Below are 72,089 nucleotides of genomic sequence, written 5' to 3'. Positions count from 1 at the left end.
TGCAATAGACTTAACTAATGATCATTGGATACAGGAGTTATCCAAGTTTTATTGTATTACAATTTCACAGTTGTAGTCCTTTCGGAACCATTCAATTGTAGGAAGACCACTTGTTTATATACCATAAAAATGGCGACTCCTCAACAGAAGGCGTTTTGTGTGCTTAAGTTTGCGAAAACGAATGCCATTGTCACGGTGCAGCGTGATTTTAGAACATAATTTGGCGTTGATCCACCGTATCGTGAGAGCATTCAACGGTAGGTTAAACAGTTTAGGTGTGGTAAACCTCGCTTGGTGGAGGGGCCATGCCAGCAACTTGAGGGTTCCAGGTTCAATCCCCGCTTCCACCATCCTAGTCACTGCCGTTGTGTCCTTGGGCAAGACACTTTACCCACCTGCTCCCAGTGCCACCCACACTGGTTCAAATGTAACTTAGACATTGAGTTTCACTATGTAAAAGTGCTTTGAGTCACTGGAGAAAATCGCTATATAAATATAATTCACTTCACTTCACTTCATTTTAAAGAGACTGGCTGCAAGTGTAAAAGGAAATAGTCCTAGAAGACCTCAATGACAAGGAAAGATCGAATAACAGCAGCAATCAACACAGTGGATCGTAACATCCTGGGGAGCGTTTGGGAGGAATTCGTCGTCTGTGTTGCCGGTTATGGTTATATTGAGCGCTTGTAAAGCATGAAATTAATACTCAAAGATATGTACAACACACCTGTTCAAGCTATGTATACCATTGTTTTCATTTTTGAAATATCCAGGGATAATTTTGGCTTATTCTTTTTGATTCCCCCTGTATATATACACATATACATACCTACATCCATCCTTAGATACACATATACCTGTATGTATATATATATTTATATACTGTATATATATATATATATATATATATATATATATATATATATATATATATATATATATATATATATATATATATATATATATATATATATATATATATATATATATATATAGGGCTTCACGGTGGCAGAGGGGTTAGTGCGTCTGCCTCACAATACGAAGTTCCTGCAGTCCTGGGTTCAAATCCAGGCTTGGGATCTTTCCGTGTGGAGTTTGCATGTTCTCCCCGTGAATGCGTGGGTTCCCTCCGGGTACTCCGGCTTCCTCCCACCTCCAAAGACATGCACCTGGGGATAGGTTGATTGGCAACACTAAATTGGCCCTAGTGTGTGAATGTGAGTGTGAATGTTGTCTGTCTATCTGTGTTAGCCCTGCGATGAGGTGGCGACTTGTCCAGGGTGTACCCTGCTTTCCGCCCGATTGTAGCTGAGATAGGCGCCAGTGCCCCCCGCGACCCCGAAAGGGAATAAGCGGTAGAAAATGGATGGGGATGGATATATATATATATATATATATATATATATATATATATATATATATATATATATATATATATATATACATATATATGTGAATGTTGTCTGTCTATCTGTGTTGGCCCTGCGATGAGGTGGCGACTTGTCCAGGGTGTACCCTGCCTTCCGCCCGATTGTAGCTGAGATAGGCGCCAGCGCCCCCCGCGACCCCGAAAGGGAATAAGCGGTAGAAAACAGATGGATGGATGGAATAGCTGAAACACATTGTATACTATGACCAACAACGCTTATTTCATACCACATATTCCAGGCCTGGGCAATTATTTTGCCTCGGGGGGCCAAATTTGGAGAAAAAATGTGTCTGGGGTCCGTTATATGTATTTCTAGGAACAGTAATACAAAACCTCACGATAATGTCTGATTGAATGCTAAAAATATTATGACAGACCACGTTAAAAAACGGAATGGAATTAGAATTTTTTTTACTGAATGAGACATCAGGATGTACATGAAAATAAAGTATGTGGGATTTACAATATTAACTATGAACGATAAAACATTGTAATATTGACAACATATGAACGTAACACCCCCTCTCCGTCGACATATTCTACAATCAAGCGAAACGCAACAAATATACAACAAACACAGCGAAATATGAACACGAAGGGTTTAAAAAAAAACCCACCTACAATCTGAAATATCTTATACATCACTAAGCTTTAGAACTTTAGAACACCCACATTTCACGCTGGCCCCTCTGGAAACACTCTGTGGAAACGTTCCCCACCCACACTGCTTGGTGCCTTGTCTGAGCTGCTGTGACTTAGATTACCATAGTAACTAATTAGATTACCATAGTAACTAGTATATCATGCAAAAGCCCAGATTCCAACCATTGAAATGCTTTGTTTAGTTCAAGACTTACAGTCATTTGAACACATCACTGCACATCATAATGGCAGCTACAATTCCCATCTTAAGATCTAAATAAATATATTTGGGAAGGTCCGGCGAGCCAGATTAAAAAGCTTAAAGGGCCGCATCGGGCCCATTAAAAGCAGGGATGTCCGACAAGTGGCCCCTGGGCCGGATCAGGCCCGCGAGATGAATTTGCTAAGTGTAAAATTGAGCTGCATTTTTAAACTAAAGAAACTGTTGTTCTAAATGTGTCCACTGGGTGTCACAATAGCATTTCTAGTCCATCCATCCATTTCCTACCGCTTTTCCCTTTCGAGGTTGCGGGGGGTGCTGGAGTCACATACTTACCAACGCTCCCGGATTTTTCAGTAGACTCCCAAAATTCAGCGCCTCTCTCGAAAACCTCCCGGGACAAATTTTCTCCCGAAAATCTACCGAAATTCAGGCGGAGCTGGAGGCCGCGCCCCCTCCAGCTATATGCGGACTGGAGACTGTTTTCACGTCCGCTTTCCCACAGCATGTCTGCCCAAAGATGTTATACTTGTAGAATGATCGAGGGCCAGTTCTTGGTTTCTTATGTGGGTTTATTGTTAGGCAGTTTCATTAACGTCCTCCCAGCACGGCAACAACACACAACAACAGCAGTCCGTTTTCGTCTACGGTAAAGCAGTTTGTCTGCCGTAAACAACATTGATTGATTGATTGAAACTTTTATTATTGGATTGCACAGTTCAGTACATATTCCGTACAATTGACCACTAAATGGTAACACCCGAATAAGTTTTTCAACTTGTTTAAATCAGGGTCCACGTTAATCAATTTATGGTAATGTTTGACACTCTTAAACAGGACAATACTGCCATCTACTGTACATGTAAATGGTTAGAAAAACAAGGATGGATAATTCCACCCTTTGGCTTCACGGTGGCAGAAGGGTTAGTGCGTCTGCCTCACAATACGAAGCTCCTGCAGTCCTGGGTTCAAATCCAGGCTCTGGGTCTTTCTGTGTGGAGTTTGCATGTTCTCCCCGTGAATGCGTGGGTTCCTTCCGGGTACTGCGGCTTCCTCCGACTCCCAAAGACATGCACCTGGGGATAGGTTGATTGGCAACACTAAATTGGCCCTAGTGTGTGAATGTGAGTGTGAATGTTGTCTGTCTATCTGTGTTGGCCCTGCGATGAGGTGGCGACTTGTCCAGGGTGTACCCTGCCTTCCGCCCGATTGTAGCTGAGATAGGCGCCAGCGCCCCCCGCGACCCCAAAAGGGAATAAGCGGTAGAAAATGGATGGGGATGGAATTCCACCCTTAACTCAACAATGAGTAGATGAGTGTTATGTGTGTGTAAATGTGTAAATAAATGAACACTGAAATTCAAGTATTTATTTTATATATATATATATATATATATATATATATATATATATATATATATATGTCTTGATTGGATTATCCAGAGAATAGTGCTCGATACCGTGGTAGAGCGCAATATGTAGGTGTGGGAAAAATCACAACACTACTTCATCTCTACAGAACTGTTTCATGGGGGGTTCCCTCAATCATCAGGAGATGATTGAAGGAAATCTCCTGATGATTGAGGGAACCCCCCCATGAAACAGTATATATATATATATATATATATATATATATATATATATATATATATATATATATGTGTATATATAGCTAGAATTCATTGAAAGTCAAGTATTTCTTAAATATATATATATATATATATATATATATATATACATTATTATATATATATATGTGTATATATATATATATATATATATATATATATATATATATATATACACATATATATATATACATATACATAAATACTGTATATACAAATCCTGTTTCCATATGTATTGGGAAATTGTGTTAGATGTAAATATAAACGGAATACAATGATTTGCAAATCATTTTCAACCCATATTCAGTTGAATATGCTACAAAGACAACATATTTGATGTTCAAACTGATAAACATTTTTTTTGTTGCAAATAATCATTAACTTTAGAATTTGATGCCAGCAACACGTGACAAAGAAGTTGGGAAAGGTGGCAATAAATGCTGATAAAGTTGAGAAACGCTCATCAAACACTTATTTGGAACATCCCACAGGTGTGCAGGCTAATTGGGAACAGGTGGGTGCCATTATTGGGTATAAAAGCAGCTTCCATGAAATGCTAAGTAATTCACAATAAAGGATGGGGCGAGGGTCACCAATTTGTAAGCAATTTATCGAAGTTTTAGAACAACATTTCTCAATGAGCTATTGCAAGGAATTTAGGGATTTAACTATCTACGGTCCGTAAAATCATCAGAAGGTTCAGAGAATCTGGAGAAATCACTGCACGTAAGCGATGATATTACAGACCTTTGATCCCTCAGGCGGTACTGCATCAAAAACTGACATCAGTGTGCAAAGGATATCACCACATGGACTCAGGAACAATTCATAAAACCACTGTCAGTAACTACAGTTGGTTGCTACATCTGTAAGTGCAAGTTAAAACTCTGCTATGCCAAGCAAAACCCATTTATCAACAACACCAAGGAACACTGCTGGCTCCGCTGGGCCCGAGCACATCTAAGATGGACTGATGCAAAGTGGAAAAGTGTTCTGTGGTCTGATGAGTCCACATTTCAAATTATATCCGGAAACTGTGGACGTGGGGTCCTCCAGAACAAAGAGGAAAATAACCATCCGGATTGTTTTAGGCAAAAAGTACAAAAGCCAGCATCTGTGATGTATTAGTGCCCAAGGCATGGGTAACTTACGCATCTGTGAAGGCACCATTAATGCTGAAAGGTACATAAAGGCTTTGGAGCAACATATGTTGTCATCCAAGCAACGTTATCATGGACGCCCCTGCTTATTTCAGCAAAACAATGCCACGCCACGTGTTACAACAGCGTGGTTTCGTAGTAAAAGAGTGCGAGTACTTTCCTGGCCCGCCTCCAGTCCAGACCTGTCTCCCGTCGAAAATGTCTGACCCATTATGAAGCGTAAAATACAACAGCGGAGACCCCGGACTGTTGAACGACTAAAGCTCTACATAAAACAAAAATGGGAAAGAATTCCACTTTCAAAGCTTCAACAATTAGTTTCCTCAGTTCCCAAACGTTTGTTGAGTGTTGTTAAAAGAAAAGGTGATGTAACACAGTGGTGAACATGAACTTTCCCAACTACTTTTGCACATGTTGCAGCCATGAAATTCTAAGTTAATTATTATTTGCATAAAAAAAATTAAATTCATGAGTTTGAACATCAAATATCTTGTCTTTGTAGTGCATTCAACTGAATATGGGTTAAAAAGGATTTGCAAATCATTGTATTCCATTTATATTTACATCTTACACAATTTCCCAACTCATATGGAAACGGGGTTAGTACATATATTAAATACTTGACTTAGTGAATGTAAATATTCTCCACCCCTTTTGACCACACACCCAACCATGCCCCGCCCCCAACCACGCTCCCCTCCCCACCCCCAACCACGCCCCCCACCTCCCGAAATCGGAGGTCTCAAGGTTGGCAAGTATGGCTGGAGTCTATCTCAGCTGCATTCAGGCGGAAGGCGGTGTACACCCTGGACAAGTCTCCACCTCATCACAGGGCCAACACAGATAGACAGACAACATTCACACTCACATTGGCTCACGAGGGCCGATTTTTAGTGTTGCCAATCAACCTATCTCCAGGTGCATGTTTTTGGAAGTGGGAGGAAGCCAGAGTACCCGGAGGGAACCCACGCAGTCACGGGGAGAACATGCAAACTCCACACAGAAAGATCCCGAGCCCGGGCTCAAACCCAGGACCTTCGTATTGTGAGGCACATTTCTAGTATGCAAGGGAAATGGTTTATACAGGGGCGAGCAAGTTTACCAAGAAGGAGGTACGCAGCAAAACAGGGGTGCGACTCCTCCCCCTCGACCCAACATAAAACAAACAGGAGAAGGATAACAATTTCTTACCCCACTTAAAATGCTGCACATTGATATAGTTTTGTGAAAATGATTGTCTTCTTTGCAAATTTAAAGACATCACACAGTGGAAATCACAAATGAGGTAGTTGATACATAGAAGCGTTTTTATTTATCCTTTATTTTGTTTTTGTGCAATTCTAGGTGGGCTGGTACTTAATGTTTAATTCCTTTGTAGATACGCTGAGATTAAGTCCAAGTTTAGTGTTCTTCATGGTGTTTTTAAAACTGCACCTTTTTTTCCCTCAAAATTTAAAACTAACTTGAAGTGTTTTGTCAAGAGGATTATTTGTGATATTTACATGTTCAGAATGTGCTTGCTGTGTTTTGGCTCAAAGTAAAACAAAGAAGACAATCTGAAGATGTCGTAGTTGTATTTGTTAATTATTATGCCATGATTTCCCCGTCCGGCCCATGGAGGTAATAGATTTTCCTCCATGCAGCCCCTGAGATAAAAAGATTTTGACACCCCTGATTTAAAGCGACAATGCACCCGATTGTAGCTGAGATAGGCATCACCGCCCCCCGCGACCCCAAAGGGAATAAGCGGTAGAAAATGGATGGATGGATGCATGCACATTGATGAAAACAATAACACAAGGATGGTATACAAATGCATGGAAACACGGTGGAACAGAGGTTAGTGCGTGTCCCTCACAATACGAAGATCCTGAGTAGTCCTGAGTTCGATCCCGGGCTCGGGATCCTTCTGTGTGGAGTTTGCATGTTCTCCTTGTGACTGCGTGCGTTACTACCGGGTACTCCGGCTTCTTCCAACCTTCAAAGACATGCATCTGGGGATAGGTTGATTGGCAACACTAAATTGGCCCTAGTGTGTGACTGTTGTCTGTCTATCTGTGTCGGTCCTGTGATTGGGTGGAGACTTGTCCAGAGTGTACCCCGACAGGGTGTAGGCTCCAGCACCCCCCGCGACCCCAAAAGGGACAAGCGGTAGAAAATGGATGGATGGATAGATGTTATAGAAATATGGCGGATCATAGATGTGCAAAATGTCATCCACAGTCCCTCAACAGATTGACACATCGGCACAATAGACTTAGACTTCCTTTTTGCGTGACGCAGTGGGAGAGTGGCCGTGCGCAATCCGAGGGTCCCTGGTTCAAGCCCCACCTAGTACCAACCTCCTCACGTCAGTTGTGTCCTGAGCAAGGCACTTCACCTGCTCCTGATGGGTGCTGGTTAGCGCCTTGCACGGCAGCTCCCTCCGTCAGTGTGTGAATGGGTAAATGTGTAAGTAGTGTCAAAGCGCTTTGAGTACCTTGAAGGTAGAAAAGCGCTATACAAGTACAGCCCATTTATAATTTATCATTTATTTTATCGTCATTCAAATTTGAACTTTACAGTACAGATAACAACAACATTTTGTTGAATTAGCTCATTGTAGTGCAGAATAAAAGAGCAATAAGGCGCAGATATAAATAAATAGATTACTGTACAGATAAATATATTTGACTTTTGCATATGCCCCCCGTCCTTGTGACAACAGCATCAGCTTCCTTAACGACCTAAACAACCACTTTGCAAGGTTTGAGGCACTTAACACCACTCCGGCGAGGAAATCCATCCCTCGCCCTGATGAGCAGCCGCTCATACGTCAAAACAGTTATAATTGAATAGGTAAACATTTTCACAAGGTTTGGTTTGCTTTTACTTCGTAGTTTTACCTTTAAAGTGAATGATTAGACACAATGTAATATTTTAATTTGATGCAGTAAAAAAAATATGTATTTTTTTAAATACCAAGCAACTGCCTCTTCAAACTGCTGCAGTCAGGCAAGCGCTACCGGAGTATCATGGCCAACACAAAGAGTCTCAGGAGGAGCTTCTATCCCCAAGCCATCAGACTGCTCAACTGCATCTAACACTTTATCACAATTGCACAAAACCGCACACACAAGAATCACTTTACTTACCACTGTATTTACCGGACTACAATACTCTCCATTCAAAGACTGTAAATAATGTAAAAACAAAAGTACATTACCTTTGTTCATACTACTGTCAGTACTCAACTGCAAAAGAACTGTTGACACCTTAATATTTGTTGCTTCTTATACTGTAAATAATGTAAAAACAAGAGTATAAAGAGCCCTGCGATGAGGTGGCGGCTTGTCCAGGGTGTACACCGCTTTCTGCCCGATTGTAGCTGAGATAGGCACCAGCGCCCCCTGCTAACCCCAAGGGAATAAGCGGTAGAAATGGATGGAAGGAAGAGTATAAAGAAATCATACTGTTCCATTACCTTTGTTCATATTACTGTCACTACTCAACTGCCAAAGAACTATAGACACCAATATGTGCTGCTCCTATACTGCAGTGGTTCTCAAATGGGGGTACGCGTACCCCTGGGGGTACTTGAAGGTATGCCAAGGGGTACATGAGATTTTTTTTTTAATATTCTAAAAATAGCATCAATGCGGGCTTCACTGTGGAAGAGGGGTTAGTGCGTCTGCCTCACAATACGAAGGTCCTGAGTAGTCTGGGGTTCAATCCCGGGCTCGGGATCTTTCTGTGTGGAGTTTGCATGTTCTCCCCGTGAATGGGTGGGTTCCCTCCGGGTACTCCGGCTTCCTCCCACCTCCAAAGACATGCACCTGGGGATAGATTGATTGGCCACACTAAATTGGCGCTAGTGTGTGAATGTGAGTGTGAATGTTGTCTGTCTATCTGTGTTGGCCCTGCGATCAGGGGCACTGCAAGGGATTTTGGGCCCCATGAAAATAATCTTTACAGGGCCCCCAACACAGCGGCAACATCATCATTAGGGGCCTCTCTGGGCCCCCCTCCATCATGGGCCCCTAGAATCCGTCTCCTTTACCCCCCCTTTTCAGCGCCCCTGCCTGCGATGACGTGGCGACTTGTCCAGGGTGTACCCCACCTTCCGCCCGATTGTAACTGAGATAGGCACCAGCGCCCCCCGCGACTCCAAAGGGTATAAGCGGTAAAAAATGGATAGATGGATAGCAACAATGCAAAAATCCTTTATAAATATATGTATTGAATTATACTTCAACAAAATATGAATGTAAGTTCTTAAACTGTGAAAAGAACCGCAACAATGCAATATTCAGTGTTGACAGCTAGATTTTTTCTCAAATATTGATGTTAAAGATTTATTTTTTTGTGAAGAAATGTTTAGAATGAAGTTGATGAATCCAGATGGATCTCTATTACAATCCCCAAAGAGGGCACTTTAAGTTGATGATTACTTCTATGTGTAGAAATCTTTATTTATAATTGAATCACTTGTTTATTTTTCAACAAGTTTTTAGTTATTTTTATATATTTTTTTCCAAATACGGTAGTTCAAGAAAGACCACTACAAATGAGCAATATTTTGCACTGATATACAATTTAATAAATCAGAAACTGATGACATAGTGCTGTATATTACTTCTTTATCTCTTTTTTTCCAACCAAAAATGTTTTTCTCTGATTAGGGGGTACTTGAATTAAAAAAAATGTTCACAGGGTGTACAACACTGAAAAAATGTTGAGAACCACTGCTATACTGTATATACTGTAATACTATTTGATCTTGCACTGGTACTGTATTTGATTACTGTACTTCTACTTGTACTGATACCTCTACCATAACTAACTTATTGTGCAACTTATTGTCTTGTAATTAATGTACATCAGAGATATAGTATTCTGCAACTAGTGTTTGGAATGGATCCCACTGTACGCAATATCAGAAGAGCATGGAAAAAAGCATTTCACTGCATGTGACGAATAAACTTGAACCCTTGAACTTTGAGATTTGTTTTAAATATTTATTTTTGTGTGAGCTATCAATAAAGTGAAAAGAGTTGAAACCTGGATGATCAACAAACCCACGCACTCAGGCACACTAGACAAGGCATCCCGAACACTTGCAGAAAAGCAGAAGACTGAGCTTTTAACCCTTCGCTGCCCGCTGCGCCATTCACGTTGTCTATGCGCAGGTCCCATCTATCCCGGTCTACCTTAAGAAGCGCGGAGAGGCCCGTGAAACGGAGCCTGCAGGGGGACGCCCTCAGCTGCGCACGCTGGTCTCTTTAAGGGGGACTGGCCCGGTTAGATGCTGTTAAAGGCACACGCCTGCTCAATATGGCACGTCAACAAATGTGCCGCACTCCACTTCTCACTCACAACAACATGCGTGGGTTAAAAAGGGCGAGAAAAGGTTGCAGAATACAACATTAGGTACACATTGGAAATGACAGAGTAAAACTGAGTTTTGACTGAAGAGACCTACTAACACTTTTGGTTCACATGATAATAATAATAATAATGATAATAATAATAATAATAATAATAACAATAATAATAATAATAATAATAATAAACATGGTGTTGCATTTATTCCTAAAACACAGCAATTGAGTTTCAGTGATCCTGAACTTGTACCGTATAAAAACTATAGAACCTGATATTGTTTGTGTTAATAGCTAGGATGAAGAGTAAAAATGTGTAGATGTTGCCAAAACCGAGTTCAGAATCAGAATCAGCTTTGTTGTCATTACGCAGGGTAACGAGATTGAGGCCATTCCATATAGTGCGATGTGTGCATGCAACAAAATAATGTGTAAATATATAAAAATATAGAAGTGCAAGGAAAGGTGTGGAAGAGAACATTACCCTCTGTACAATGTACACTCTGTGCAAATGTACACCCTATACACTCTGTACAAATGTGACTCTATACAGTGGATGAAATGAATATCTACATGAATATCTACATGAAATAAACAGGGTGGTTGGTGGAATGGGCTATTGCACCGAAGAGAAGGCAGTTATGAGGGTCAATGGGGCAGTCCGTTCAGGGTGATTATGGCCCTGGGGAAGAAGCTGTTCTTTAGCCTGTTTGTCTTGGTTTTTATGCACCTGTATAGCGCTTCCCAGAGGGTAGCAGGTGGAACAGGTCAGAGCCAGGGTGGGTGCTGTCCTTAATGATGGCACTGGCTCTGTTGAGGCAGCGGGAGATGTAGATGTCCATCAGAGAGGGGAGAGGGCGGCTGATGATCTTCTGAGCCGTCTTGACCGCTCTTTGCAGCCTCTCCCTGTCTGCTGCAGTGCAGCTGCCGTACCATACTGTAATACAGCAGGTCAGCAGGCTTTCGATGGATGAGCGGTAGAAGGTCAGCAGCAGGTCTACCGCTCGTCCATCGAGCCATCGAGTTCACACTTGTTTCGGTTGAAAGGAACTCTGGTGCATTTGCTCTGCTAGTGTGAACAACATAATTCGCAACAAACAAAGAAGTGAACTCTAATGCGGCTCCAATGTGAATGCTCCACAATACGGATCAGTCTTGACATGACAAAATGACAAATATGGAGAAGAAAAAGTGTTTTTTTTTTTTTTGTAGTCCCCTCACTCCCTCTCTCTGCATCTTATATTAAATCACCAAAATTATTCCCGAGCACAGCCACCGCTGCACCTCAGTGCTCCCCTCACCTCCCGGGTGGTGGAACAAGGGGATGGGTCAAATGCAGAGGGTATAGTTTCACCACACATAGTGAGTGTGTGACCACCAGTGGTACTCTAACTTTATATACATAATCAACCAGGAGACAGTATTTTTGTTTAGAAAATTTGCATTTCATCAGGTAAAATATCAAGAACATTGATTGATGGAGAAGTTTATTGACATCTTAAATGATTGAATCCTTCCCACACTGGTATCGCACTTTCCGGGACGGACCCGCGAAATGGACCCGTATCGAGGTCCACCTGTCCTCAGGAAATGATCCGCCACGGAGGCGGATAGATGGCACAAAAAGCCAAAAGACTTGTTTCCATTGTGGTCCATAGCTTAATTTAATACTTATTTTATGCAAAGATCTGTGTAAATGCATTATAATTATCCCAATGTAGTTTGGCAGTATATCAGAATTGTTTGTAGTTTATTTACGTGTGGAAATGTGTCTGTTTTTAAATCAGGCCTATCATTTCAAAACTGAATATTTGAGTTTCAAAAACTTTTTTGATTCAAAACTTGCATTAGATGCACATGTAATCTGATTTCAACTGTTTTATGATTTGATATACAGCATTAGATGGATGTGTTGGTGAACATGTGCATGTTGTTGAGCTATTTTTTTCTCTGGCAGTACATCAACACTGAATAAGTGAATTTTGTATGAGATGCATAAAATGTGATTACCAATGGTTGGTGCAAATGTGTTGTTTTGGCTGCTTGGTTGAAGCCACAAGGAGGTGCAGCCATTGTGTGCAGGCTGCATGCAGGTCGTCCCCTGGCAGAGCTCGGATCGCCTTGTGTTTTTTTCGGGGCCTTTTCATTTTTTGTCCTTTTTCCTACCACCTTGGATAATCCACCAAAACAGGGGCCTTTAATGCGCGCCTGGGTGTTCGGAGCCGCACAGCTGCTTGTCATACTTGTGCATGACTAAATATGCACATTGCAGGAGGTGGAGAAATAGTTAGACACTGGGAAAAAAAGGCGCCTGGAACAACGACACAGACGTCAGAGAGAGACCTCGCCTGCTCGCCAACGCTTGCTGTAAAAAAATTGTTATTGCAAACTAATCGTTGTTTCGTGGGGGGTTTGCATGGACTGCGCGGCAGAGTGGATGGCATGCTGGTGGTAGCTGTTGGACGATCATCGGCTTTTTACTTTTAAACGCCGTGCCTTGGCGCAAAGGAGAGGATTTGCTTTTATTTAAGGTAGCATGACAGGATCCGCAGCGACCTAGCCTAGCCTGCTAATGTTAGCGCCGGAGCTAGCTATGTGTTGGCGGGTGTAAATGTCTGTAGCAATGATCCATCGTGAAGTTGTTGGTTATTTACGACTAAAAACAATAGGCTGGGTTCTACTGAAACACATGCATACACTGAATTAATTACATACACAGTCAAAATCCAGCCTGGCTAACAGTGCGAAGCTAGCATGCTAACCATTAGCGTGGCTAATGTGTACTTTTGGCTCGTACATTAGCATTTAGCATTAGCTTTCCGAGTACATTCACGACAAACTAGGGCTGACAAAAGAGTTGATTTTAAAGTTTCCTGTCTGTTGCTGTCGCTAAAAAGTCGACTAAGTCTTGTTTTTTTTTGGGTAGAAGACAACGACCACTTAAGCTCATAATGTATGTCGGGACTCGCTAACAATCGTGTGTTTTGCTAATTTAGTAGCGTTGTTTCGATACCTCCATCCATCCCATCCATTTCCTACCGCTTGTCTCTTTTGCGGTCGCGGGGGGTGCTGGAGCCTATCTCAGCTGCACTCAGGCGGAAGGTGGGGCACACCCTGGACAAGTCGCCCAACACAGATAGACAGACAACATTCACACTCAAATTCACACATCCATCCATTCCTACCGCTTGTCCCTTTCGGGGCGGCGGTGTTCGCTGAAGCCTATCTCAGCTGCATTCGGGCGGAAGGCGGTGCACACCCTGGACAAGTCGCTCAACACAGATCGCCAGACAACATTTTCACTCACATGTATTCGGGCGGAAGGCGATGCACACCCTGGACAAGTCGTTCAACACAGATAGCCAGACAACATTCTCACTCACATTCACACTCACATCTATCCATTTTCTACCGCTTGTCCCTTTCGGGGCCGCGGGGGTCGCTGGAGCCTATCTCAGTTGCATTCGGGTGGAAGGCGTTGTACACCCTGGACAAGTCGCCACCTCATCACAGAGCCAACACAGATAGACAACATTCACACTCACATTCACAGATCCATCCATCCATTATCTACCGCTTGTCCCTTTCGTGGCCGCGGGGGTCGCTGAAGCCTATCTCAGCTGCATTCGGGCGGATGGCAGGGCACACCCTGGACAAGTTGCTCAACACAGATAGACAGACAACATTCACACTCACAATCACACATCCATTCATTCATTTTCTAACGCTTGTCAATTTCGGGGCTGCAGGGGTCGCTGGAGCCCATCTCAGCTGCATTCGGCGGAAGGTGGCGTAAACCCTGGACAAGTCGCCACCTAATCACAGGGCCAACACAGATAGACAAACAACATTCACACTCACATTCAAACACTGTGGCCAATTTAGTGTTGCCTTACTGGGGTTAATTGTGACCATTTGTTACACTGCAGGCTAATAACATTGCGTCAACCTGACTATCTTCCAGGTCCAGTGACAATGAACGAGCAAGAGGCTGGTGTGGTGTCTTTCGACGAATATGTCCGCCAGAAGGCCAGGAGTGTACCCCAGCACAGAATGAAGGAGTTCCTGGAATCCCTGTCCAAAGGCCCTGAAGTTCTGCAGGAGTTCAGTCAGCAGGGAGTGGCGACCACCACAGCTATGGTATACCAGGAGCAGACCAACAACTGTGTCTACACGGACAGCACCGAGGTGGCGGGTTCTCTCCTGGAGCTGGCATGCCCGGTAAGATCAACTTTTGTCACATCCTTCCGTTTATTTTCTATTTATCATGGGGTAATGGCCAGATGAGCTGGAGTCTATCCCAGCTGACTTGAGGTACACCATGGGCTTGTTGTCACTAGTCAATCACATTAAGGATGCAAAAAATATGAATCAGGATTTTCTTTCTCAAAATTAAGATTGTGATTCTCTGGGATTATTTATTTTACGCAAAAACACCACTTTCAGGACCATATGCATTTTATTGTTATCACACCACTCACTAATAGTATGCATTTTCGCTACCCGGCATGCATTGTAAAGGGAAACCACACTTTTTTCATAATGTTGCCTTCTATTTACAATCTTTATGAGAGACAAGAACACATATATATTTTTGTATGCATTCTAACTCATTCTAATACAAGTCCACTTACAATAAAGCCAATGGGAGCCATGACGTCAAAGCAACAACAATACTTTATTCATGTTTTGTGACCAGACTGGAAACAGTAAATCAGCCCTAGTACGTGAACATGAGTGTGAATGTTGTCTGTCTATCTTTGTATGAGGTGGCGACTTGTCCAGGGTGTACTCCGCCTTCCGCCCGAATGCAGCTGAGATAGGCTCCAGCACCACCCGTGGCCCCGAAAGGGAAACGCGATAGAAAATGGATGGATAGATTGACCTGAATTTTAACAAAATATCAGCGATATTGTTATTAAAAGCCTAAATGTTGAGGTCTTACATTGACCAGGCGCATTGATCAGAGAGGCAGCTGCCTTATGCTGCTGTATTGACATCTGCTCGTGAGCTGCTTTCTCTCGGAGCTTGTGAACATGTGTTCTAGATTATAAATCAGGCCTCTCACCTTGATAGTAAAATGATGTGGACATAAACTTGGAAGTTGGTCAACTCTAACATTCAGCTTAGACCCGGAGATGGCAAGAAAGACCCCAAAAGACACTGGTTTGCACCCAACCCTTCGCAAGTATTATTAGTCATTTAAACGGGAATATATCAACATCCTAATATTTCCCATCCCAGTGAGAGCAGACATTGTACAGTAAATTATGTTTTAGTATGTTAGTTGGCTCTCATGAAGTCTGCATTAGTTGTATCCATCCATTTTCTACCATTGTACCTGTCGAAAGAAAAAGCGAATGCTGTGATGCGTCTAATAAATAAAAGTGCTGGTGTATGCTTAAAATGAGCAAATTACGTAAATAATACGTTTTCGTATGAATGTGCCTATTACTAAATTACATATATACTTACAGGGTGTATATAAAACCTTGATAGAAGTGTTTAGATGTTTTTTTTAAGCGCTGTCTAGGCAGACTAGAGCGGCTTGCATTGGCTCCATTGTAAGCAGAATTTTGCTTGCATTTATTTACTAGTTAGAATACATTAAAAAACTAATACATATGTGTGATTGTCTCATAGTTATTGTGATTGAAAGGCAAATTCCAAAACAAGTGCAGTTTCCCTTTAAGTTTTGAATTTGGTCTAAAGCTTGTCGATCTTTTTACCTTATTTCCTGTATACAACTCGTTCAGACGGCATACCGCCCACCTTTGCGAACACCCTTTCTGGTTTAAAATCAATGTTTTTTCTTTTTTTAAATGAGTGGTGAAACACGTTAATCAGTTCCAGCTACAATAACACTCCCCTTCTCTCTTTAATTACCGTTGTTGGCTCACAACGACGAAAGTTAACAAGCTAAACAATTGAAAAGAGCTGTGGCTGTTGTCTTGAGTTGACATCACAAAGAGCTGTCCAAAGTACAAAATAAAATATAATACCAGCTAAGGCTGGGCGCTATATCGATATACGCGATATATCGCGGGTTTGTCTCTGTGCAATACAGAAAATGAGTATATCGTGATATTCGAGTATATGTTCTCATGCAGTTGCTTTTAGCTACGGGCATTACACTACAGGCTCTTCCCACTCCTTCTTGTGACTCCTTCTCACTGACAGCAAGCGCACAAACTTACACCCGTCACATACTGTCACGTCATACGTCACATATGTATACCCCCTCACTGAGCAGAGAGGTAGCAGACTGGGAACGTTTGCTGTGATGCTAGCAGAGCCGTGCGAGTGATAATACGAGAGAAAGAAGGTGCGAATTAATGAAAAATTGATTACCTAAAAAAACAGGGGGGGTCCATCGTGTGGCGGTGGTTCGGCTTCAACGGGGAAGATGTTGAATAGACAACTTTAATTTGTCAAGTGTTGGGCACAAGCGTTGCTACAAAAAGTAGCATTACTGCTAATATGTAGCATCATTTGAAAAGTCACCTGCTAATAACTTTAATAAATACAGTTTTGGTGAATTGACTTACAGTAGTTGTGATTTCTTTTTCTGCATGAAAGTTTAAAATGAGTATATATTAATGCAGTGTGAACAAGAATGTTTTAATTTAGACACATAGAATCATCATACTGCTGTGATCATATGTATCAAGTGTTAATTCAAGGCCAAGGCAAAATATCGAGATATATATCGTGTATCACTATATGGCCTAAAAATATTGAAATATTAAAAAAGGCCATATCGCCGAGCCCTATTACCATCAGAGAATAGTATAAAAACTGAAAAAAATCCCTCAAGTCACTGCACAATACATTCATGCATGTAATGAAGTGTGATGGCTTTTCCCACGAGCTGAAGATTGATATTCAGACTCATTTAGGGACATGAAGAGTGAGGAGGAAGTGTAGACTGACACGGTAACAACCATGCGGCAAAATTATTTTGGTAAAACGGCAGCATTTTTTGTAATGCAGTTTTCACTCAAAAGAAAATATTTATTCTGAAATGACAGTGTATTAGGAATGTAAAGAGAAACGGTATTAATGACAACTGGGGTAAAACATGCGGTTAGTATTACTGTTTATGAATTAAAATGACAGAAATGACATAACACCACTTTGATAAACTCACAGACTTAAATGCTTAGATGAAAACAAGAGACATTAACATATTTCCCCATAAAGAACCAATAAACACCGATTAGGGCTACTGGTGTATTTTAGAAAGATATATATTTGCGACAATACCCCGATGCAGGTATATCTGAGGTTCGTAGGTTGTGGATTCAAACCCCGGCCAAGTCATACCAAAGACTATAAAAATGGGACCCATTACCTCCCTGTTTGGCACTCAGCATCAAGGGTTGGAATTGGGGGTTAAATCACCCAAAATTATTCCTGGGCGTGGCCACCACTGCTGCCCACTGCTCCGCTCACCTCCCAGGGGGTGATCAAGGGTGATGGGTCAAATGCAGAGAATAATTTTGACACACCTAGTGTGTGTATGTGACAATCATTGGTACTTTAACTTTTAACTTCATTTTGATGTGCCTTTGTTACGACCGTTTGCTCTTCTGAAGTGCATAGCACATGGAATTCTCTTTGGCTCAACCCCGCTCCTTGCGTGTTCAAATAGGATTCTCTAACGCACAGCGACGCAATACAACACACTTTTTAAAGGAATATGACTCTATGTGCGTAGTTTTTGACTCCCAAGTGAATTATTGCTTTGGTCAACAACTGCATTAGGCTATTGGTGAGTGAGGACTTCATCTACACATGCACCAATTTGCTTGTGAACCTATATTTCTCCTTTTAGCGATTTTATCACTAATCTCATATGTTTATGTCGTTCAGTTCTGTTAGCAACTTGGCACAGCAGCCAGCAATATCTCCTCTCTTCTGCTCGCTGTGTTAAATGTTTAGCTACTCATCAGCTAGAAAGTGTCTCTCCCCGTAGCCCATGCAGACTGACCTAGTGCAGCGGCTGGGTGACTGAAGAGTAGTTTCAAACTTAAATGCCAGCCAGCGGCCTTCACCTCAGTGAAGAAGTAGACACTCCAACAATCGGCTATAAACCTAATGTGATTGAACAAAATTAACAAAAACATGCTTTGAAATAGCCCTGGGATGAGATGGCGACTTGTCCAGGGTGTACACCGCCTTCCACCCGAAGCAGCTGATATAGGCTCCAGCACCCCCCGCAACCCGAACGGGACAAGGGGTAGAAAAATTGATGGATGGATGTTTTGAAATAGTAACTGCTAACCAATTACTTTATCATAAAAAGCAACACGTTAAGTTAGTACTTACGAGAAAAAGTAATCTGAGTACTCTCAACACTGGTTATTCAGCCATAAAAGACTTAGGCAAACCTAAGCATTTTGCACGTTTTTTTTAAGATACCAAAGTATATTGCCATTTGGCCTAAAAAATACCCTAACCTGAGTCAAAACTTATAAAAACATTATTGTCTGAGCAACTGTTTTGTTTAATCGTGCACATTGAACCTACAAGCTGTGCTCTCATAGTACTGAGTAATCATAAATGTTTTCTTATGGTGCATTCAGACTGCTGAACAGAATAGGATGTTACAACGTCGCCTGAACACGGTCAGTGAAGCACAAGAAACAAAAAACATTCAACTTCTAACAGTGTGTTAACGTTTTTTAGTTATTTAAAAAAAATAGATTCCAGTGTGTATAGTTACTTTTTGAGCACATTCAACAATACAGCAGTAATAATGATTACCATGACATAACATTTTCATATGGTTGCATGCCTACATTGCATATAAGTGTGCATTGATTCTTGTGCGGCTTTAATTCACACTCACATTCAGGCTAATGGACAATTCAGAGTTTCTAATTAGACAGAACACTGCATATTTTTGCAATGTGGGAGGACTTTTTATTCAATAAATGAAGTTTCATTGTATCCACTATCTTAGTTACCGGTTGTGTTGCCTATGACAGATACAGATAACCTCAGCAGATATTTCACCTCAGCTTTCTCCGCATTCATAACCTGAACAACAGCTTCAAGTGCAGGTACAGTAGGGAAAAAAAGTATTTAGTCAGCCACCGATTGTGCAAGTTCTCCCACTTAAAATGATGACAGAGTCTGTAATTTTCATCATAGTCACACTTCAACTGTGAGAGACAGAATGTGAAATGAAAAATCCAGGAATTCACATTGTAGGAATTTTAAATATTTTATTTGTAAATTATGGTGGAAAATCATTATTTGGTCACTTCAAACAGGGAAGACCTCTGGCTCTCACAGACCTGTAACTTCTTCTTTAAGAAGCTCTTCTGTCCTCCACTCGCTACCTGTATTAATGGAACCTGTTTGAACTCGTTATCTGTATAAAAAACACCTGTCCACAGCCTCAAACATTCAGACTCCAAACTCCACTATGGCCAAGACCAAAGAGCTGTCGAAGGACACCAGGGAAATAATTGTAGACCTGCACCAGACTGGGAAGAGTGAATCTACAGAAGGCAAGCAGCTTGGTGTGAAAAAATCAACTGTGGGAGCAATTATCAGAAAATGGAAGACATACAAGACCACTGATAATCTCCCTCAATCTGGGTCTCCACGCAAGATCTCATCCCATGGGGTCAAAATGATCATGAGAACAGTGAGCAAAAATCCCAGAACCACACGGGGGGACCTGGTGAATGACCTGCAGAGAGCTGGGACCAAAGTAACAAAGGTTTCCATCAGTAACACACAACGCCAATAGGGAATCAAATCCTGCAGTGCCAGACGTGTCCCCCTGCTTAAGCCAGTGCGTGTCCAGGCCCGTCTGAAGATTGCCAGAGAGCACATGGATGATACAGCAGAGGATTGGGAGAATGTCATGTGGTCAGATGAAACCAAAATAGAACTTTTTGGTATAAACTCAACTTGTCGTGTTTGGAGGAAGAAGAATACTGAGTTGCATCCAAAGAACACCATACCTACTGTGAAGCATGGGCGTGGAAACATCATGCTTTGGGGCTGTTTTTCTGCTAAGGGGACAGGACGACTGATCCGTGTTCAGGAAAGAATGAATGGGGCCATGTATCGTGAGATTTTGAGCCAAAACCTCCTTGCATCAGTGAGAGCTTTGAAGATTAAACGTGGCTGGGTCTTGCTGCATGACAATGATCCCAAACACACCGCCCGGGCAACGAAGGAGTGGCTCCGTAAGAAGCATTTCAAAGTCCTGGAGTGGCCTAGCCAGTCTCCAGACCTCAACCCCATAGAAAATATGTAGAGGGAGTTGAAAGACCGTGTTGCTTGGCGACAGCCCCAAAACATCACTGCTCTCGAGCTGCATAGAGGAATGGGCCAAAATACCAGCTACTGTGTGTGCAAACCTGGTAAGGACCTATAGTAATCATTTGACCTCTGTTATTGCCAACCAAGGTTATATTACAAAGTATTGAGTTGATTTTCACCGATTCTGTTCATAACTTTTATGGACAGAATTTCTAGGCGCAGTCAAGGCGTTGAGGGGTTCCGGTTTGGTGGCCGCGGGATTAGGTCTGCTTTTTGCAGATGACTTAGTCCTGATGGCTTCATCTGGCCGGGATCTTCAGCTCTCACTGGATCGGTTCGCAGCCGAGTGTGAAGCGACCGGAATAAAAATCAGCACCTCCAAGTCCGAGTCCATGGTTCTCGCCCGGAAAAGGGTGGAGTGCCATCGCCGGGTTGGGGAGGAGACCCTGCCCCAAGTGGAGGAGTTCAAGTACCTAGGAGTCTTGTTCACGAGTGGGGGAAGAGTGGATCGTGAGATCGACAGGCGGATCGGTGCGGCGTCTTCAGTAATGCGGACGTTGTATCGATCCGTTGTGGTGAAGAAGGAGCTGAGCCGGAAGGCAAAGCTCTCAATTTACCCGTCGACCTACGTTCCCATCCTCACCTATGGTCATGAGCTTTGGGTGCATGACCGAAAGGATAAGATCACGGGTACAAATGAGTTTCCTCTGCCGGGTGGCGGGGCTCTCCCTTAGAGATAGGGTGAGAAGCTCTGTCATCCGGGAGGAACTCAAAGTAAAGCCGCTGCTCCTCCACATCGAGAGGAGCCAGATGAGGTGGCTCGGGCATCTGGTCAGGATGCCACCCGAACGCCTCCCTAGGGAGGAGTTTAGGGCACGTCCAACCGGTAGGAGGCCACGGGGAAGACCCGGGACACGTTGGGAAGACTATGTCTCCCGGCTGGCCTGGGAACGCCTCGGGATCCCCCGGGAAGAGCTAGACGAAGTGGCTGGGGAGAGGGAAGTCTGGGATTCCCTGCTTGGCTGCTGCCCCCGCGACCCGACCTCGGATAAGCGGAAGATGGATGGATGAGTTGATTTTTTTGTTATTAACCAAATAATTATTTTCCACCATAATTTACAAATAAATTATTTAAAATTCCTACAAGGTAAAATTCCTGGATTTTTGTTTTTTCCACATTCTGTCTCTCACAGTTGAAGTGTACCTATGATGAAAATTACAGACCTATGTCATCATTATTAGTGGGAGAACTTGCATAATCGGTGGCTGACTAAATACTTTTTGCCCAACAGTATAGTAGTCTGCACTCCTGAGTCATTAGTATAAATTTCTTTCAACGAAACACACAAAAAGAATGAAGCTGTTCCCCGATTAATAACGCGTGTGATTAAAACAAAAACAATGATTATAGAAAACAAACATTTGGTAAAATAATACATCTCTGAGTGTGTCGAGCAAAACAGTGTTTCCCATAGTACTGCTTTGTGGGTGCAGGTGTAGGGTCAAGATATTATATAATTAGAATAATTAGCTTGATTTTTAAAAAATGTCTAAAAAAGTTATACATTTTAAACTAAACTTTTCTGTTATAAATAATTTTTAGTATGACAGATTTTTTTTTTTATTACATTATAGCTTTTTGCTATGTAAAAAAAAAAGAGGGTTTATTTTATTTTTATTTACACAATGCAACACAAGCACATATATAAAACACAAATAATTTTCAAGCCGCACTTAGGGCACCACTGTTTTTTTTAAATTCATTATTCTGCCCTCCCTGAATGTTGAAATTTAGTTATGCAGGTAAGTAAACAATTATTTAAAAAAATAAAAATCTTAAAAAAGAAATCAACTATTTTTTAAAATGTGTAATTATGTAATTTGTGGGGGCTCAAATTTATTTGTGGCGGCCCACCACAAATAAATGAAACTCTGCAAAAGCTTTTTGTAAAGGCAAAGTTTCTGATACAGCTCTTTGTTTTTGAGCTTAGTTTACCTTCTTTTTAATGACCAGGAGCCTTTTTTTGTACGGACTTGTTGATCTTTCATGCGCCTTCTCTGTGTCAGGTTCAAATCCAGGGGCAGCCGGTTCTGCAGATGACTGCATCCTCTCAGCAAGACCTGCAGGGGCTTGTGTCCCAGGAAGAGCTCACGGAGGAGCAGAAACAGCAGGTACGCTTTCAAATTAAAAGTACAATGGCACTTTCTAGAGCAAACAGACTTAAGTTCAAAAATATGTAAACCACAGTTTTTTTAAACTATAATTAAATTACTCACTCCATCATTTGTGGTGGATAATTTTTCCTTTAGTAGGTGGAGACTTTATGTGTCGCACACGGAACATTTAATCCAGGGGTGTCCAAACTTTTTCCACAGAGGGCCGCACATGGAAAAATTTAAGCATGCGGGGGCCATTTTGATATTTTTCATTTTCAAACCATAACAAAATATATGGATTTTTTTTTTATCCTTAGGGCTCCTGGGGAGCATAGAGGGTCTCAGTCACTAAATTGTTAAAAATAAGTCAAAATATTATTATTTTTTATTTAATGTTTACAGTAAATCTCTATATCAACTTGAGGTTGATATAAAGTACAACAAATAAGGTTGTATGCCTTTTCTGTCAAAGACAACTTAGTTTTTTATAGTAAAACTGAAATATGCAGTATTTAGATAGATAGATAGTTAGATAGTATTTTATTGATTCCTTCAGGAGAGTTCCTTTATTTAGCAATTAAAGCCCTCAAAGATCAATAATGCAGGACACCATTGATTTTAATTATTTAATATTTTTGAGTAATCAAAGGTAAATAAAATAATTTTAAATATATTTGAGATCCGAAAGGTTCCCCACTCATTAAGTAATACATTTTTATTAGTGTGTTTTTAACTTTTAACACTTAAATTTCAAGATCAACTTCCGATATATCTGTTGATTTTAAGTTTGAACTATTAGTTTTGTTTGTTTTATGCACTTTTGTCAAAACTTTGATGTTTTTTCATGGCAACCACACAACATATGCAATATTTTTTCCACATTTTAAAGTGATAATTTTAAGTAATAATTCATTGTAACAGATTTTTTTTTTGTCCTTTTTTTTGAGCAATGGAAAAAAAAAAAGAAAATAAAGACAAAAAAAATGCCTGCATGGCAACTTTGTGTCAATATTGCCACTTTTTCTCAATAGATTTCACCTCATTACACTTTAAAAAAAATATTTTTTAATTTATTTTTGCAATACTATCAATTTTGCTATTTTTGCAGAATGTGTGGCGGGCCGGTAAACGATTAGCTGCGGGCCGCAAATGGCCCCCTGGCCGAACTTTGGACACCCCTGATTTAACTGTAACCATATGAACATTTCATAGTACAGTTACCATTATCACTGTATTGTTGAATGTGCTCAAAAAGCACTGTACACACCGAGTTGTATTAAAAAAAAAATATATACAATAGTCCTGTGAAGAGTGCCTCGAGAGTATGGGGTGCCTGACCGCCTGATTTTGGTATTCCGCTCCCTGCATGATTGGAGTCAGAGCTGGCAATAAGTGTGACCTGTTTCCAGTGAAGGTTGGACTGCGCCAGGGTTGGCTATTGTCTCCGATTCTGTTTGTAATATTTATGGACAGAATTTGTTGGCGCAGACAAGATGTTGAGGGGATCCGGTTTGGTGGCTGCAGGATTAGGTCTGTGCTTTTTGCACATGATGTGGTCCTGCTGGCTTCATCTGGCCAGGAACTTCAGCTCTTGCTGGATTGGTTTGCAGCCGAGTGTGAAGCGACTTGGATGAGAATCAGCACCTCCGAATCCGAGTTCATGGTTCTCGCCTGAACAATTGTGGAGTGCCATCTCCGTGTTGGAGAGTAGATCTTGTCCCCAAGTGGAGGAGTTTGAATATCTCCGAGTCTTGTTCACGAGCAAGGGAAAAGTGGATTGTGAGATCAACAGGGGGATTGGGGCGGCATCTGCAGTGATGCAGACCCTTTATCGATTAATCACGGTGAAGAAGGAGCTGAGTCCGAAGGCAAAGCTCTCAATTTACTGGTAGATCTACATACCTATCCTCACCTGCGGTTATGAGCTTTGGGTTGTGACTGAAAGGACAAGATCACGTGTAGAAGCTACTCAAATTATTTTCCTGCGCTGGGTGCCGCAGCTTAAAGAGAGGGTGAGAAGTCCAGTCATTTGGGAGGAGCTCAGAGTAAAGCCGCTGCTCCTCTACAACAAGAGGCGCCGGAAGAGGTGGTTTGGTCATATGATTAGGATGCCCCCTCGGATGCCTTCCTTGGGGAGGTGTTTAGGGCACGTCCGACCAGCAGGAAGCCACAAGGAACAGATTGGGGAGACTATGTCTCCCAGCTGGCCTGGGAACGCATCAGGATTCCCCGGGAGGCGTTAGACCAAGTGGCAAGGGAGAGGGAAGCCTGGGGTTCTCTGCTTAGGCTTCTACCCCGCGACCCAACCTCAGATAAGCGGAAGAAGTTGAATGGATTGATAAATACCATCCATACATCCATCGTCTTCCGCTTATCTAAGGTCGGGTCGCGGAGGCAGCAGCCTAAAAAAGGTGAGATAAAGGTAAACAAGTGAGGGGGAATGGGAGAAAAAAATAAAATAAAATACATGACCTACATCAGACAGGTTTTAGCATATTTGATAACATATCAAAGTAACTGTGGCAGCCTCCAGTTTTTATGTACACTACATTTTTATTATGTATTGGAAAAATACTTATGCACAATTTGCATGTTTTATTAGGAAAGTCATCCCAAATTTTTACAGCCACTCGGTGTACACAAATTAACCTAACTGTGACATTAAAACAGAGGTGCTTACTGTTACACACCCATAATATTCACCTATCCCACATACATATTATTGCTTACCAAGCCTAATGTGTGTCTACAGATTCAAGCACATCTGGTTGCAGCTGTAGGTGGAGAGCAACAGATTCAGTTGTCAAGTGGTCACCAGATCCAGCTGCAAGGTACACAGCAGATACAACTAGCAGACGGCCAACATATTCAGCTCGAAGCCGGCCAACAGATCCAGCTACAGGATGGACAGCAGATCCAGATACAAGATGGGCAACAGATCCAGCAAATCCACTTACAAGATGGACAGCAGATTCAGCAGATACAGCTACAAGATGGGCAGCAGATCCAGCTGCCAGGTGGCCAACAAATTCAGCTCCAAGATGGGCAGCAGATCCAGCTACAAGACGGGCAGCAGATCCGACTACAGGACGGACAGCAGATCCAGCTACAAGACGGGCAGCAGATCCAGCAGATCCGACTACAGGACGGACAGCAGATCCAACAAATCCGAATACAAGACGGACAGCAGATTCAGCAAATTAGACTACAAGACGGACAGCAGATCCAGCAAATCCGGTTGCAAGACGGACAGCAAATCCGGTTGCAAGACGGACAGCAAATCCGGTTGCAAGACGGACAGCAAATCCGACTGCAAGACGGAGAGCAGATCCAGCAAATCCGACTGCAGGACGGGGAGGAGATCCAGCAAATCCGACTACAAGACGGGGAGGAGATCCAGCAAATCCGACTACAAGACGGGGAGGAGATCCAGCAAATCCGACTACAAGACGGGGAGGAGATTCAGCAAATCCGAGTACAAGGCGGAGAGCAGATCCAACAGATCCAGCTACAAGACGGACAGCAGATCCAACAAATTCAGCTACAGGGTGGTCAACACATCCAGCTCCCAGGCGGACAACAGATCCAACTACAAGATGGACAACAGATCCAGTTAATGGGAGGACAGCAGATCCAACTACAAGGAGGACAGCAGATTCAGCTACCAGATGGACAACAGATCCACATCCAAACCATAGAGGCCATATCTTCTTCCCAGCAACAGAACTCTCCTAGGGAGACTGAGAGGCGGTCCAATACAATCTCCTCTGTCCTCCCTCCTGTCAAGAAGCGTAAAGTTGACACTCCCTTGACGGTGTCCTACACTGTCCCGCAGCGGCAGCAAGTGGCCACGGTCATTGCCATCCCTCAAGGCCAGCAGCAAAGCTATGTGTCCCTGAGGCCTGATTTGCTCACCGTTGACAGCGCTCAGCTATACAGCGCCACAGGGACAATCACGGGCCCCACTGGGGAAACGTGGACAATACCCGTGTACTCCACCGCGCAGCAGCAAGGCGTAACTCACATCGCCATACCACAGGAGACGTACAACACGGTGCAAATAGCCGCTGCCAACGGCAAGCCCGGGTCCTCAGCGAGGTCTGTGGATACGTCAAGCGGGACGCAGGAGGAAATAGTACAAACGCTCTTTCCTGCACAGTTTATGAATGGAAACATTCACATCCCGGTAGCTGTGCAGACCGTTGGAGGGACATACAATACAACGCAGTCGGTACACCTGTGGGACCCCAGTCAGAGCCAAGAAGACGGACATGAACAACAACTGCAGCTTCAGGTGAGCTCTCTCACCCCCACCTAACAAACATACATGATGCACTTTTGAAGGTACAGCACATCTGCATCATCTTGTATTCAAGGCATTCACGCAAAAACCCAAGCGAGTGCGATCTTTTCTTCCTGTCATTCACACATGCACCCACTGGTAACTTAAAGAGATGCAGACACGACACAGAAAAGTGTTGGACAAGTTCGAAAACAGAGGAGTTATGATGCTAATTTGAAGATAATAAAAACAACTGTTTAGTAGCTCATACATAATATTCAAAACATTTTATATCACTGACTTTGAAAGCATTTTCCAAAACTGGTTTTGAAACAGAAATGTTGTCCTTTATTTGGGTCATCTTATATTGTGGTCAATACGGTCATGGCAATGAAAAGTAATGGCACAAGTAACTCATGTGAAATGATTTTGCAGGCCCAAGGAGAGGCAGATGGTAATGCTGAACCCACCACAGAAATTCTGGTTCCAGTCTCTCTTAAGCCAGAAGAAGGCCTGGAGGTTTGGCGCCTTTGGGTAAAGCGGAAAAACATAGAGCTAATCAAGCAGGACAGGACAAAGCTTGCACCCATTGGTCGTAAGTCTGCTTGTAGCCATGTGACATATTTAACACAGCTGGGCTATGTTGCTAGTGCAGGCGTGTGTGTGTTGGTGTCGGGGATCGCTCCCTGTAACAGCGGGAACGATAATATGTCTAACAAGTATTTTTATTTGTCTATATTATTGATTAGTTCACTAATCAGATTACGACTATTGAGTGGCTAATTTAGTCATTGGCTTTTAAAATCATGTGCTTTTGCTGAGTACCAATACAAATGACTTAACTCAGAAATATTTATTTATACTGTAACTGTGGGTTGATTGGCAACACTAAATTGGCCCTAGTGTGTGAATGTGAGTGTGAATGTTGTCTGTCTATCTGTGTTGGCCCTGCGATGAGGTGGCGACTTGTCCAGGGTGTACCCTCCCTTCCGCCCGATTGTAGCTGAGATAGGCGCCAGCGCCCCACGCGACCCCGAAAGGGAATAAGCGGTAGAAAATGGATGGATGGATGTGTTGCTAATCATGGTTTTACAAAAGTAAAAACAACTTTCAAACTTTTGTCCATTTAAACGCAAGGGCAGGCACAGTGATAGTAAAACAAGCAATCATACCGTGCAGCAGCAATAACAAAAGACAAAACACCAAACCTATCTCTTCCTCAAAATGAAAAGAGTATTGTGTGATGATGTATTAAGAATACGGACATAGCAATATTAAAATGTCATATCATGGTTATCGTGACCAAAATGACTCCGTTTATCATTGTCACGGTATTGTTGAATGTGCTCAAAGTACTTGTAGACACACTGAAATCTTTAACCAAATTGTTTTTTTTAAGTAACTAAAATAAACACATTGTTAGAAAAGTTTTGTGTTTCTTACGCTTCACTGCTAGTGTCTTAGGTTTAGTATTTTATCTGTTTTAATCGCAAAGCTTTTATTGTTCTAAATACTGGTTTGTACTGCAGTACTTCAAGATTCATTTAAATAAAAAGTGCATAAAAAATACAATCTATTATTATGTCTGGCGGGCGTTGTGGCCTCCTACTCCATTCCACTGTCATTGAACGCACTGTAAAACACCTCCGTCTTATATTCCTCTGAGTATAGAAGGATGACTCCATTCGAGAGCAGAGCTTATAGGTTCAGTGTGCACAATTGAATATCTTAGTTGCTCATACAGTAATGTGTTTGTATAAGTTTAGATTGTGGTATGTCGTTTTTATGGAATGGAGTGATATTTGATCATTGCACAAGTAAAGCAACATTTTTGTTTTCAGCACAAACCCATTCAAGATTATACAAACATTGTATAGGGTTACAGAACATGAGCGCAAGTAAAGCAAAATTTAGTTTTCAGCATAAACCCGTTCAAGATTAGACAAACAAACATTGTATTGGGTTACAGAACATGATTGCTGATGGCTCGCCACTCATAGAGCCCTGTAAAAGGTGGGAAAAGGTAGACGCGAGAAGAGGATGAGTAAAAAAAAAAAAAAGTTGGTCTCAATCAAAAGTGCCCAATCTGGAGTGTTAAAAAAAACTCCGTAGCAAAGCACGTACATAGTACAACATACAATTTGAGACTTGCAACGAGGGGTGAGAGGGCGGGCATCCGGCCTGAAGGTGCCAGCCATTAGGGCACTGCTTTTTATTCCAACACACCACGTGGGGTGGTCTGGGGGTTTGTATGCCCATTGTTCAGGGTGTTGTCTATAGGCCTGGAATCTGTCTCTGCAGGCGTTACGAGCAAAGTTCAATTTCCAGGTGTTATTGGAAGAGGGACATATTGCGACGGGCAGCCATTGGGCTCCTTTAACGGCTGTCATCGTCGTCTTAATTTGACAATACACCAAAACAACGCCCAGCCTATTCAGCAGATGCCATGCGATCACAGGTCCGAATAGAAAATGTCTTCCACGTCCTCGACGGAAAACACTGAAAAGGCACATGATTCTCCCATCTCTCCCACAAATCTCTCACATACTCTGCAGTGATTGTTCTGTCAGAACAGCCATCCATCTTCTTCCGCTTATCCGAGGTCGGGTCGCGGGGGCAGCAGCCTAAGCAGGGAAGCCCAGACTTCCCTCTCCCCAGCCACTTCGTCCAGCTCTTCCCGGGGGATCCCGAGGCGTTCCCAGGCCTGCCGGGAGACATAGTCTTCCCAACGTGTCCTGGGTCTTCCCCATGGCCTCCTACCGGTTGCACGTGCCCTAAACACCTCCCTAGGGAGGCGCTCGGGTGGCATCCTGACCAGATGCCCGAACCACCTCATCTGGCTCCTCTCGATGTGGAGGAGCAGCGGGTTTACTTTAAGTTCCTCCCGGATGACAGAGCTTCTCACCCTATCTCTAAGGGAGAACCCCGCCACCCTGCGGAGGAAACTCATTTCGGCTGCTTGTACCCGTGATCTTGTCCTTTCGGTCATGACCCAAAGCTTATGACCATAGGTGAGGATGGGAACGTAGATCGACCGGTAAATTGACAGCTTTGCCTTCCGGCTCAGCTCCTTCTTCACCACAATGGATCGATACAACATCCGCATTACTGGATCGGTTCGCAGCCGAGTGTGAAGCGACCGGAATGAGAATCAGCAACTCCAAGTCCGAGTCCATGGTTCTCGCCCGGAAAAGGGTGGAGTGCCATCTCCGGGTTAGGGAGGAGACCCTGCCCCAAGTGAAGGAGTTCAAATACCTAGGAGTCTTGTTCACGAGTGAGGGAAGAGATCGACAGGCGGATCAGTGTGGCGGCTTCAGAACAACCAGGCTCCCCCAAAACTCTTTTCCTCATCGAGAAGATTTTGTCCATTGAGTCGAAAGTCCATCTTATCAATTCCATGTTAGATGTTAAGATTTTGGAGGATAGCACTGAGAAACAGTCTCTTAAAGGTTTAGACAAGACAAGACATAGAGGCAAGCGGGCAGAAACAGAGAGGGAGGGGATGCCAAGAGAGAGAGGAAAGTGTCTCCTTTATCATGTTAACATTTAAACCTGCGAGGTAGCGCCAGCCATTCCGCCAATTTATCAACGTGTAGTTATCAATCGTTTTTTCGATCATTTTAATTTAATACAGTAAAATTAACGTATGGTGTTTTACTATAGGTACCTTTAATACTGTTTATCATACCGGGTATCTGCGACTTGTTCAGAGTGTACACTGCCTTCTGCCCGAATGCTGCTGGGATAGGCTCCAGCCCCCTGCTACCCTGACAGGGACAAGCGGTAGAAAAGGATGGATGGATGGAAACTTCAGTCTTGCTTTTAAATGTTAAAATTTTTGAGGACGCTATTACTTAACTGAAAAAGGAACGAATGTAGACTAACTGTGTGGTCCCTGTAGGAATTTATTGTGCACCGTCAGCTAGTGTGCTGTGTGCGTGCACGGCGGTATGTTGATACATCTTAGCATAGCAGCGGAGAAAACTTAACAAAAACCTGCAGAAAAGCCAAATTACTTGCATAAGATGGGTATGTACAAGTTAAACGATTTGTGGCTCCAAAAACGATCAATTTTGAATGGTTGAAGCCAGAGGATAGGTACTTATAAAGTGTTAAGGACCCAGATGTGGCGCCATAGAAAAGGAAAGTGTTTGTAAACATTGCAGTGAAAGTTAATTGGATGATAATGTAGAAATCAAAAATCTGTGTCAAAAGATATTGAAACGCCAAAAACATTTGCACAATGACAAACATCAACTTAACCCTCCCTAAGAAGGGTTATGTGGGCAAAGGGGCAGTAATTGCTAAAGATCATAATGAGATGTTTATTAGTGAAATCATACTATCATATACAGTAAGCACACGCTAAGTTCTCCATAGCAGGAGTGTACTCACAGCTGTAAAACTATAAAAGAACACCCTTTTCGTATTTTCTACAATTGATTTCAATATTTTCAGGTCAGCTTCTCATGCCTAATCTATTCTCCACGTTTATACAGCAACTGACATTAAAAGCTATGAAGACTGTTAAGTATTATCACTCAGTTGCTTTCCTCACTAGCGTGAGGAAAGCAAGAGAGAATTGCGAATGTCATTTTGTCATGCTTAAATACAAACTAATACTGGTTCATTAGTAAGTCTCAAAAACCGGTAAAAATGTGTTAATTCATATCAGTTTCAAAATGAGCTGCGCAAATTTGAATGTTATCCTCATTATTCACAACCAAATTCTGTTCGAAGCTTACAAGCCAAGATACAGAACGATCAATTTAATACATTGTTGAAGCCGGTGAATGGAAACATATTAAGCGTTTATGACTTGAATGTGGAGCCATTGAGTAGGGAGGCGTTTGTAAACACTGCGGTCAAAGTGAATGTAATGATTATTTAAAAGTAAAAAATCCGGGATAAGTCTGTGTCAAAAGCTGCTGAAACACCACAAATACTTGAACAAATATACAAAGATCAAGTTAACTCCCCCAAAGGAGTGTTATGTGGGTAAAGTGGCGGCAATTGCTGGAGGATATCAATACGAGATGTTAACTTGTGAAATCATACTATTACATTCAGTAAGCACTGTGGTAGTTGTCTGTTCACAGCAGTAAAACAAAAAAAAACATAATTCCCTTCAATTATTTTAGAGCAGTGAATGAATTTATATACTTACAATTCATACAATACATCCTTTGTCTTGGTACTTTTTTGTCTGTTTGGATATGAAATGGTCTTCAAATTATATTCGATATGGTCTTAAAAATAAGTTTTGAATTTCACTTGTTGAAACCTGCAGAGACCCTGTCATAGCTAGTTAAAACAAGCTCAGTATTTTACCAAGGAGCGTCACAGACAGCATACGCCAAATGTCCCATGTGCTTTTGCTTTAAATACAAACATACGAATGAAAAGCAAGATCCGCTTTACAAATTGAGCAAGTTATTCACATCTCGTATGTGTTTACTTTTCATTTGTGGTTTTCAGTGGATGCAGCTATTTTTCTCTTCCTGTTGCACAGTAGTCACCGGTCGCGCTGACACGCACACGTATTCGTTTCAGTCCGAAAAAACGCAAGCGATGACGTCACTGATATCATTTTTGCTGTATTGTCGCCTGTCTGCCAACCCAAAACTGTGAATGAAAACAAAACACTGGGATAGACTCGTAAAGCTGACCTGTGTGTGTGTACGTGCGTGTGCACGTGCACATTTGTGTGCAGGTCGCCAACCGCTGCGTTTTCAAGAAGACTTGATCTCCAGTGCGGTAGCCGAGCTGAACTTGGGTCTTTCTCTGATGACGCAAGAGGCTCGAGGAACAGAGGAGGAGGAATTTGCTCCAGATGTTCTCTATTACGTCTTCCTTTGTATTCAAAAGGTTTGTCATTCTTGTGATCAAGTGTGATTGTGTATTCCTGCTAGAGTTGCTTATCTTATGTTTATTTTTTTAGTATCTCTTTGAAAATGGACGCGTGGATGATATTTTCTGCGACGCTTACTACACTCGCTTCTGTGAGAGCTTACATAAAATCCTGACCGGATGGAAGCCCAGTGTGCATCATCTAGGTAAGAACGTCTACCTGTCCACTTTCTACAAACCCTGTTTCCATATGAGTTGGGAAATTGTGTTAGATATAAATATAAATGGAATACAATGATTTGCAAATCATTTTCAACCCATATTCAGTTGAATATGCTACAAAGACAACAAATTTGATGTTCAAACTGATTAACATTTTTTTTTTGCATATAATCATTAACTTTAGAATTTGATGCCAGCAACACATGACAAAGAAGTTGGGAAAGGTGGCAATAAATACTGATAAAGTTGAGGAATGCTCATCAAACACTTATTTGGAACATCCCACAGGTGTGCAGGCTAATTGGGATCAGGTGGTTGCCATGATTGGATATAAAAACAGCTTCCCAAAAAATGCTCAGCCTTTCACAAATAAGGATGGGGTGAGGTACACTCTTTTTCCACAACTGCGTGAGCAAATAGTCAAACAGTTTCAGAACAACGTTTCTCAAAGTGCAATTGCCAGAAATTTAGGGATTTCAACATGTACGGTCCATAACATCATCAAAAGGTTCAGGGAATCTGGAGAAATCACTCCACGTAAGCGGCATGGCCGGAAACCAACATTGAATGACCGTGACCTTGGATCCCTCAGACGGCACTGTATCAAAAACCGACATCAATCTCTAAAGGATATCACCACATGGGCTCAGGAACACTTTAGGAAACCACTGTCACTAAATACAGTTCGTCGCTACACCTGTAAGTGCAAGTTAAAGCTCTACTATGCAAAGCGAAAGCCATTTATCAACAACATCCAGAAACACCGCCGGCTTCTCTGGGCCCGAGATCATCTAAGATGGAGTGATGCAAAGTGGGAAAGTGTTCTGTAGTCTGACGAGTCCACGTTTCAAATTTTTGGGGGAAATATTCAACATCGTGGCATCCGGACCAAAGGGGAAGAGAACCATCCAGACTGTTATCGACGCAAAGTTCAAAAGCCAGCATCTGTGATGGTATGGGGGTGCATTAGTGGCCAAGGCATGGGTAACTTACACATCTGTGAAGGCACCATAAATGCCGAAAGGTACATACAGGTTTTGGAACAACAGATGGTGCCATCTAAGCACCGTCTTTTTTTATGTATGCCCCTGCTGATTTCAGCAAGACAATGCCAAGCCACATTCAGCACGTGTTACAAAAGCGTGGCTTCGTAAAAATAGATTGCGGGTACTTTCCTGGCCCGCCTGCAGTCCAGACCTGTCTCCCATCGAAAATGTGTGGCGCATTATGAAGCGTAAAATACGACAGCGGAGACCCCGGACTGTTGAACGACTGAAGCTCTACATAAAACAAGAATACCACTTTCAAACCTTAAATAATTAGTTTCCTCAGTTCCCAAACGTTTATTGAGTGTTGTTAAAAGAAAAGGTGATGTAACACAGTGATGAACATTCCCTTTCCCAATTACTTTGGCACATGTTGCAGCCATGAAATTCTAAGTTAATTATAATTTGCAAAAAAAAATAAAGTTTATGAGTTTGAACATCAAATATCTTGTCTTTGAAGTGCATTCAATTGAATATGTGGTGAAAAGGGTTTGCAAATCATTGTATTCCGTTTATATTTACATCTAACACAATTTTCCAACTCATATGGAAACGGGGTTTGTAGTCTGGACACCAGGAAGTGACGTCTTCTGTGTCATCAAGGTTACATCATTCCCAGTCATGTGACGGAGGAGATGCTGTGGGAGTGCAAACAACTTGGTGCACATTCACCTGGGACCTTGTTAACAACGCTAATGTACTTCAACACAAAGTAAGTTTCCTCCATGACAATTAACGTGGTGCATTTCTTCAAATAATAAATGCCATGCAGGGGCATTAGTGCTTGAATAAATGGAACGCCACATCTCCTTTTTTCTGTGAGGGTCTGTCATTGCCTTCACTAGTATGACCCTCATCTTTACCACAACACACATAGTGGACGTGACATCTGTAAAGCTGAGGTTCAAGGTGAAAGTTTAAAAAAACAAAAAGTGCTACAAAAGACATTGGAAAAAAAAAAGTGTACTGATTTGTGTACATTGAGTAGAGCACCGGGGGAGAGAATAAAAGTTGGCAACAAGGTAAATGAAAAGCTTGAGAGCAAGAGAAAGAGACCTGACAGAGAGAGTTACAGACCTGACAGAGAGAGAAATATGGAAAGAAAGCGAGACCTGAGATGGGAGAGAGAGAGAGAGAGAGAGAGAATGTCTAGTACACAAGTGAAACAAATACCTTTTAACTCTAAAAAAGATTTCATTGTAAATTTATTATTTTTCTAATGTCATAAATAGTGTAACGGTACGTGTATTTGTATTGAACCGTTTCGGTACGGGGGGTTTGGTTCGGAGGTTAACCGAACGACACAGACATATTAAGTAGCGCACCGCACGTTGTGTAAGCAATGCCCACCGAGGCACCATGAATTGATTTACGTGGACCCCGACTTAAACAAGTTGAAAAACTTATTCGGGTGTTACCATTTAGTGGTCAATTGTACGGAATATGTACTGTACTGTGCAATCTACTAATAAAAGTTTCAATCAATCAAAAAAAACAACAACACATAGCATGCTAGCAACGACTAGGCTATGATAGAATGACCACACCTCCTCTTTTCACGGGATATGTCCTCTTTGCGGAGCTGTCCAGGTGTAGTTTCTTAAATGCCTCGAATGTCCGGCATTTTAAGTTAGGGTTGCGTGTATTTTCAATGTACGTTCAGGGTTAAGAAGGGGTTAAAAACGAACAAAAAAAAGTGGTGCACGCAGCAACATTCGTGAGGGAGGGGCAGAGACAGAGAGAGCAAGAGAGTTATGATAAACGCCCATGCGTCGCCAGGCTCTGCTTTTTACCCATAGATTTATCAGATTAAATTTTTTATTATCTATAGCAGGGGTGTCAAAAGTGTGCTCCGCAGGCCATTTGCGGCCCACAGCTAATGTTTTAAAGGCCCACGGCACATTCTAAAAATACTATTAAAATAAACAAAAACATAAACAAAAGTGAAATAAAAAAGCTTAATGGCTAAATGTAATTCAGAAAAAGTTGCAACGTTGACTAACAAAACAAACTTGTTTTTTTTTCTTTCAGACTGTCATTGCTCAAAACATAATATTGAATCAAAATCAATGTTATTATGAATTGTTGACACAACAAATATTCCACTAAGAAAAATATTTTTGGTGGAAGATTTAGCAAATTTGTTAAATAAATAATCAAAAAATTTATATTTTGTTGTTTTCTTACTGTACCGAAAATGAACCGAACCGTGACCTCTGAACCGAGGTACGTACCGAACCAACATTTTTGTGTACCGTTACACTCCTACTCATAAATAATACACTTGTATAAATGACAGCCTACATTCTGAGCTGCCACCTTATCGTGGTTGAGGAGTTTGCGTGTCCCAATGATCCTAGGAGCTATGTTGTCCGGGTGCTTCTGTGCCCCCTGGTAGGTTCTCCCAAGACAAATAGGTCCTAGGTAAGGGATCAGACAGAGAGCAGCTCAAAGACCTTTATGAAAAGTACAAATCGGATGGCAAGCGCCTGGTGGCTGTTCTGACCCCTGGGCTCAGCCCAAAGAGGCAACGTGGGTCCCTCTTCCAATGGGCTCGCCACTCGTAGTAGGGACCATAGAGGTCGGGCGGCAGCCGAAGGCAGGGCACTTGGCGGTCTGATCCTCGGCTACATAAGTGAGCTCTTGGGACGTGGAACGTCACCTCGCTGGGAGGGAAGAAGCCTGAGCTGGTGCGCGAGGTGGAGAAGATCCGGCTGGATATAGTCATACTCGCTTCGACGCTTAGTAAGGGCTCTGGAACCAGTTCTCTCGAGAGGGGATGGACTTGCTTCCTCTCTGGCGTTGCAAGCAAAGAAAGGCGACGGGCTGGGGTGGAAATTCTTGTTTCCTCCTGGCTCAAAGCCTGCACGTTGGACTTTAACCCAGTGGACGAGAGGGTAGCTTCCCTCCGCCTTCGGGTGGGGGGACAGGTCCTGACTGTTGTTTGTGCTTATGCACCAAACAGTAGCTCAGAGTACCCACTCTTTTTGGATTCCCTTGAGGGAGTGCTGGAGAGTGCTCCCTCAGGTGATTCCCTTGTTCTACTGGGGGACTTCAACGCTCATGTTGGCAATGACAATAAAACCTGGAGAGGCGAGATTGGGAAGAATGACCGTCTGAATCTGAACCCAAGTAGTGTTTTGTTATTGGACTTTTGTGCTCGTCACGGATTGTCCATAACAAACACAATGTTCAAACAAAAGGGTGTCTGTCCATATGTGCACTTAGCACCAGGACACCCTTGGCCGCAGTTCCATGATTGACTTTGTAGTTGTGTCATCGGATTTGTGGCCTCATGTTTTGGATACTCGGGTGAAGAGAGGGGCAGAGCTTTCTACCGATCACCACCTGTTGGTGAGCTGGCTCCGATGGTGGGGGAGGATGCCGGACAGATCTGGCAGGCCCAAACGCATTGTGAGGGTCTGCTTGGAATGTCTTAACAGACTCCCGTCAGAGAGAGTTTCAATTCCCACTAGGGCTGGACGATACATACGATATATCGCAGGTTTGTCTCTGTGCGATATAGAAAATGACTATATCGTAATATTCGATTATATGTTCTCACACAGTTGCTTTAAGCTGCGTGCATTACATTACTGGCGTTTCTCACTCCTTGTCGTCTCTCCTTCTCACAGAGACGTAAAATAAGCCCGCCTTCTTACATACCTCACATACTGTCGCGCAAATGGAGGAAAGAACAATAAATGCCCAACATAAAGAGCAGGGGGTCCATCATCTGGCGGTGGTTTGGCTTCAAGTGGGAAGATATTCAGCAGACGACAGCAATATCCTGTTCAATGTATATACTATGATGATTAACCTGTATGATGACTGTATCATGCTGAAAGTTTATATTTGTACCATGAATTAACGTGGACCCCAACTTAAACAAGTTGAAAAACTAATCAGGGTGTTACCATTTAGTGGGCAATTCTACAGAATATGTACTGTACTGGCGACTTGTCCAGGGTGTAAGCCGCCTTCCGCCCGATTGTAGCTGAGATAGGCGCCAGCGCCCCCCGCAACCCCAAAAGGGAATAAGCGGTAGAAAAAAATGGATGGATGGGATGGATGTACTGTACTGTGCAATCTACCAATAAAAGTATCAATCAATCAATGCAGCAGAAGTGTCACTACAAAAAGGTAGCAAAACTATTATTTTTTTCTTTCATTTAAAAGGTCACCCGTGAGAGAATAAAGAGTATTTAATAAATACAGTTTTGGTCAATTGACTTAGTTGTGATTTCCCTCTGCATGAAAGTTTAAAATACGCATATATTAATGCAGTATGAAGAAGAATGTTTTAATATGGACACATAGAATCATCATACTGCTGTGATTATATGCATCAAGTGTTCATTCAAGGCCAAGGCAAAATATTGTAATACATATCGTATATCGCTATATGTCATAAAAATACAGCGATATTAATAAAAGCCAATATCGCCCAGCCTTAATTCCCACCTCCGGAAGAACTTTGAACATGTCACGAGAGAGGCACCGGGTATTGAGTCCGAATGGACCATGTTCCGTGCCTCTATTGTCAAAGCGGCTGATTGGAGCTGTGTCAGCAAGGTGGTTGGTGTCTGTCGTGGCGATAATCCTAGAACCCGTTGGTGGACACCAGCAGTGAGGGATGACGTCAAGCTGAAGAAAGAGTCTTATTGGGTCCTTTTGGCTCGTGGGACTCCAGAGGCAGCAGACAGGTACGGCAGGCCAAGCGAAGCACGGCTTCAGCGGTCGCGGAGGCGAAAAACTCGGACATGGGAGGAGTTTGAGGAAGTCATGGAAAACGACTTCCAGACGGCTTCGAAGCGATTGTGGACCACCATTCGCCGCCTCAGGGGAGAAAGCAGTGCACTGTCAACACCGTGTATGGTGAGGATGGTGTGCTGCTGACCTCCTTAATCCTACCAACACGTCTTCCTATGAAGAAGCAGTGCCTGGGGAATCTGTGGTGGGCTCTCCTATTTCTGGGGCTGAGGTTGCCAAAGTAGTTAAAAAGCTCCTTGTTGGCAAGGCCATGGTCGGTGGATGAGATCCGCCCGGTGTTCATTAAGGCTCTGGATGCTGTGGAGCTGTCTTGGTTGACAAAACTGCAACATCGTGTGGACATCGAGGGCAGTACCTTTGGGGTGGTGGTTCCTCTCTTTAAGAAGGGGAAGCGGAGGGTGTGTTCCCACTATCGTGGGATCACACTCCTCAGCCTTCCCGGTGATGTCTATTCAGGTGTACTGGAGAGGAGGCCACGCCGGATAGTCGAACCTCGGATCCAGGAGGAACAGTGTGGTGTTCGTCCTGGTCGTGGAACGGTAGACCAGCTTTGTATTCTCGGCAGGATCCTTGAGGGTGCATGTGAGTATGCCCAACCAGTCCACATGTGCTTTGTGGACTTAGAGAAGGCATTTGACCGTTTCCCTCGGGAAGTCCTGTGGTTAGTGCTCAGAAAGTATGGGGTATCGGACTGTCTGCTCCCTGTATGATCAGTGTCAGAGCTTGGTCCGCATGTAAGTCGGACCCGTTTCCAGTGAGGGTTGGACTCCGCCAGGGCTGCCCTTTGTCGCCGATTCTGTTCATAACTTTTATGGATTGCCCTGTGATGAGGTGGCGACTTGTCCAGGGTGTACCCTACCTTCTGCTCACCTGCAGCTGGGATAGGCTCTAGCCACCCCGCAACGGATCTTATGCGGATAAAAGAACAGTCAGGATCAACATTGCCCCAACTTTCACTCGCTGGCGTGAGCTCAACGACGAGAAATTTCAGACCGATACTGCCTTGGCTCTTTTCTTGCTGGACTAGTAAATGACTTTCAATGCTCAAAAGCAAATCCATCCATCCATCCATTTGCTGCCGCTTATTCCAAATGCTAATGCTAATGTTAGCCATCTGAAATTTGCCAGGCAGCTATAAATAGCTACTAGTGTGATAGTTTCACTAATACTTCCTTCAAAACAAATCTCCCGTCGGTCTTTCTTTTTTGCTTGGGACCTGGAACCACCTCCATACGTTCTTGGTAGTAGTATCGTGTTTGTAGCGCAATCCAAGATCATTTCTCGATAGTGTCTGCTATTTAACATCAGCATAGCTATTAGCGATGTATTATTTGTGCCAATATTACGGTGGACATCATGTCAGTAGGACACTATATGCGCTAGTCATCATGGGAAATGTGGTCTTCTTCTGGAAAAATACTACCGCTTTGGTCCACTTGTGCCACCAAAATCAACCCAAACTAAACGTTTTTAAGTGGGGCTTTAAACAGTCCTGTGATTCAAGATGATGTCCGATGCTTACAATTTTGTCTATACAGACAATTGTAAGCTTTTGACTATATATAATAACTATCTGCAGTCATTACATTTGTATTAAGTAACATTAAAAAAGGCATTAAAAAGAATGTAATTAGATCTGCTGATACATGTAGAAACCCTGTGATAGCCACAGATCTACATTGAAACATGAAGTAATAATATAAAGGGGACAATGTGGCGAGGCGTGGTGCCAGCAACTTGAGTGCTTCAGGTTCAATCCCTGTCTCTGGCCATCCAAGTCCCTGCTGTTGTGTCCTTGGGTAAGACACTTCATGCTTGCTCTCTCAGTGCCACTCACACTGGTGAATGAATGATAGGTGGTGGTCGTAAGTTGATAGAAAAGCGCTATATACCGGTAAATCTAATCAATCATCATCATTTACACAGGCGTTTGTGTTCTTTACAAAAGAAAGTGCCTGTACGCAGTTGTCTCCCGGGGAGCATTGTCTTATATTATATATAATATATATATATTACATATGTTATATTTTATATTGTTATATATAATGGTACATTTTTGGTCTACTTTTTAAATTGTTTTTCCCCCTCTTTTGTGCCCTTATGTGCATTATCCTTTCTATCCTTTGTAACTGAGCTACTGTGTGGAACAATTAGCCTTGTGGATCATTAAAGATTGTCTCAGTCTTTGGCATCGTCCTCCTGCGCACTCGTGTTTTCTTCTTTAGTGTGAGGGTCGAGGGGACTCGCGGTTGCTTCGTCTGTCTTTTTCTCGACCCGTTGCGCTTGTAATGCGAAAGCAAAACCAATTGAAGTATATTTGACAACATAAAAACGTGTGCGCCGTATATTCAATCAAAGACAAGAATAAAGACTCCTTACATAATTTGACTCAAAATGGCGGTCACAACAAACCCCCACCTTTGGGTAAAATCTCCTGATGGTCACTTAAAGTGGCCGCACCAAATTACTCACTCTTAACTGCATATATGAATGCAGAACAAGAACAACATTGTTATGTGCACAATAGAACAATGACAGTGAATAATGACAAAGTCAAGTAAACAGGTGTGGTGAATGATGTCCTTAAAGCAACCTCTACAGGCCTCTCTTTCACTTACGTATCGAGTAGGGTTGTATACCATTAGGATACCAATATTGATATTCCTTACCGATGCCGGTATTTATCAATTCTCTTATCGGAACTATATATAATTGGTGTAAGTAAAGATGTGAAAAAAATCATGATTAGCACAAGAGGTTGTATATCACAGCAGGCACATCTTTTATCAACACCTGCTTTTTAACACCTTGTGTGGTGTTGGGGTCTGTGGGACGCGTTTTGATTTTTTATTAAAAGAAAAATGATACAATTAATTAATTTTTCAAAGTGAGACTCGCTGACTTTGGCTCATTTTCTGTGAGGAACATATATCAGAATACATATTACATGACCTCACTCCACGCCCTACACATTTCTATTACATATAAGATATCCGGGTCCACTGGATCCCGGACTAATCGAAGTGTGGAAGTTGATGTTCTGTGTACCACACGTAACACACACACACACACGCACCCACAGCAGGCCTAGACAGGAGGAGGACAAAGTGTAGGTACACAGAACATCAGAAGGTCAAATGTGCGGGAAAATGAGATCAGACAGTGTTGACAAACAATGTTCCAACCTTGTGTGGTAACCGTCGGTGCAGAAACAAAAAAGAAGAATCCCTGTGGCAGAGAAATTTTCCGTGCAACATTCATATTATTGTTATTCAGCCAGCTTTTGCTGATCTGATCGACCCAATGCATTTTGTGGCTTTTAATGCCTTATAATAAAATGCAACGGGTCCATCAGACCCACAAACGCTGGATGAGTAACAACAATAGTAACATTACACAAGGGTTATTAAACAAATCAATTATGTTTGCAGTGCTAGGTGTAATATTATTTTGTAAAAACCACCTAGATCCATCACTGTTTTTCCATTTATTACAATAATACTCAGCTGGAAATATAATTTATGTATGGCATTCATGTGCAGAGCACAAACCTTTTACATGATGTATCATATCAAATATATCCTATCAATTAGCATGTTTAGGTGGGTGTGCATTTAAGCAAGGTGTGTTTTGATGCCACGCAAACGCGGCGCGATGGGGTGACGTCAGACAGTGTCTAGAGACAGACTGGACGCTATATTGCTTCAGAGCAATTTTCTGGATTGTTATATTACTTAAATGTTTCACTTTTTGAGTAGATTAATATTGGCCTCTGGATCAATAGATCGCTAGGACCGCGGTTGTTGATAGTGGCGGGCGTGAAAAATGTGCGTTTACCTCAAACTGACACTAACTCTTATTAGCGTGTGACTTTAAGGGACTTTTAAAGAGGAAATATTGTTACAAACTTTTCCATGGCGTTGCTCCCTTATTTGTGATTAGTGTAAGCCAGGGGCCGGCAACCCAAAACGTTGAAAGAGCCATATTGGACCAAAGATACAAAAAACTAATCTGTCTGGAGGCGCAAAAAATGAAAAACTCCATACAAGTCTTATAATGAAGGCAACACATGACGTAAGTGTCTCTATTAGCTGTAATAACCTACTATAATGTGACTGTGTCACAGGCTAAGGCAAATCTTCGTTGACAGCAATGTTGAAATTTTACATTTATTCTACACATTTTTACAACATTAGAAACCATTAGTAAATCAGAGGCTACTCTGAAGGTGAGATAACTCCTAAATGATTGACTTTAATGGCCAAAGGTGTAGATGTGTGTGTCCAAGTTAAAGAAAACGGCAGGCTGTCATCTTCTAATAGATTTCTTACAATCTTTGCAAGCTGTGTAGCGTTTGCTGTGGTCTGGAACAACATGGCACACAAACAACTATCAGAAATGAAACCAATATTACATACAGATAATGTGACATGAGACATGCGAATATAAATTAAATACACAGAGGGTAAAAGTAAAGGATGTTAAATAGCATGTTAGCTTGCAGTCATGCACTGACCAAATATGCCTGATTAGCACTCCACACAAGTCAATAACATTAACAAAGCGCACCTTTGTTTATTTAAGCACAGCATAAAACTTTTGGTGGCCAAAATGAGACAGAAGGATTGGAAGATTTTACATGAAAACAAACTGTTGCGTCACAGTCCACACTATGGTGAGTCCAAGAACTGTCAAAATTAGGTGGACAAAACGATGTTCACCAAATACTCTCATCAGTGTAACACACACAAACATATTAAACAGTGGGCTTTATAACAATTGGTAAGGTTTGTGTCATGTTTGTCCTCAAACAAAAAAACATGCTAATACAAAAAATGTATTCCCCCCGCCCATCTTTTTCCATTTTCAATCCTTTTTTAAAGTGCTCCAGTGAGCCACTAGGGCGGTGCTAAAGAGCTGTGGGTTGCTGACCACCATTTAAACTAATTATCATATTCTACTCTTTTTTTGTGTGTTTGTGTAGCAGCACCTGAAGTGAATGTGAAAGCGTGTCATGATTACAATGGTTTGCTGCATTTAAAAAAAATTAAATAAAATACTAATAGCCTATCAGAAGTCCAGTCTTAAAGATCCTGCTCGACCGACCCAATTAAGAACCGGTACCAAAAAATACTGTTACTCGGTATACATCCCTTGTAACGAGGCGGGTCACCTCTGGGTTTGATCCTTCGTCTGTGTGGCAGTCCGGTCTTTGGTTGTGGATTTCTGTTGCATGTGGGGTGGCTTTTGTTTGTTTTTTTTTGTTTTTTTTACTGCTAGGTCAATGCTTTTGTGCTGAGGGGCTTGTCTGTATTTCACCATGTCTTTATAAGTGAGTGCATAACGCTGATTGTGTGAGGGTGTTTAATTTAATGTGAACAATTTCATCAGTCCAACGTGACCCGTTTCACTTCATTGGTCTGATGTGAAGCTTTGGAACCCGGAAAAAAACTTTAAATTAGCCACAGAACTCCTAAAATTAATTGTACTTAAAACTCACAGAAAAGATAAAAATTTGTGTTCTTGTTTCACATCAGGATTGTGGATGATTGAAGTGAATAAAATTAGGGGGGAAAGTTCACTTTTTATTTACTAAACACCAGAACCCTAAATGATGATGCCTGCTACTTTCTTCAGCTGAGTAAACAAATATAAGTTCAGTTCAGTTTCAGTTTATTTGGAACATGCATATAATACAATGTAATGCAGCAGATATTTCTAGTTGTTTGATTACAGCACATCCGAAAGGGAATAGGAAGAAGCTGAGCTTATCCGACCCCTTTTCATACCATAGCAATTTGATCCAATTTCCTTTTTCTCTGTTTGTAACAGAAAAGTGAACAAATAAATAATATACCATAGTAATCATACAATTATTAATTACATAAATATTCTTTGTCTCAATAAGAAAACAAAAAGAGTTCAAGATGTTCATCATAATTCTTGTTCTGTGTATTAAGCAGTGGCACAAACATGTCATTTCAAAACAGAAAGTGCAAGATTGTCAGACACATTTTAAAACAAGCTATGAGTGCACTTTTGTGCATGATGTCACTAAGATGACATATCAAAACAACACTCAATTAAAGTGCACTATTTGTACAGAACGCCACTACAATAGTTCAAAACAAATAAAGTGATGTCACACAAGATATTTCAATAAGTGTCAAATAAAAATGAGCTGCATAATAATGTATATCCTTCGCTATGTGGTAGGTTACTGCGGACGTTATTTCCTTCTGTTGACTAATTTTTTCATACGGTGTTGATGTGGAAATGGTTGGCTCGGCATTTTGTTGGTGTGTCACCAAATGGAGATGTTGACATGCGGAGTAATCACTCTTCATTCTAGCAGGTGACTTTTCAAATGATGCTACATATTAGCAGTAAAGCTACTTTTTGTAGCAACGCTTTTGTCCCACACTTGACAAATTACGGTTGTCTGTTCAACATATTCCCACTTGAAGCCAAACCACCGCCAGACGATGGACCTCCTGGTGTTTTTCTTGGAAATTAATTATTTCTTCATTTGTTACCTAATTCGCACCTTTTCTCTCGTATTACCATTCAGCTAACGTTACCCATGTCGCTACCTCTCTGCTTCGCATACATACGTATGTAACGTCTGTAAGAAGGTGCGCTTGTTGTCTGTGAGGAGAGACAAGAAAGAGTGGGAAGAGCTTGTAGTGTAATGCCAGCAGCTAAAAGCAACGGCATGAGAACGTATACTCAAATATCACGATATAGTCATTTTCTATTATGGCACAGAGACAAACTCGCGATATATCGATATATCGCCCAGCCCTAGGTACGAGCATACAATTGTTTTAAATTTGATTTTCATCTAAGGTTATATTTCTCCTCTTTTGTTGAGAAGAATTGTTGTACATTCTTGGGTAGCAGGTTATAGTTTACTTTTTACGTCATTTTAGCTGTTTGCAAATGCACCATATTATTGAATTTCAATAATTGTGATTCAATGAATAAAAGGGTTTGTACGTTCTCTACATCCAACATGATGTGTTATTCTAATTGATCTTTTTTGTAACACCGTTCGTGAATGAAGTGGTGTGGTCTTTAGTGAATATGCTCCAAATGTTTGCGCCGCAGGTGTTTCCGTCTGCTGACCGTGGAGCAGCACCTGAAGGTGGCCTTTTCCAAGGTGCTGCGGCACACCAGGAAGAACCCCACCAACTCCAAGGACAAAGCAACCACTATCCGCCTCCTCAAAGGGCAAAGTTCACATAAAGGTGTTTGGACTTTCCCTCCCAGTAGAATTAGTGCTTGTGTTGCTATTTAATGTGTCGTTTTTTTATTCTCCTAGACGACATGTATGACGAGCAGGTTGAAGATCCAGAAAATCCTCTTCGTTGTCCCATCAAACTCTATGACTTTTATCTCTTCAAATGGTGAGTCACTTCTCCTTTTTCCCTCGCTCCTGGCCGTCGTAGCTCCTTCACCTCTCGCTCTCCCCGCCGCAGCCCTCAAAGCGTCAAAGGCCGTAACGACACGTACTACATGACCCCGGAGTCGGTGGTGGCGCCCAACAGTCCTATGTGGTACTCGTCACAGCCGCTGTCCACGCAGCAGCTGGAGCAGATGTTGGCGCGCATCTTGGTGGTGCGAGAGGTGCAGGAGATCATAGGTGCCGCCTCTGAGAGCTAAAGCGAGCAAGAGACCGCGAGCCAAAGGGAGATTGTGATCCTGTCAAAGATTTCTGACTCTAAACTTGCCGACTCAACAATCACACGCTAACGAAGCAGTGATGTGAGGACTCTGATTAAGTCTTTTCAACATTTACTCTTCTTTCACCTCCTGCTTTGTGTTCTTCTCATCCCAAACGTTTCTTGCAGGGACCACTGCTCACCTTCTTTTCTATTCTGTGTTGATATGTATAAAGTTGACCTGGTGCCTGTTTTCAAACATCTCTTCAGTTGTTCCCTTGTAGTCGTCCAGGAGACTAGAAAGCTTTTTTTCTCAGGTGGAAAGATGTGATTGACACCCATAAAGACATTTTTCAACAGCTTTGTCTTCGTTATTCAGCATTCTTAAAGGTGACCGTTAGAGATGTCCGATAATATCGCACTGCCTATATTATCTCCCGATAAATGCTTTGAAGTGAAGTGAATTATATTTATATAGCGCTTTTCTCTAGTGACTCAAAGCGCTTTACATAGTGAAACCCAATATCTAAGTTACATTTAAACCAGTGTGGGTGGCACTGGGAGCAGGTGGGTAAACTGTCTTGCCCAAGGACACAACGGCAATGACTAGGATGGCGGAAGCGGGAAATGAACCTGCAACCCTCAAGTTGCTGGTACGGCCGCTCTACCAACCGAGCTATGCCGCCCCAAAATGTAATATGATATCGGTAATTATCGGTATTGGTTTCCAAAAGTAAAATTTATGACTTTTTAAAACGCCGCTGTACGGAGTGGTACACGGAGGTAGGGAAAAGTACAGAGCGCCAATAAACCTTAAAGGTACGGCCTTTGCGTGCCGGCCCAGACACATAATATCTAGGGCTTTTCACACACACAGGTGAATACAAGGCATACTTGGTCAATAGCCATACAGGTCACACTGAGGGTGGCCGTATAAACAACTTTAACACTGCTACAAATATGCGCCACACTGTGAACCCACACCAAACAAGAATGAAAAACACATTTCGGGAGAACATCTGCACCATAACAGAACGAATACCCAGAACCCCTTGCTGCACTAACTCTTCCGGGACGCTACAATATATACCCCCCGCTACCCCCAACCCCGCCCACCTCAACGTCCTCATGCTCTCTCAGGGAGAACATTTCCCAAAATCCAAGCTGCTGTTTTGAGGGATGTTTAAAAAAAATTATGCACTTTGTGACTTCAATAATAAATATGGCAGTGCTATGTTGGCATATTTTACCATAACTTGACAAAATCTTGTCACATTGTTTAATGCATCCAGCGGGGCATCACAACAAAATTAGGCATAATAATGTGTTGATTCTACGACTGTATATATCGGTATCGGTTGATATCGGAATCGGTAATTAAGAGTTGGACAATATCGTCAAAAAAGCCATTGTCAGACATCTCTAGTGATTATCTTACTAAACGTTACATGAATGTACTTAATGAATGTTTGACTACTTTTTACACAACTTGTTCTCGTCAATGACCACTCAATTCAGATGTGAACCTTTTTGCTGACTGGACACTTCTCTGAGGACATCCTGCTGGAGGCCTCAGTATGTCCAGGTACTGCTGATCCATTCTTGGCTTTGGTCTTCGTCTCGACCAAGAGGATGTTTACATTTCAATCTGCACATCTATCTTTTGTGGATCACACGTCAATTTTGTTGTTCAGCTTCTTGTTAGAGAACAAGTTGTGGGAAAAAGCAGTCACAGTTTACTGACGGTCAACCAATGTTGATAGTACTGAAGTGAAGTGAATTATATTTATATAGCGCTTTTCTCTAGTGACTCAAAGCACTTTTACAAAGTGAAACCCAATATCTAAGTTACATTTAAACCAGTGTGGGTGGCACTGGGAGCAGGTGGGTAAAGTGCCTTGCCCAAGGACACAACAGCAGTGACTAGGATGGCGGAAGCAGGAATCGAACCTGGAACCCTCAAATTGTTGGCACGGCCACTCTACCAACCGAGCTATACACTAGTGGTGAATGTCAATGCTAGTACTAGTAATGTATTTCAGTAGTTATAGTGCAGTAATATCAGTGCTAGTACCAATGTAGTACTAGTAGTGTATGTCAGTAGCTATAGTGTGGTACTATTAGTAGTGTATGTCAGGGGTAGTACCAATTGTGTACTACTAGTATTATGTTAGTAATTATAGTGTAGTACTAATAATGTACTAGCAGTAAATGTCAATGCTAGTACTAATGTAGTACTAGTAATGTATTTAAGTAGTTATAGTGTGGTGTATATCCATCCATCCATCTTCTTCCGCTTATCCGAGGTCGGGTCGCGGGGGCAACAGCCTAAGCAGGGAAACCCAGACTTCCCTCTCCCCAGCCACTTCGTCTAGCTCTTCGCGGGGGATCCCGAGGCGTTCCCAGGCCAGCCGGGAGACATAGTCTTCCCAACGTGTCCTGGGTCTTCCCCGTGGCCTCCTACCGGTTGGACGTGCCCTAAACACCTCCCTAGGGAGGCGTTCGGGTGGCATCCTGACCAGATGCCCGAACCACCTCATCTGGCTCCTCTCGATGTGGAGGATCAGCGGGTTTACTTTGAGTTCCTCCCGGATGGCAGAGCTTCTCACCTTATCTGTAAGGGAGAGCCCCGCCACACGGCGGAGGAAACTCATTTCGGCCGCTTGTACCCGTGATCTTATCCTTTCGGTCATAACCCAAAGCTCATGACCATAGGTGAGGATGGGAACGTAGATCGACCGGTAAATTGAGAGCTTTGCCTTCCGGCTCAGCTCCTTCTTCACCAGAACGGATCGATACAACGTCCGCATTACTGAAGACACCGCACCGATCCGCCGGCGTATATCAGTGCTAGTACAAATGTAGTACTATTAGTGTGTGTCAGTGCTAGAACTAATGTAGTACTAGTAATGTATGTCAGTAGTTATAGTGTAGTACTATCAGTGGTGTATGTCAGGGGTAGTACCAATTGTGTACTACTCGTATTATGTTAGTAATTATAGTGTAGTACTAATAATGTACAAGTAGAGTATGTCAATGCTTGTACTGATATAGTACTAGTAGTATGTCAAAGAGTAGTACTACTAGTGGTGTATGTCAGGGCTCGTACCAATTGTGTACTACCAGTATTATGTTAGTAATTATAGTGTAGTACTAATAATGTACTAGTAGTGTATGTCAATGCTATTACTAAGGTTGTACTAGTAATTTATTTCAGTAGTTAATAGTGTGTTGCATATCAGTGCTAGTACCAATATTGTAGTACTATTAGTGTATACTAATAAAGTACTAGTAGTGTATGTGAGGGCTAGCACTAATGTAGTACTAGTGTAATATAGTATGTCAGTAGTTGTAGTGGTATATGTCCGCTCTAGTACCAATACTGTACTACTGGTAGTATGTCAGTTATCACAGTGTAGTACTAATGTATTAGTTGTGTATGTCAGTGCTAGTACTCATGTTGTAATAGTTTAGTACTTCTAGTGGTTTATGTCAGTGCTAGTACCAATAGTCTACTACTATCAAAATGTCAGTAATTATAGTGTAGTACTAATAATGTACTCCTTGTGTCTGTCAGTGCTAGTACTCATCTTGTAATAGTGTAGTATGTTAGTGCTAGTACCAATAGTGTAGTACTAGTAGTATGTCAGTAATTAGTGTTGTACTAATGATAATGATTCTGATAATGTACGGTTAGTGTATGTCAGGGCTAGCACTAATAAAGTACTAATAATGTATGTCTGTTGTAATAGTGTAGTACTATTAGTGGTGTATGTCAGGGCTAGTACCAATAGTGTACTACTAGTATTAATTCAGTAATTATAGTGTAGTACTAATGTACTAGTAGTGTAAGTCAGTGCAAGTACTCATGTAATAGTGTAGTACTTCTAGTGGTGTATGACAGTGCTAGTACCAATAGTGTACTACTAGTAGTATGTCAGTAATTATATTCTAGTACTAATAATGTAATAGTAGTGTATGTCAGTGCTAGTACTCACGTTGTAATAGTGAAGTATTATTAGTGGTGTATGTCAGTGCTAGTGCCAACAGTGTACTACTAGTAGTATTTCAGTAATTATAGTGTAGTACTAATGTACTAGTAGTGTAAGTCAGTGCAAGTACTCATGTTGTAATAGTGTAGTACTTCTAGTGGTGTGTGACAGTGTTAGTACCAATAGTGTACTACTAGTAGTATGCCAGTAATTATATTCCAGTACTAATAATGTACTATTAGTGTATGTCAGTGTTCGTACTCATGTGGTAAGAGTGAAGTATTATTAGTGGTGTATATCAGTGCTAGTGCCAATAGTGTACTACTAGTAGTAAGTCAGTAATTACAGTGTAGTACTAAAATTTACTAGTAGTGTATATCAGTGCTCATACGAATGTTATATTAGTGTAGTACTCCTAGTGGTGTGTGTTAGGGGTAGTACTACTACTGTGGTAATAGTAGTGTATGTCGAAGCTACTAATGTAGTTCTAGTTGTGTATCTCAGCAGTAGACCAGTTGATCTGCCGTTTCTTTTCTTTTACTCCTATGTCCCACTCTCCCTTGTGGATGACGTACTGGCTGTCCAGAGTCGGGACCCAGGATGGACCACTCATCCAGAGTCGGGACCCATGAGGGACCGCTTGCCTGTGTATCAGCTTGGGACATCCCTGCGCTGCTGAATCGCTTCCGCTTGGGATGGTTTCCTGTTGGCTTCGCTTTGGACTGGACTCTCGCGGCTGGATCCACTATGGATTGAACTTTCACAGTATCATGTTGGACCCGCACGCCATCCATTGCTTTCCTCTCCAAGGTTCTCAGTCATCATTGTCACCGACGTCCCACTGGGTGTGAGTTTTCCTTGCCCTTATGTGGGCCTACCGAGGATGTCGTAGTGGTTTGTGTTGTGGTTTGTGCAGCCCTTTGAGACACTAGTTATTTAGGGCTATATAAGTAAACATTGCTTGATAATTGATTGATGATAGTTTACTACTAGTAGTGCGTATATGTAAGCGCTGGAACTGCGGTTCTAGTAGTGTTTGTCAGTAGTAGTGTTTTTTTAGTAGTACTAGTAGTGTATGTCAGTAGTAGTGTAATTTTAGTGGTACTAGTAGTGTGTGTCAATAGCAGTTGAGTGTAGTACTGTATGTCAATACTAGTGTGGCACTAGTATAGTACCAGTGTTGTACTATTGTCAGTACTAGTAGTGTCTTTCAAATTCTGAGGCCAAGCTTAAAAAAAAATGTCCTTTTGTAAAACAAGCACACTTGCATTTAGATATATTTATTGAAATGATTTACAAAATGATGTTTAGTATTTCTATCCCATTTAAAAATAGCACATGGTTTATTTGTCGTCTTTCTGCTTGGGAAAAGTTAAATGCAACTGATTGAGTGTTTGGATAAAGAATTTAGGCAGCGGACATGACACTTGGATGCTTCCAGGCAGTGTCATCTGTCTGGCATGTAAGTGAAGAGGAACATGGCGGACTTTACTCTGCTCAAGGCCCAGCTTCCCCAGCACGCCTTCCGGCAGTTTCTGCAGGAGAGATATACATATATTATGTTAATAATCTATAATAATGATATAATATATTAAGGCCTGCAGGATTCTGCAAAAAAAGTGACGTATGGACAACAGGGCTTGAAAGTGTGACGTGGAAACGCGTTGCGGGTCTTGCTGGACCCTGAATCGCTTATTTACATGGTTTGAATACAAGACTGTGCTTCAGTTTAGTTTTTTTTTTTCTTTAACAAATTTAAAACATGGTGCAAACTTTTCAGGAAAACAACTATTTTTGTGAGATTGTTGTCATTTCCAGTGTGTAAGCAAAGCCGAAGTTATGAAACTAATAAAGAGATGGTGAATTGCCATGAAAGCAGCTGTGAGATGATCAAACACGACTTTTAATGCCATCACCTGGATGTGTTCATTGCATTTTTAGACTGGTAAGTTAGAATCAAAACATGATTCATTTAGTTACACATGTAGCATTTAGTTGGTTGTTAGCATTAGCCAAGCAGCGTACAGTATTTTGGAGAAAAACGTAATGTCAGTTTACTTTTAGTCTTGGTAAGCACAAAAATATTACTTTCGGAGAAGTAGCACAGTGACCCAAGTATTTGATCGTAATACTGGGCTTATTTTTTCAGGGAAACCTGCTTAGGAAAGGAGGTTGCCGACCTCACAACATCAACACAAAATAAATGTAAGCTGCAGATGATGTGCAATTTGAATGGACGACAATAAACCTAAACACACTTTGCATTCTGAAATTCTTCACCAGTGTAAAAATGTACTCTGTTGACGACATATACCGTATTTTCCGACAATAAGGCGCACTTAAAAATAATTTTTTCCCCTCAAAACTCGACAGTGCACCTTATAACCCGATGTGCCTAAAGTAAGGAATACGTTTGATTGAGCTTTCCCACCTCGAAGCTAAAGACTATAAAAATGGTACCCATTACCTCCCTGCTTGGCACTCAGCATCAAGGTTTGCAATTGGGGATTAAATCACCAAAAATGATTCCCGGGCACGGCACCGCTGCTGCCTACTGCTCCCCTCACCTCCCAGGGAGTGATCAAGGGTGATGGGTCAAATGCAGAGAATCATTTCGCCACATCTAGTGTGTGTGTGACAATCATTGGTACTTTAACTTTAACTTTATTTTGTTTGGTACATGGTGTAATAATAAGTGTGATCAGTAGATGGCAGTTACACATAAGAGATAAGTCTAGGCTGTAGTATGATGGCAATGTGACTCAAGTAAACAACACCAACATTTTATATCTTCTATTTAAAAATATAGAACATCACACACGACGCTTGAAAATGTTTTAGTACGACTTTGGTAAGCTATGAAGCCGCACCGCTTGATGGATTGTCTGCGCATTAAACATACGAGTATTATTAGGGTGCGTGTATAAGGTAAGACATTATCTAGCATTGTGTTTTGCAATATTATACAAAAGCAACTTTTCTTACCAACTTGTACCTACTGATCTGTATTTGGGATCTGCATGAATCCTGAAAAATTGCGCGTGTCCGCCTTTGTAATCGGTCAAGACACCATAGTCGATAAGCTTCTTCTTTTTCCTCTATCTTCTTGTTATGGGACATTCGTCCTCCTCTGTTGCCATTTCTGATATAAAGTAATGTAAAGTTCTTACTTATATCTGTCAGTAAACTCGCCATGAAAGCGCTAAAACATACCGGAGTAGTGAGTTTACATAATTCACCCAAAGATCTTTAGTTATTATAGAGTTCCGGTTGGACGGTTTTTCACTGGACACATTTCCAGTGTGGTTGTTTCCGGATGAGGAGATGCTGCTCCGTTATTGATTGAAGTAAAGTCTGAATGTCATTAAAATAGTTAGCTCCATCTTTTGACACTTCTTCTACTCCACTCCTTGCACGCTACACCGCGACAATTAAGATGACGGGGAGAACACGCTGTCGAAAGTGAGCCACGTAAATAAGACCGCCCACAAAACGGCGCATTATGAAACGTCAGAAAGCAGCTTGAATATGGTCTGTAAAACATCATCTATGCAACATTTTCACCAAAGAACCACCATTACATGTTATGTAGACCACAAGGAAGTGTTGTACATTTAGAAAAAAAATAAATAATATGACTCCTTTAATGCGCCCTATTATCCGGCGCACTTAATATATGAAAAAAGATCCAAAATAGACCATTCATCGGCAGTGCGCCTTATAATCCGGATTCATGCAGATCCCAAATACAGATCAGCAGGTACCAGAAGGTAAAAAAAAAGTTGCTTTTGCATAATATTGCGAAACAAAATGCCAGATAATATGTCTTACCTTATACACACACCATAATAATACTCCTATAATGAAACACACAAAATGGTGCGGTTTACACTTATCTCTTATGTTTGACTGCCATCTACTGCTCACACTTATCATTACACCATGTACCAAATAAAATAGCTTTGAGGTGGGTAATCTCCATCCATCCATCCATCCATTTTCTACCTCTTATTCCCTTTGGGGTGGCGGGGGGCGCTGGTGCCTATCTCAGCTACAATCGGGGGGAAGGCGGGGTACACCCTGGACAAGTCGCCACCTCATCGCTGGGCCAACACAGATAGACAGACAGCATTCGCACTCACATTCGTAAACTCAACTAAACTTATTCCTTACATTAGGCGCACCGGGTTATAAGGCGCACTGTCGACTTTTGAGGAAAAAAAGGATTTTAAGTGCGCCTTGTAGCCTGGATAATTTGGTAATAAAGACAAGTGAATTAATTCATACAAATGATTCCTCGCCAGTCAGTAAATAGCAGCCAACTCGCCCTGGCTCACTAACATTTCTATAAATGTAACAACCTTTCAGAGATTTCACATGTCTTAATGCCTGCTCTGTTTTATTTTACCATACAAACATCAAAGTTAAAAAGCATGTGAAGTTGAATCATTTCAATCAAACTACCTGTGGTGCCAGTTTGCTCTGGTGCGAATATTTGTGGTCGCCCAAAATGGGGCACGCCAGCGCAGACGCCATGTGGACCCTCAACTGGTGCTTCACGTCTGTGAAAAACAGACATCATTGGTACGTTTCATCCGAAACATCCCAGGTAGGTCAAAGGTCGTCGTACCAGTAAAAGCTTGCAGCTCCACCAGGCTGCACCCGCTACTGCTGTCCAGGACTTTGTACTTGGTGGCGGCAGGAAGGGCTTGACGATGGGCTCGCATTTTAGTGAGTCCGGTGCCTCTCTCGTTAATTCTGTAGACGGGGCTCAGGCCCATCTGCAACAGGTAGAAAGAAAGGCGAGGAAAAAACAAGCGTGTGAATGGTAGGCTTACCTTGAAATGAGACGGTGGACTGCGACTTCTCTCTCTATGATGGGAATGTCGATGATGCCCTCAGATGGCACTGGCACGCCCACGGTGACGATCCTGGGGAGGAATGCTGGGTATTATCTGACCTCAAACACATCTTGTCATTTCAAATCTGCACAGTAGATGGCGGCATAGCTGCTGCTTAACTCACTAGAACACAGGTGTCAAACTCAAGGTCGGGGGCCAAATCTGGCCCACCACATTATTTTATGTGGCCCGCGAAAGCCTGGAAATAATGTGTTAAGTTTTAAAAAGTTAATAATGTGTTAAAAAGTTCTTACTAAATATTTTTATTTCCCTTTTAAACATCATGTACTGCATGCAATTGCGTATATTTTAAAATTCAATATTATCAAAATCAAAATATTATATTATGTATTCCAAACATACATTTTTGTTAAAAAGAGGATAAATACTGTACGTAAATATCTGCTTGACTTATGATTTCAAAACAAATGATCAATCAAACTGTAGACTGTAAAATTGACAAGAGATTTTACGGTTAAATTCAGCCGACTTGAGTTTTTTACTGTAAAATCAACTTTGGTACTGTTTTTTCCATATACAGTAAGACACTAAAAATAAAAAAAATTAAGAAAACATGGAAACAAGATTTTACGGTAAAAACAAACAAACTGGAGCTTTGTTGCTTGAATTTTACTGCTAAAAATAGTGGTATTGTTTCTCCATTCCGTTCTCTTTATTCCATTTTTTATATGCTGTGAAAAAAACAAAAAAAACACTGCTTTTACTGTAAAATTTGCTGACTGATCTGCAAGTTTTTAAAGTAAAATTGTAATATTTTTTTACAGCTTATGTAAAAAAATATATTGTTAATGTATTATATATATATATATATATATATATATATATATATATATATATATATATATAATATATAAGTATATATTATATATATATATATATATATATATATATATATATATATATATATTATATATAATATATATATATATATATATATATATATATATATATATATATATATATATATATATATATATATATATAAATATATATATATATATATATACGGGGCGGTATAGCTTGGTTGGTAGAGCGGCCGTGCCAGCAACTTGAGGGTTGCAGGTTCGATCCCGGCTTCCGCAATCCTAGTCACTGCCGTTGTGTCCTTGGGCAAGACACTTTACCCACCTGCTCCCAGTGCCACCCACACTGGTTTAAATGTAACTTAGATATTGGGTTTCACTATGTAAAGCGCTTTGAGTCACTAGAGAAATAGCGCTATATAAATATAATTCACTTCACTTACACACACACACACACACACACACACACACACACACACACACACACACACACACACACACACACACACACACACACACACACACACACACACTCGTATATTCATATATTACTCATTGTTAAATGCGGCCCTCTGAGGGCAACCATAACTGCGATTTGGCCCTCAATGAAAACCAGTTTAACAAACCTGCACTGTATATTTAGCTAGTAGTCAACTGAGAAACTGATCAGGCGGGCCGGTTCTACATTCGGAATGAAACTGGACTCACTGGTGACGGTGGCAGAGAAGAGGACTGTTGACAAACTAGTGAGCATCCTGGATGATGCCAGTCACCCTCTGCATAGCGTTATCAGTAGCCAAAGGAGCCTGTTCAGTGCTAGACTGCTTTATCCCAAGTGCAGGACTAATAGACTCAAAAACTCCTTTATCCCACACGCTATTAGACTGTACAACTCCTCTCTGGGGTATTTTTAGAAGGTGGCGCATTATAAAATTAGATGCAGTCCGCAAATGGCTCCTGGCCGCACTTTGGACACGTCTGATCTAGCCATCCATCCATTTTTCTACCACTTGTCTTCTCGGGGTCGCCGGGGTGGGGGCTGGAGCCTATCCCAGCTGCACTTGGGCAATATAGATAGATAGATAGATAGATAGATAGATAGATAGATAGATAGATAGATAGATAGATAGATAGATAGATAGATAGATAGATAGATAGATAGATAGATAGATAGATAGTACTTTATTGATTCCTTCAAGAGAGTTCCTTCAGGAAAATTAAAATTCCAGCAGCTGTGTACAGAGTTGAGATCAATTTAAAAAAAGTAAAACGTAAATAATGGGGGTTTAAATGGAAACAAAATAGAGAAATATTACAATAAGAATAAAAAATAAAAAGCAACAATGGGATTAAAAATATAGCAGTAAAATAAGAATATAACAAGAGAAAGTAGGCAGTAGTGAGCATGTTATGAAAACATATTGCACTGTTATTGTTTTGCATCCCCTGTCATCCTTGTACCCCCCCGACCCCCAGGCAGCATACCCCTTCCCCTTCGAGCTGTCCTGGATGAACGGAAATGACCTTTTCCAATAATTTTGTAACTTGCAAGCGTACTTCTTCTTTATCGTCGTCGGTATGTCTCTTCTTCGTCTCTGTTATGTTTTTGGACATTAATACTTGCCGTAGTTTTGAAGCAATGCACGATGTGAATCCGGATGTTGTGTGTCAGTGTATTAAAGTGCCGGCTGGAATAAACACACGCTGAGAAATAGCTTAGTCCCTACCTTCTTTATGGGTTATAGATAAACCTATGAATAACGGAGACATATATAATAGTCTCCTTTTCAGGTGAGAGAGGCCGCTAAAAGCAGTGCAAGTGCCATATATTTATCTGTACGGTAATCTATTCATTTATATCTGCACCATATTGCTTTTTCTATCCTACACTACCAAGAGCTAATGCAACGAAATTTCGTTCTTATTTGAACTGTAAAGTTCAAATTTGAATGACAATAAAAACGAAGTCTAAGTCTAAAAGTCTTTAAGGCACGCCCCCAATATTGTTGTCGGCTGGAAATCGGGAGAAATTCGGGAGAATGGTTGTTCCGGAAGATTTTCAGGAGGGGCACTGACATTCGGGAGTCTCCCGGGAAAATCGGGAGGGTTGGCAAGTATGGAGAGAGGACGCTAAAGGCAGTGCCTTTAAGACACGCCCCCAAAATTGTTGTCCGGGGGGAAATGGGGAGAAATTCGGGAGAACGGTTGTCCCGCGAGATTTTCGGGAGGGCCACTGAAATTCGGGAGTCTCCTGGGAAAATCAGGAGGGTTGGCAAGTGTGCCTTAGAGCAGTGGTTCTCAAATGTGGGTACTTGAAGATATGCCAAGGCGTACGTGAGATTTTTTTTTAAATATTCTAAAAATAGCAACAATTTAAAAATTATTTATAAATATATTTATTGAATAATACTTCGACAAAATATGAATGTAAGTCCATAAACTGAAAAGAAATACAACAATGCAATATTCAGTGTTGATAGCTACATTTTTTGTGGACATGTTCTATTAATATTGATGCTAAAGATCTCTTTTTTGTGAAGAAATCTTTAGGATTAAGTTCATGAATCCAGATGGATCTCTATTACAATTCCAAAAGATTGCACTTTAAGTTGATGATTACTTCTATGTGTAGGAATCTTTATTTATAATTGAATGACTTGTTTATTTTTCAACAAGTTTTTAGTTATTTTTATATCTTTTTTCCAAATAGTTAAAGAAAGACCACTACAAATGAGCAATATTTTGCACAGTTATACAATTTAATAAATCAAAATCAGATGACACAGTGCTATATTTTACTTCTTTATATCTTTTTTTTCACCCAAAAATGCTTTGCTCTGATTAGGGGGTACTTGAATTAAAACAAAATTTCACAGGGGGTACATCACTGAAAAAAGGTTGAGAACCATTGCCTTAGAGCAGTGTTTTTTAACCACTGTGCCGCGGCACACTAGTGTGCCGCGAAATACAGTCAAGGGTGCGGTGGGAGATTGTCTAATTTCACCTATTTGGGTTAAAAATATTTTTTGCAAACCAGTAATTAGAGTCTGCAAATGATGTGTTGTTGTTGAGTGTCGGTGCTGTCTAGAGCTCTCCCATATCAGTAGGTGGCCGCCGGTAGTTAATTCCTTTGTAGATGTCGGAAACAGCGGGAGGCAGTATGCAGGTAAAAAGGTTTCTAATGCTTAAACCAAAAATTAAAAAAAGGTGGGTCCCCCTAAGAAAAGGCATTGAAGCTTAGGGAAGGCTATGCGGAACCAAACTAAAACTAAACGGGCTACAAATGTAAACAAATACGGAACGCTAGACAACAGCAAAGACTTACTGTGGAGCAAAGACGGCGTCCACAATGTACAACCGAACATGACATGACAATCAACAATGTCCCCACAAAGAAGGATGAAAACAACTGCAATACTCTTGATTGCTAAAACAAAGTAGATACGGGAAATATCGCTTAAAGGAAGAAATGAAACTGCTACAGTGAAATACCAACAAAAAAAGAGAAAAAGACACCAAAATAAGAGTGAAAGACAAGAAGTAAAACACTTAATACAGGAAAACAGCAAAAAAGTGAAAATAAGTCATGATGTGACGTGACAGATGGTGACAGTACATTTACTTTATGACAAGAGCTATAGTGATGCATGCTTGCTTGCTTCTGCTTTAAGGTCATATCCAACAATTGCGACAACCACATTTTACAGTTAGGTGAGTTTCAATTTTAAATGATTTCTGTTGGTGGGCTTCACGGTGCCAGAGGGGTTAGTGCATGGGTGTCAAACTCTGGCCCGCGGGCCAAATTTTGGCCCGCCGTGTAATTTCATTTGGCACTTGAGGCAATATCAAATTACCATTAGAGCTGGCCCGCCGCTGTAACACCGCATTCACCACTAATGCTCATACTCGTCAACCCTCCCGATTTCCACCCGGACAATAATATTGGGGGCGGGCTGAAAAAGCACTGCCTTTGGCGTTCTCTATATGTCGCCACGTCCGCTTTTCCTCCATACAAACAGCGTGCCGGCGCACTCACATAATATATGCGGCTCATACACACACACACGTGTATGCAAGGCATACTTGGTCAACAGCCATACAGGTCACACTGAGGGTGGCCGTATAAACAACTTTAACACTGTTACAAATATACGCCACACTGTGAACCCACAGCAAACAAGAATGACAAACACATTTCGGGAGAACATCTGCACCGTAACACAACATAAACACAACTGAACAAATACCCAGAACCCCTTGCATCACTAACTCTTCCGGGATGCCACAACATACACCTCCGCTACCACCAAATCCCGCCCCAACTCGAACCCGCCGCCGAAAAGAGGCATTCAATTTGTATTTTATTTGATATGCCATTGATATTTTTTAATTATTATTATTTAAAACTCGATTTTGCATGTCACTATAAAGTTATATAAGCCTTGCTTGGTCAATATTCAATGCAAAACTTGTTTGGGTCCCTATTAAAGGATTAATTTGTTCAACCTCGGCCCGCGGCTTCGTTCAGTTTTAAATTTTGGCCCACTCTGTATTTGAGTTTGACACCCCTGGGTTAGTGCGTCTGCCTCACAATATGAAGGTCCTGCAGTACTGTGTTCAATCCCAGGCTCGGGATCTTTCTGTGTGGAGTTTGCATGTTCTCCCCGTGAATGCGTGGGTTCCTTCCGGGTACTCCGGCTTCCTCCCACTTCCAAAGACATGCACCTGGGGATAGGTTGATTGGCAACACTAAATTGGCCCTAGTGTGTGAATGTGAGTGTGAATGTTGTCTGTCTATCTGTGTTGGCCCTGCGATGAGGTGGCGACTTGTCCAGGGTGTACTCCGCCTTCTGCCCGATTGTAGCTGAGATAGGCGCCAGCGCCCCCCGCGACCCCAAAAGGGTATAAGTGGTAGGAAATGGATGGATGGATGCCTCTGCATTTTTTCAACGCAAAAAATGTGCCTCGGCTCAAAAATGGTTTAAAAACACTGCCTTAGAGGGCCACTTACCAGTATTTTCTCTGTACTTCATTACTCCTGTGAAGTTCATAAATGTGTTCCACTGCTTCTTCACTCCTCGCCAGGAGGAGAACTCCCGTCATCTCCTTCTCCAGCCCCAAACATGGCAGCAGCTGAGAATCACACCTGGCCTTCATACCCTCCATCATTTTGGCCAAGACAGGAAGCACAGAGGAGATGGAAGTGTCCTTGCTGGAATCTGACAACAGAAGCAGCAGCTTAGCTCCACTTTAAAGACAAACATGAAGTGTTTAGGTCACCTCGCAGAGGAACATTGTAGGGTTTGTTGATAAGAACCACATGCTGGTTTTGGTACAGAACATTTCTGCTGAGGTGCTTGGCTAGCACGTTGGGATGAACTTTCTGAAGCTGCAGACTGAACCTTTTTAACTCCGCCACCTTCTTCTGCACGCTGGACATCGGAGCTTCAGCCGCCTGGACTTTGGGTTCCGCCTGTTGGAGCTTCCGAGCCAAGTCTATGGCTCGAAGCGGGGATTTCTTTCTTTTCGCGGCGTCTGGAGCTTGCGTCGCCGCGGCAGTAGCCTGGCCCCGGCTGAGGCACGGTGCCTCAGCCCACCACCGGTGACAATTTTCCCGTGTTCTCAAGAGCGATAAGAGGGCGTTCAGACTGGATCTCCAGTCGCCCGTGAGAGAAGTTCTTCCACATCTGTTCATTGTTGCACTTTCAACCAATCACGTGTGCTAGTAAACAACCTTAGCATGCGTGCTAGCATAGAATTCAGTAACTTCCGGTTTATTCTTTCCAAAATAAGTGTATTTTGTCGTAAAACACTATCTAACGAGCAATAAAAGTGTGTTATACACAGTATTTTTTATTACTACTCCTGCAATAGCAATACAAGAAGAGAAGAGAACGGGTGTGTTGAATCAAACTGATGCGAAAATAAAACTATTCAAGTTAAGATATTAAAAAAATACATTACAGTAACAAATAAAGCGTTTATTAATTGGTAAAAAAAAATAAAATGCTTGAGCAGGGGCGAAAATTGGAAACATGAATCGACACAATGAATTCTCATTGTATTTTTATTATTTCTTAAACAAAAAAAAAATCATTTAATTTGGTAATTACTTTGTGATAAATTAATTTGATAATGCATGCAACTGTAATCGGATAGAAGATCCATCCATCCATTTCTACCGCTTATTCCCTTTGGTGTCGCAGGTAGCGCTGGTGCCTATCTCCGCTACAATCGGGCGGAAGGCGGAGTACACCCTGGACAAGTCGCTCTCATCTCAGCGGATAGAAGATGTAATTATAATTATGTCTAATTGATATAACGTGTGCTATTAAACAACCTTAGCATGGAATGTGACGCATGCTAGCATAGCATTTAGTTACTTTCAGGTGATTATTTCCAAAATAAGTGTATTTTGTCGTAAAAACTTTTTAACCAGCAATAAAATTGTGTTATACTCCTCTCTGAGCTGCCACCTTACCGTGGTAGAGGAGTTTGCGTGTCCCAATGATCCTAGGAGCTATGTTGTCCGGGGGATTTAAGCCCCCTGGTAGGGTCTCCCAAGGCAAACTGGTCCTAGGTGAGGGACCAGACGAAGAGCAGCTCGAAAACCTCTATGAAAAGTAAAAACAAAGGACCCAGATTTCCCTCGCCCGGACGCGGGTCACCGGGGCCCCCCTCTGGAGCCAGGCCCGGAGGTGGGGCACGATGGCGAGCGCCTGGTGGCCGGGCCTGTACCCATGGGGCCCGGCCGGGCACAGCCCTAAGAGGCAACGTGGGTCCCCCCTCCAATGGGCTCACCACCCATAGCAGGGGCCATAGAGGTCGGGTGCAATGTGAGCTGGGCGGCGGCCGAAGGCAGGGCACTTGGCGGTCCGATCCTCGGCTACATAAGCTAGCTCTTGGGACGTGGAACGTCACCTCACTGGGGGGAAAGGAGCCTGAGCTAGTGCGCAAAGTAGAGAAATTCCGGCTGGATGTAGTCGGACTCACTTCGACGCACAGCAAGGGCTCTGGAACCACTTCTCTTGAAAGGGGCTGGACTCTCTTTCACTCTGGCGTGGCCGGCAGTGAGAGGCGACGGGCTGGGGTGGCAATTCTGGTTGCCCCCCGGCTTAAAGCCTGCACGTCGGAGTTCAACCCAGTGGACGAAAGGGTAGCCTCCCTCCGCCTTCGGGTGGGGGGACAGGTCCTGACTGTTGTTTGCGCTTACGCACCAAACAACAGTTCAGAGTACCCACCCTTTTTGGGTACACTCGAGGTAGTACTGGAGAGTGCTCCCCCGGGTGATTCCCTTGTTCTGCTGGGGGACTTCAACGCTCATGTTGGTAACGACAGTGAAACCTGGAGAGGCGTGATTGGGAAGAATGGTCGCCCGGATCTGAACCCGAGTGGTGTTTTGTTATTGGACTTCTGTGCTCGTCACAGTTTGTCCATAACAAACAAACACCATGTTCAAACATAAGGGTGTCCATATGTGCACTTGGCACCAGGACACCCTGGGCCGCAGTTCCATGATCGACTTTGTAGTTGTGTCATTGGATTTGTGGCCTCTTGTTTTGGACACTCGGGTAAAGAGAGGGGCAAAGCTTTCTACCGATCACCACCTGGTGGTGAGTTGGCTGCGATGGTGGGGGAGGATGCCGGACAGACCTGGCAGGCCCAAACGCATTGTGAGAGTTTGCTGGGAACATCTGGCAGAGTCTCCTGTCAGAGAAAGTTTCAATTCCCACCCCCGGAGGAACTTTGAACATGTCACGAGGGAGGTGCTGGACATTGAGTCCGAGTGGACCATGTTCCGCACCTCTATTGTCGAGGCGGCTGATCGGAGCTGTGGCCGCAAGGTAGTTGGTGCTTGTCGTGGCGGTAATCCTAGAACCCGCTGGTGAGGGATGCCGTCAAGCTGAAGAAGGAGTCCTATCGGGTTCTTTTGGCTCATAGGACTCCAGAGGATGTGGACAGGTACCGACAGGCCAAGCGGTGTGCAGCTTCAGCGGTCACAGAGGCAAAAACTCGGACATGGGAAGAGTTTGGGGAAGCCATGGAAAATGACTTCCGGATGGCTTCAAAGCGATTCTGGACCACCATCCGCCGCCTCAGGAAGGGGAAGCAGTGCACTGTCAACACCGTGTATGGTGCGGATGGTGTTCTGCTGACCTCAACTGCGGATGTTGTGGATAAATGGAAGGAATACTTTGAAGACCTCCTAAATCCCACCAACATGTCTTCCTATGAGGAAGCAGTGCCTGGGGAATCTGTGGTGGACTCTCCTATTTCTGGGGCTGAGGTTGCTGAGGTAGTTAAAAAGCTCTTCGGTGGCAAGGCCCCAGGGGTGGATGAGATCCGCCCAGAGTTCCTTAAGGCTCTGGATGCTGTGGGGCTGTCTTGGTTGACAAGACTCTGCAGCATCGCGTGGACATCGGGGGCAGTACCTCTGGATTGGCAGACCGGGGTGGAGGTCCCTTTATTTAAGAAGGGGGACCGGAGGGTGTGTTCCAACTATTGTGGGATCACACTCCTTAGCCTTCCCGGTAAGGTTTATTCAGGTGTACTGGAGAGGAGACTACGCCGGATAGTCGAACCTCGGATTCAGGAGGAACAGTGTGGTTTTCGTCCTGGTCGTGGAACTGTGGACCAGCTCTATACTCTCGGCAGGGTTCTGGAGGGTGCATGGGAGTTTGCCCAACCAGTCTACATGTGCTTTGTGGACTTGGAGAAGGCCTTCGACCGTGTCCCTCGGGAAGTCCTGTGGGAAGTGCTCTGAGAGTATGGGGTATCGGACTGTCTTATTATGCCGGTCCGATCCCTGTACGATCAGTGTCAGAGCTTGGTCTGCATTGCTGGCAGTAAGTCGGACACGTTTCCAGTGAGGGTTGGACCCCGCCAAGGTTGCCCTTTGTCACCGATTCTGTTCATAACTTTTATGGACAGAATTTCTAGGCGCAGTCAAGGCATTGAGGGGTTCCGGTTTGGTGGCCGCGGGATTAGGTCTCTGCTTTTTGCAGACGATGTGGTCCTGTTGGCTTCATCTGGCCAGGATCTTCAGCTCTCACTGGATCGGTTCGCAGCCGAGTGTGAAGCGGCCTGAATGAGAATCAGCACCTCCAAATCCGAGTCCATGGTTCTCTCCCGGAAAAGGGTGGAGTGCCATCTCCGGGTTGGGGAGGAGACCCTGCCCTAAGTGGAGGAGTTCAAGTACCTAGGAGTCTTGTTCACGAGTGGGGGAAGAGTGGATCATGAGATAGACAGGCGGATCGGTGCGGCGTCTTCAGTAATGCGGACGTTGTACCGATCTGTTGTGGTGAAGAAGGAGCTGAGCCGGAAGGCAAAGCTCTCAATTTACCGGTCGATCTACGTTCCCATCCTCACCTATGGTCATGAGCTTTGGGTCATGACCGAAAGGATAAGATCACGGGTATAAGCGGCCGAAATGAGTTTCCTCCGCCGTGTGGCGGGGCTCTCCCTTAGAGATAGGGTGAGAAGCTCTGTCATCCGGGAGGAACTCAAAGTAAAGACGCTGCTCCTCCACATCGAGAGGAGCCAGATGAGGTGGTTCCGGCATCTGGTCAGGATGCCACCCGAACGCCTCCATAGGGAGGTGTTTAGGGCACGTCCAACCGGTAGGAGGCCACTGGGAAGACCAGGACACGTCGGGAAGACTATGTCTCCCGGCTGGCCTGGGAACGCCTCGGGATCCCCCGGGAAGAGCTAGACGAAGTGGCTGGGGAGAGGGAAGTCTGGGCTTCCCTGCTTAGGCTGCTGCCCCCGCGACCTGACCTCGGATAAGCAGAAGAAGATGGATGGATGGATGGATGATATAACGTGTGCTAGTAAACAACCTTAGCATGCAACGGGACGCATGCTAGCATAGAATTTAGTTACTTCCGGTTTATTCTTTCCAAAATAAGTGTATTTTGTCGTAAAAAACTATCCAACCAGCAATAAAATGGTGTTATACACAGTGATTTTTATTACTACTCCTGCAATTGCAATACAAGAAGAAAAGAGAACCGGTGTGTTGAATCAGACTGATGCGAAAATGAAACTATTCAAGTTCAGATATTAGAAAATTACAGTACAGTAACAAATAAGGCGTTTATTGGTAAAAAAAAAAAAAAAATGCTAGAGGAGGAGCGAAAATTGGAAACGTGAATTAACACAATAAATTCTCATTGTATTTGTACTATTTTTTAAACAGAAAAAAAAATCATTTAATTTGGTAATTACCTTGTGATAAATTATTTTGATGATGCATGCAACTGAAATCGGATAGAATAGATCCACCCATCCATCCCTTTTCTACCGCTTATTCCCTTTGGACTAGCGGGGGGTGCTGGTGCCTATCTCAGCTACAATCGGGCGGAAGGCGGAGTACACCCTGCACAAGTCGCTATCTCATCGCAGTGGATAGAAGATCATTTATGTAGTTATAATTATGTCTAATTGATATAACGTGTGCTAGTAAACAACCTTAGCATGGAATGGGACGCATGCTAGCATAGCATTTAGTTACTTTCGGTTTATTCTTTCCAAAATAAGTGTATTTTGTCGTAAAAAACAATCTAACCAGCAATATAATTGTGTTATACACAGTATTTTTTATAACTACTCCTGCAATAGCAATACAAGAAGAGAAAAAAAACGGGTGTGTTGAATCAGATTGATGAGAAAATAAAACTATTCAAGTTAAGATATTAAAACATTACAGTACAGTAACAAATAAAGCGTCTATTGGTCCAAAAAAAATAAATTGCTAGAGCAGGGGCGAAAATTGGAAATGTGCATTAACACAATGTTTTCTCATTGTATTTTTATTATTTTTTAAACAGAAAAAAACAAGTCATTTAATTTTGTAATTACTTTGTGATAAATTATTTTGATAATGCATGCAACTGAAATCGGATAGAATAGATCCATCCATCCATCCATTTTTTACCGCTTATTCCCTTTGGGGTCGCGGGGGGCGCTGGTGCCTATCTCAGCTACAATCGGGCGGAAGGCGGTGTACACCTTGGACAAGTCGCCACGTCATCGCAGCGGATAGAAGATAATTTATGAATTATAATTATGTCTAATTGATATAACGTGTGCTAGTAAACAAGAATGGGACGCATGCTAGCATAGCATTTAGTTACTTTCGGGTGATTATTTCCAAAATAAGTGCATTTTGTCGTAAAAACAATCTAACCAGCAATAAAATTGTGCTATACACAATATTATATTACAATATTTTTTATTACGACTCCTGCAATATCAATACAAGAAGAGAAGATAAATAGTGTGTTTAATCGAATTGGGATAGAATACAGTGTAAGAAAATAAAACAATTCAAGTAGAGATAATAAAAAGTACAGTACAGTAACAAATAAAGCGTTTATCAGTTTAAAAAACACAACAAAAACAACAACACAAAAACAAATGGTAGAGCATAGGCGAACATTGCAAACTTACACACAGTCAATTCTCATTTTATTTACACATATATTTTTTAACAGCAAAAAGCAATTCATTTAATTTGGTATTTCCCTTGTGATGATTTATTTTGATTATACAGGCAACTGAGAACACATATAAGACCATCTATGTAATTACAATGATGTTTAATTGATCAAACTGTATAAATATATTTATTTTAAAGAATGAACTTTTTTTGCGTCATTTCCGGTTGTTGTTTTTTCAAGGTATGCTTGTTTTGCGTACACAGTAAGCCCGCTTTGTGTCTGGTCGGCCAAAGTTTAGTCATCGAAAATCCCCCGCCTTTATACAACTTAGCTTTACACAAATTGAACGTACTCTGGATAAAGTACATTTTTTTGGAGGGATCCACGGTTTTAATACTTACTCCAAAATGAGAGTTAAGCTGCGGTGCAACTCCAAACAATGGACCATATAGGACAGAGGATGTATATTCGCACTACAATATTTTATTTTTTATTTGCGTAGCTTGTGTTGGAAACATGAAGCTCACGGATAGCGCGTTAAGGAGTTTTCGGGTTGCACGAATATACCAAGACAATTCCGAGAGAGTCAATTGTTTGGACTACAGTCCGAACGGTGAAAATGCGGTCTCAAGCAGCGACGACGATCGCATTGTGTTGTATGACATGATCCGAGGAAAGTAAGTAAATATGTATCTATGTTTAAAAACAATAATGTGTTAATACTACTCGTGCGTATACTTTACTAACTGAGGCATTAAATACGTTTTTTTGTGAATGATCAAATCACTGTTCTCTATATGTTCTCACGGGGAACATAACATGTACAGGTGGGCGATACTGCAAATATTGGTATCGCTGCAATACCAAGTAAAACCAGCGCCAGTGTTGTCGATACTGATACACTATATACCAGGGGTCACTAACGCCGTGCCTGCGGGCACCAGATAGCCCGTAAGGAACAGATGAGTCGCCCGCTGGCCTGTTCTAAAAATAGCTCAAATAGCAGCACTTACCAGTGAGCTGCCTCTATTTTTTAAATTGTGTTTATTTACTAGCACGCTGGTCTCGCTTTGCTCGACATTTTTAATTCTAAGAGAGACAAAACTCAGATAGAATTTGAAAATCCAAGAAAATATTTTAAAGACTTGGTCTTCACTTGTTTAAATAAATTCATAATTTTTTTTACTTTGCTTCTTATAACTTACAGAAAGACAATTTTAGAGAAAAAATACAACCATAAAAACGATTTTAGGATTTTTAAACACATATACCTTTTTACCTTTTAAATTCCTTCTTCTTTTTTCCTGACAATTTAAATCAATGTTCAAGTATTGTTTTTTAATGTAAAGAATAATAAATACATTTTAATTTAATTCTTCATTTTAGCTTCTGTCTCTTCGATGAAGAATATTTGTGAAATATTTCTTCAAACTTATTATGATTAAAATTCCCCAAAAATATATTCTGGCAAATCTAGAAAATGTGTAACATCAAATTTATATCTTATTTCAAAGTCTTTTGAATTTCTTTTAAAACTTTTGTTGTGGAAAATCTAGAAGAAATAAGGATTTGTCTTTGTTAGACATATAGTTTGGTCCAATTTGTTATATATTCTAACAAAGTGCAGATTGGATTTTAACCTATTTAAAACATGTCATCAAAATTCTAAAATTAATCTTAATCAGGAAAAAATACTAATGATGTTCCATAAAAAAAAAATTTATAATTTTTTTTCAAAAAGATTCAAATTACCGGTAGCTAGTTTTTTTCTTCTTTTTTTCGGTTGAATTTTGAATTTCAAAGAGTCAAAATTGAAGATAAACTATGTTTCAAAATGTAAATTTCTTTTTTTTCTTGTTTTCTCCTCTTTTATACCGTTCAATTAAGTGTTTTTTTCATCATTTATTCTCTACAAAAAACCTTCCGTAAAAGGAAAAAAAATGTACGGCGGAATGATAGACAAAAATACACAGTTTATATATATATATATATATATATATATATATATATATATATATATATATATATATATATATATATATATATATATATATATATATATATATATTAAAGGTAAATTGAGCAAATTGGCTATTTCTGGCAATTTATTTAAGTGTGTATCAAACTGGTAGCCCTTCGCATTAATCAGTACCTCAGAAGTAGCTCTTGGTTTCAAAAAAGTTGGTGACCCCTGCTATATACAGTATTGTCCAATCAATATCTATGGTCATTTACTTATTGAAGAACATCATGATTACATTTACACCAAGTCAACAAATAAATGCTGAGTATAGAAGATTGAATAACGTATTATTGATCAATGAATATAAATATATTGTTTGACATTGGTGAAATTGGCCTATGTTTTTATTTACAAAAAGAATAAATCAATGTTGTAATTGATGTTTCTATTGTCATTGTTTTGTTACATCATTATTTGTCTGTGTGTTGCGTTAATATTTGGCTGATTTTTTTTCTCACCAGGCCTATTCACACCTTGTACAGCCGGAAATACGGGGCAGACCTGATCCGTTACACACATGGAGATTCTCAGAAAGTCATCTACAGCTCCAATAAACTGGATGGTAACGTAACACAACAACTCAAATAAGTAGTAGTAATATATGTCAGTGTTACCCATCCATCCATTTTTTACCGCTTGTCCCTTTTGGGGGGTCGCGGGGGGTGCTGGAGCCTATCTCAGCTGCATTCGGGCGGAAGGCGGGGTACACCCTGGACAAGTCGCCACATCATCACAGGGCCAACACAGATAGACAACATTCACACACTAGGGTCAATTTAGTGTTGCCAATCAACCTATCCCAGGTGGGAAGCTTTAAATGGATTTTTAATCAGATTCTTGGGGTGAGTGTTCGATTCAGAATTGATTCTCGCAATATTTTATTTGGTATTATACTTATGATAAAGATATTTTCAAGGCAGGTCAAAAATCCTCATTTTAGTTGCTGACATATACATGTAGCAATTAAGCGTGAAAAGAAAACATTTGAAAATGATATATCGATTTAGAATCAGAATAATAGGAATCAGGATTCGGCTGTGAATAGATTTTTTTCAGCCCACTCAATATCAAGTATTTTTTTGTGACTTGCAGATACGATCCGCTATCTGTCGCTGGCTGACAACAAGTACATCAGATATTTCCGAGGCCACACTGCCAGGTGAGTAAAATGTATCATTGTAGACTAAAGTTGTCAAAGGAATCAATACTTTGATACCAAGGTGATACCAATAAAAAAAAAAAATACATTGATACCTGCTTTTTTCAGTATCGTCAGTACCAAATACTGTACAACACGTTTTTCTTGGCGAGCCGCATCAATTTTCTAACCTGACTCTCGCCAGATCCTATCCTTGTAGTTCGCTAAGCTCCACACAAGGATCTGGGCTCGAGGACAATACAAACTCCTTCAAGATAGCAAAAAATAATGAACCAATCAGGATCGCCGGGCGGGATTTCATAGATGTGACGTAGCGCCGAAGCGACTGTTTGATACAAACAACAATGGCGGCACGTAGCGAGGAGCCGTGTGCTGACATTGATTCTGCATATTTTCTTATCACAAAGGACATCGATCGTCTACTGACATTGCTTTTATCAGTAAAAGTTCTCTATAACTTTTCGCTCTGTTGTTATCCAATATGTTGGCTGTTGTGTTTTGGATTTCCCAGCGTCGCTCTCCTCAACGTCACGGGTTGATTTGAATCTGAGTGGTTGAAGTAGCACGTCATTCAAAATAACGGACAAGTGGTTTATCCAATCATGTACAATGTTTTTTTTTTTACAAGGCCCCGCCTTCTGAAATACATCTCCTATTGAGAATTCCCAGATCCTTGTGTGGAACTCAGCGAACTACAAGGATCTGGTGAGAATCAGGTTATACATTTTCAGTCGCCGCCAAAGAAGAATGCCTGATGTCCTCAAAATTATCCAGTTTTTCCATATACTTCTAAATTAATGGGAGTTTGTCACAAATGCAGATTTGGCACTTCCGGTTCACGGTCCGCCATCAAATAAATGATAATGCAAGTGTGTGAGTGTAGCATAACTTGGGGCGGTATGGCGTAGTGGGTGGAGCGGCCGTGCTTAAAACCTGAGGGTTAAATAAATGATAAATGGGTTGTACTTGTATAGAGCTTTTCTACCTTCAAGGTACTCAAAGCGCTTTGACACTATTTCCACATTTACCC

General features: G+C 41.9%; 3 protein-coding genes across 6 annotated transcripts in view; 2 read left to right on the top strand and 1 right to left on the bottom strand.

Annotated features, from left to right (window-relative positions):
• Positions 1-12,492: 12,492 nt before the first annotated feature.
• On the top strand, positions 12,493-47,078 carry LOC133534937 (transcriptional regulator QRICH1-like). 3 transcript variants are annotated; one of them, XM_061874260.1, is made up of 11 exons: positions 12,493-12,805; positions 14,403-14,659; positions 22,793-22,897; positions 25,635-27,176; positions 27,600-27,759; positions 32,878-33,032; positions 33,106-33,220; positions 34,886-34,994; positions 46,166-46,305; positions 46,380-46,464; positions 46,537-47,078. In XM_061874260.1, exons 2-11 carry the CDS (start codon positions 14,414-14,416, stop codon positions 46,718-46,720), a joined length of 2,841 nt encoding a protein of 946 aa, XP_061730244.1. In that variant the 5' UTR covers positions 12,493-12,805; positions 14,403-14,413; the 3' UTR covers positions 46,721-47,078. The 3 variants fall into 3 exon arrangements, with proteins under 3 accessions (XP_061730244.1, XP_061730245.1, XP_061730246.1); XM_061874261.1 differs by lacking the exon at positions 12,493-12,805 and adding an exon at positions 12,812-12,969; XM_061874262.1 differs by lacking the exon at positions 12,493-12,805 and adding an exon at positions 12,977-13,540.
• Positions 47,079-51,971: 4,893 nt separating this feature from the next.
• LOC133534934 (pseudouridylate synthase RPUSD4, mitochondrial-like) lies at positions 51,972-62,219 on the bottom strand. Its single transcript, XM_061874256.1, is given in 7 exon segments — positions 51,972-52,246; positions 55,176-55,273; positions 55,342-55,492; positions 55,550-55,572; positions 55,575-55,642; positions 61,448-61,655; positions 61,717-62,219. Coding segments are annotated over 7 exon segments (1,155 nt in total). The 5' UTR covers positions 62,132-62,219; the 3' UTR covers positions 51,972-52,054.
• Positions 62,220-68,134: 5,915 nt separating this feature from the next.
• LOC133534936 (WD repeat-containing protein 82-like) overlaps positions 68,135-72,089 on the top strand; it is a 48,098-nt gene continuing 44,143 nt past the window's right edge. The window contains exons 1-3 of one of the 2 annotated variants that reach the window (XM_061874259.1): positions 68,135-68,554; positions 70,362-70,462; positions 70,993-71,059. In XM_061874259.1, the coding sequence (XP_061730243.1) occupies positions 68,394-68,554; positions 70,362-70,462; positions 70,993-71,059 (329 nt within the window). In that variant the 5' untranslated portion in view covers positions 68,135-68,393. The remainder of the gene's footprint in view (positions 68,555-70,361; positions 70,463-70,992; positions 71,060-72,089) is intronic. The other variant, XM_061874258.1, reaches the window with a different exon arrangement.

The sequence above is a fragment of the Nerophis ophidion genome, linkage group LG16, assembly GCF_033978795.1.
Source record: "Nerophis ophidion isolate RoL-2023_Sa linkage group LG16, RoL_Noph_v1.0, whole genome shotgun sequence".
NCBI classification, from domain to species: Eukaryota; Metazoa; Chordata; class Actinopteri; order Syngnathiformes; family Syngnathidae; genus Nerophis; species Nerophis ophidion.
This window is presented reverse-complemented; position numbering and strand designations above follow the sequence as displayed.

Coding starts and splice junctions, on each gene's coding strand:
- LOC133534937 (XM_061874260.1), top strand. CDS start 14,414: ATGAACGAGCAAGAGGCTGGTGTGGTGTCTTTCGACGAATATGTCCGC. Junction 34,995..46,165: donor CTAATGTACTTCAACACAAA/GTAAGTTTCCTC, acceptor TTTGCGCCGCAG/GTGTTTCCGTCTGCTGACCG. Junction 46,465..46,536: donor GACTTTTATCTCTTCAAATG/GTGAGTCACTTC, acceptor TCCCCGCCGCAG/CCCTCAAAGCGTCAAAGGCC.